The sequence below is a fragment of the Dasypus novemcinctus genome, chromosome 27, assembly GCF_030445035.2.
Source record: "Dasypus novemcinctus isolate mDasNov1 chromosome 27, mDasNov1.1.hap2, whole genome shotgun sequence".
Classification (NCBI taxonomy): Eukaryota; Metazoa; Chordata; class Mammalia; order Cingulata; family Dasypodidae; genus Dasypus; species Dasypus novemcinctus.
The window spans coordinates 8,565,886-8,636,767 of NC_080699.1; the positions used below are offsets into that span (position 1 = coordinate 8,565,886).

General features: G+C 44.9%; 3 protein-coding genes across 3 annotated transcripts; all 3 read right to left on the reverse strand.

Moving 5' to 3' along the window:
- Window positions 1-8,027: 8,027 nt before the first annotated feature.
- Window positions 8,028-21,615, reverse strand: MMP8 (matrix metallopeptidase 8). Its single transcript, XM_004481054.4, has 10 exons — window positions 21,468-21,615; window positions 19,732-19,976; window positions 18,921-19,075; window positions 18,709-18,834; window positions 16,070-16,231; window positions 13,575-13,692; window positions 12,758-12,891; window positions 10,729-10,882; window positions 9,418-9,521; window positions 8,028-8,904 (listed from the first exon to the last, which is right to left on the reverse strand). The coding sequence occupies exons 1-10, from the start codon at window positions 21,576-21,578 to the stop codon at window positions 8,801-8,803; spliced, it is 1,413 nt and encodes a 470-aa protein (XP_004481111.1). The 5' UTR covers window positions 21,579-21,615; the 3' UTR covers window positions 8,028-8,800.
- A 17,884-nt stretch (window positions 21,616-39,499) lies between these two features.
- Window positions 39,500-43,185, reverse strand: LOC139437719 (uncharacterized protein DKFZp434B061-like). The gene is made up of 3 exons (XM_071212280.1): window positions 42,830-43,185; window positions 40,247-41,568; window positions 39,500-39,681 (listed from the first exon to the last, which is right to left on the reverse strand). Exons 1-3 carry the CDS (start codon window positions 43,183-43,185, stop codon window positions 39,500-39,502), a joined length of 1,860 nt encoding a protein of 619 aa, XP_071068381.1.
- Window positions 43,186-44,391: 1,206 nt separating this feature from the next.
- On the reverse strand, window positions 44,392-51,985 carry LOC101432285 (interstitial collagenase-like). Its single transcript, XM_004481053.3, has 10 exons — window positions 51,841-51,985; window positions 51,106-51,350; window positions 50,861-51,009; window positions 50,485-50,610; window positions 49,593-49,748; window positions 49,309-49,426; window positions 46,794-46,927; window positions 45,526-45,688; window positions 44,890-44,993; window positions 44,392-44,711 (listed from the first exon to the last, which is right to left on the reverse strand). The coding sequence occupies exons 1-10, from the start codon at window positions 51,937-51,939 to the stop codon at window positions 44,611-44,613; spliced, it is 1,395 nt and encodes a 464-aa protein (XP_004481110.2). The 5' UTR covers window positions 51,940-51,985; the 3' UTR covers window positions 44,392-44,610.
- Between the last annotated feature and the right edge of the window lie 18,897 nt (window positions 51,986-70,882).

Consider the following 70,882-nt stretch of genomic DNA (forward strand, 5'->3'; position numbering starts at 1 on the left):
TAAGCACAGTCATTCTTCATTATTGAATTCAGTGTACTATGTAGTAAGCCTCCATAGTAGGTTATGGAGATTACTCTACTGGAATAGCCAATAGAGGTTATTCTCTTCACAAATACTTGGAGAGTTTATAAAATAATTTTGAATGAAACCACAGAGTATCTTGGTAGTGTGGTCTCGGGAAAAGATAATTGAATCAGGAATCAGATTACCCTAATTAATTCATCAATTGTTTATTGAGCACCCACTATTTGCCTGTCACTGTGGATGCCAGCATGATACACATTCTGAACTTGTTGGAGAATTCAGACATGTACAGGACTAATGGGAGACAAAACGGAGACAGCAATGAGTTGTAGGAAACCCTAGACCACCTGAAGCAAATGTATGTGCAGATAGATGGCCATAGAAAATGGGGATGGAGGGTGGATGGAGAAGAGGCCACCTGGGAAGATGAAGAGTGCATGGAAGGCCCATATAATGAGGGACCATGAAGGCCAAAATTAAGATCTGGGGCTTCGAGCAGAGAAGAGAGAGCACTTTTATTTATTCTTTCCTTCTTTACCTGGGTCACTTTAAGACAAAGCAGCACTATCAGAGTCATGTTCTCCCTCCCTTGTCCTCTGATTTTCTTCTACCAGTCATTGAAATTTCCTCCCCTCTCTTCTCTCAAACGTTAACTCCTCAACTCATGGACCTTTCCAAATCTTCCTTGGCTGTATCCTGAATAAAAATTCTGTTCCATAGCAGCAACAGGAATTATAAACCCTAGGTAGGTGTGTGATTCCTTTGCATTGAAAGCTCATCCTGATTATAAATACTCTTTAGCAAAAAAAGTCATCTCTTGACTTCATGTATGTATACACTTTGACAAGTAAGTAGCCCCTGGAGAGAGGGCTGGAGGGGTGTACACAGACATGAACAAGATTTACATTATAATTGTCTTGCTAATGTCTTATTTTTCTAAGCTGGATATGAGTACATGTATGGTCACTATGTTATTATTTTTATGTTTTTCTTTGCCCTAAAATATTTCAGAATACATTTTCAAGGTCACAAATAGTTATCAAAAAAAATGTCATCTAATAGTGCTATCTTGCTTGTACAGAAAAACAGCATTCCCTGGCTCCAACCATCAACTCTTCAAGTCCTGCTCCCCAGAGGTAAATTTTCCATACCTAAAAATGCCCTTTACTCTGTCTTTGACTGATAGTGTGGCTGGATATAGAATTTTAGGCTGAAATAAATTTCCCTTAGGATTTTGAAGGTATTGTTCCATTGTTCTCTAGAACCTAATGTTGCTATTAAGAAGTCTTCTATTCTGATTCTTGATGTTTTTCTTTTCTTCCAAAAAATTTTGTAAATCTTCGCTTTACCCAGGGATTCAGAAATTTCATAATAATGTCTCTTGATGTGGGTCTTTTTGCATTAAAATTGCTGGGCAGTAAGTGTTCCTTCTTTTATGGGGGCTTCAATTTTAGAAAAACTCCCTATATTATTTCTTTGATTATTTTTTCCCATTCATTTTTCTCTTTCTCTTTTAGGAATATGTATCTCTTAGTCCTCCAGGATTGAATCTCTATGTTTTTAATATATCCTTTACTATTTTCCATCAAATTTATTTTCCAGATCACTTGTTGCATTTTAAAAATTTCAGCTATCATATTTTTAATTTCTAAGAGTTCTTTTTATTTCTTTAAATATCCTTTACTTATAAATTTTTACTTTTTGCATGCTGTTGGTTTTTTATGGATGTGAAATATGTCTTCTTATGTCTCTGAGAATGTTAATGTTTGTTGCTTTTGGTATTTTCTTTTTATTCCAGGATTATCTCTATTCCTCAAAGTTTCTTTTTTTTTGGCCCCTGTTTTTCACGTTAGGAGCTTTTTCCAAATGTGTGGTGACTTTGGGCTGTCTAATCTATTTAAACATCTGGCTGGAAGCTCTGGGTGCACGGCAGGGCTTGCTAACCGGTAGGTTTGTTGCTGAGAGGTAAGTTCATTGGAGGGAGATGTGGCAGGTCCAAACATTTCACATGATGGAGTAGTTAAAATTAGATTTGGTTGAATATAGCAGAAAGAAATCCCACAAAATAACAGATATTTAATTAAAATATTTATTTTTTCTCCTTCACATAAAATAAGTACAGAATGGGCAGTCCAGGGCTTGCATGGTAACATCCTATCACCAGGGACTGAGGCAACATCTACCTTGCTATGCCATCTCAAGCTCTAGCCATTGTCATTGCATCTGCATCACAGGAAGTAGGAAAGTGAAGAAGTAAATTCCCAGTTTTTCCTAGAAGCCCCACACGACATCCTGCTTACACGATTTTTTTTTTTTTTGCTAGAACTTAAACACATGGCCACATGTAGCTGTAAGGAGACTCTGAAAATCATCTTTTAGCTGGATGCATGATACCTCAAAGTGAAATTGGGATCTCATTGTGGAGGAGGAAGGGGAGATGGATATTAGGGTAGGCAACTAACAGCCTCTGCCACAATGAGATTTCCCCAGTGTCTGTACCTGTAAACCGTTTTTTCTTGGATTGGCAAATTCCTCCAGAGGAACTCCTCTGATTTCCTATCATTTTAATCTCCCAGCAATGAAACTGTAGGAGGTGCCTCTGCAGCCTGTCATGTCCCCTTGACATACCTCTGATTTTAGCTGCAGTTCTGGGGGAAGGTTTGTATAATCTCAGACTCACCTTGCTCTGACAAAGTCCAACCTTAAGGGTCTTTGCACTTTCTGTGCAGGGCACTGAGAGGTCACAGAAGCCTGCCAGGTCAGCATTAGAGGACAACCCAAAGGTATGAGAGAGCTAAAGCCTGCAGGGACAAACCTTGACTTACAGAGGGTAGGAGCTGGCGGGCGAGTGCCTCAACCTCCTCTCCACTGTCGGGACAATCAGAAGGTGTTCAGTGGCTTCCCAGGATGTCCTGAGGGAATTGAGTCCCAGTTGCCTAGAGCAGTAACCTCGGTAACACATCCTCATATGGGCTTTTCCTCCTTCCCTGTTCACTCTGCTTGCCATTGCAGTCTTGCTTCCTGGAACTATGTCCCAAATAAAATATCTGCACCAAGGCCTTGTCTTGGGCTCTGTTTTCAAAGAAGCTCCAAACTAAGACTAAAAAGTAATCTCATTATTTTCATTCTAAACTTAAATTTTTACATTTCTTGTATTCACATAGAACTTAAGTGTACCAGGCAGAAAACACCATGTGTTATCAAGAAGAAGAAAAAAAAATTTTTACTAGGTACCCAGGCTGGGAATTGAACCACAGACCTCATAGGTGGGAAGCTGTCACTCAGCCACTGAGCCATATCATCTCCCCTGAGTTGGTTTTTTTGGTTGTTTGCTTGTTGTATGTTTTTTTGTTTTTGTTTTGAGGAGGCACTGGGGACCTCCTAAAAGCAGGCACTCAACTGCTTGAACCATATCTGCTCCCCAAGAAATTTTTTTAAAAAGGAAAAAGATGTCTTTTGAATTCCTTGAAATTGAGTTTGCTTTCTATGACTCTGTGAAATATTTTTAAAAAATATGAAATCAGTTCTTATATCGAAAATGTATACATGAGGTTTAAGAAGGAGAAGAGAAGAGAAAAGGGGCAGAATGAATATTTGAAGAAATAATGATAGAACATTTCCCAACCCTATTGAAGGACACCGATATCCATGTCCAAGAAGCACAACATACTCACATCTGAATAAATCCAAATAGGCCAACTCCAAGACACATACTAATCAGAATGTCAAATGCCAAAGACAAAGAGAGAATTCTGAGAGCAGTGAGAGAAAAGCAAGGCATCACATATAGAGGATACTCAAGATTAATTGCTGATCTCTCATCAGAAACCATGGAGGCAAGAAGACAGTGGTATAATATATTTAAGACACTGCAAGAGAAAAACTTCCAGCCAAGAATCTTATATCCAGCAAGACTGTCTTTCAAAAATGAGGGTGAGTTTAGAATATTCACAAATAAACAGAAACTGAGGGAGTTTGTAACCAAGAGACCAGCTTTGCATGAAATTCTGAAGGGTGTGCTATAGCCTGAAATGAAGACAGGAGAGAGAGACCTGGAAGAGAGCTTTGAAATGAAGATTATATCAATAAAAGTAACAAAAAGTACCAAAAAGGTGGTGAAAATAAAATATGACAGATAAAACCCAAATATTCAGGAATAAACTTAACCAATGATGTGTAAAGCACTTGTATTCAGAAAACTATAACTCGGTGTTAAAAGAAATTTTAAAAGACCTAAATAACTGGAAGAACACTCCATGCTCATGGATTGGAAGACTAAATATCATTAAGATGTCAACTCTACTCAAACTGATATACAGATTCAATATAATCCTGATAAAAATTCCACCAGTATTTTTTAAATAAATGGAAAACACAAGTATCAAATTTCTTTGGTAGGGTAAGAAGTCCTGAATAACCAGAAACATCTTAAAAAGGAAAAGTGAAGTTAGAGGACTCTCATTTCCAGACTTTAAATCATATTACCTAGCTACTTGGTAAAAACAGCATGGTACTGACATAAAGACAGACACATAGACCAATGGATCCAAATTGATGGTTCAGAAACAGACCCTCACATCTATTGCCAAGTGATTTTTGACTAGCCTGTCAAATGCACACACCTTGGGCAGAGCAGTCCATTCAACAAATGGTGCTGAGAGAACTGGATATCCATAGCCAAAAGAAGAAAAGAGGACCCCTATCTCACACCTTATACAAAAATTAACTCAAAATGGTCCAAAAACCTAAATATAAAAGCAAAAAACCATAAAGCTTCTAGAAAAAATGTAGGAAAATATCTTCAAGGTCCTGTGATATGTAGTAGATTCTTAAAGGAGATAAGAGGAGGACTGAAATGGACTACTAATGTTTAATGTATACAGAAGTTTTAATTAACTTTAAAAGTGTGGAAATGTACAGAGTTGATGGTAACACATTATAGTACATAACAGCTGGTTTACAAATAAGAATATGGCTGAAAACGGTAGTCTAGGGATGTAAATGCCAATTGACAGAAAGCTAGAGAATAATCTAGGGACTGAATAGTACAGTAAACCTAGAGATAGATGAAAATTGCAGTTGATGGTACAGATGCAAGAGTGTCCTTTGTGAGCTAGAACAGATGTATGCCACTACTACAGGGTGATGGGAATGTGGAGAAACATGGGAAAAATACAACTGGAGTGACCTATGGACTGTGGCTAACAGTAATAATGTAATATTCATGCATCTATGCCAAAGATGTATTGTATTGATAATGGGGGAATATGGAGTATGCTATGGACCTGATAATAGTCTGATGATATTATATCTTTTTTTTTTTCAAAGAGAAACTCTTTACCAATTTTTAAAAAAATTTTTTAAATTTATTTCTCTCCCCTCCCCCACCCCCACCCCGGTTGTCCATTCTCTGTGTCTATTTGCTATGTCTTCTTCGTCGGCTCCTGTTGTTGTCATCAGTACGGGAATCTGTGTTTCTTTTTGTTGCGTCATCTTGTTGTGTCAGCTCTCCGTGTGTGCCGCATCATTCTTGGGCAGGCTGCACTTTCTTTCTCACTGGGCGGCTCTCCTTACGGGGTGCACTCCTTGCACGTGGAGCTCCTCTATGCGGGGACACCCCTGCGTGGCAGGGCACTCCTTGAGCACTTCAGCACTGTGCATGGGCCAGCTGCACACGGGTCAAGGAGGCCTGGGGTTTGAACCGCGGACCTCCCATGTGGTAGGTGGACACCCTAGCCACTGGGCCAAGTCCGCCACCCTGATATTATATCTTAATCTGTAACAAATGCTCCACCACAGTGTGGTGTGTTGATAGAGGGGTGTTGAATGGGAATTCTGCACATGTGCATTATTGTTTTGAAAGTTTACAATTTCTGTCATAAAAATATATTTAAAAAAGAATAATGGGGGTGTTGAGGGATAAATACACCAAACGTAATGTTATGGTAAGATTTTGGCAATATTCTTTAATAATTTATAGCAAATGTCTCACAGCAGTGTAAGGTGTTGGTGGTGTGTTGATGTATGGGAACCCTGTAGGATGTTATGCATGTTTGCTTTGTAAGTTCACAACTTTTACAATGCACTTATTGTTTATATATGTTCATGTATAAATAATATAAAAAATAATAATAGGGTGAGTTGGGGAAAATACTTCGGTTAGTAGTAACATTTTGAGGATGCTCTTGAATCATTAGTTAAAAACATTGCACATCAATGCAAGGTATTGGCGGTAGGGTGAGGTATGAGAGTCTTGTATGATGTTATATATGTTTGTTTTGTAAGTTCACAACTATTACTATATACTTATTGTTTATGTATGTTTATGTATGAGTGATATACTTCAATTTTTTTAAAAAGTACAAAAAACGTATATATGAGGTTTGGCCAAGAATCCATCATAACTAGCTGGCACAATTGGTGGGTTTTGTGGGAAGATGAACCTTTCACTTTTGTGACTGTAAAACTGACATCACAGAAAGTCTGAGAACACGGGATAATCCAAAATTTACTCTCCTGCCAAAAAATAGCAATTCTCAGTTCTTACAGATCCCTTTTGCCCTTATTCTAGTGAAAATGTAATGAATGAATTGTTTATGCACCTGTCTCACTTTCCCTAGCAGGGCACCTGGGACATGTAAGTGGTTAATTAGTTCTTGTTGAATGAATGAGGGAAATGATGACTTTTACTAGTTTCTGTTTTCTCATTTTAAGAAGTTGAGAATAATGTGGTAACATATTCACGGGAATTTTTTGAGGATATATAAATATAAAATATTTCATAAGCTGTTAAGCAGTATCTAAAAGTTGATTATTAACAGTAAAAGAATTCTGACAGGGGACTAAATGGCTGCAAATATAACTGAAACTTGCTCTTCTTGTTTATACTTGACCTTTTTGGTAGTATTTTAAGAAATTATAAGTAGAGACTTTCCCCTTTCCGGAAGCGGAGCAGCGGTGTAGTTGGGAGGCTGCATGGAAGTGGAGCCATACCTCACGCCCGCCCCTCCGGCCAGCTGGGCCCCCCAGATGGGAGCTCCCCCAGGCCAGCCCAGCAGCTCTGCCGCCGCAGCTGCCCCTGCACCTGCACTTGGCTCAGCACCTGCTGCGCCTGGCCCCGGGTCTGCTGGCCCAGAGGGCGCCCCCTGCAGCGGGCTCTGCTCCTGGGCCTCGCGGGACCCTGCCGTCCCCGGGGGCTGCAGTGAGGGAGGAACGCTGGGCCCGGGAGGCCTGGCCTCACTTAGCAGCAGCGCTTGGCCCCTGCCACTAGGAGATGACAACGTTTCTGGCGCGTGCCCAGAACCAGGGTGGCCTTGAGCTCTGTGAGGGTTTCGACGAGGCGCCGCAGCAGGGCAGATTTGCAAATGGATTAGCCTAATCAGGAGGTTGAAAATGAAGAAATGGAAAGCCTGCTCCCAAGACCAAGCTAATTTAGTGTAAAAGTAGAATTGATAGTGAAAGTAAAAGGTGTAAAACCACTAGTTAAGCCTCTCCTCTGTCAGGAAGAGCCTCCTTGTTTCAGAACCACAACGGAAGTGGTTGTTCTTATCGTATAGAAGTCCACTGGGATGGTGTGGGCTTTGGGACTGGACGAATGTTTGTGTGGTTCCTTGAACCAAAACCAGGTGCTGTGATATTATCATCTGTGAAGGAACTAGAATAAAGTGATTTTCTTCCATAAAAAGAAAAAAAATGTATACGTAGATCACAAATAAGTCATTTCTTTTATAACCCTTTTAAAAGATAGATGAATTTTGGACCTGAATAAGATGCCAAGTTATACTAAATTATCTGTGGGATTTAAAAATTTAAACAGAGAAAGAAAACAGAGCATGCTAATGAGAATCATATTTTGTAATCCATGTATTTATCATATAATAAGTGGCATGTTATCCTAAGAACTGCAAATATGACAGTATAACGATTTCGATGCCTGGACTAGACATTATTGGTCTACATCTAAAGTTTCTAACAGAAAAGAACCATTAGCAAAATTATTCATCTACGCTCAATTTAATGAACTTTATTGTATTTGGTCTCAGCACTGTCCTATCTGTGCAGAAAACCACTGTTATCTGTACAGTGTACCCTCTTGGGAACCCCGGTAAATAAAGAAAGAACAGCAGCGCCACTTAGCCCATTTGTTCAGCCTCTGGAAGGTGAAAGCAGGGAAGAAGAGGTGAGGAAGGGGTGCCTGCTCCCTGCTGCTTCCCTATTAAGATCCCCATTCTCTCAGTAGGGGTTCAACTTTGGCATTCTGTGTTCATTCATTTTCTTAAGTGCTCAAGTAGCAACCACATTTCTTTCCAAAGTGGAAAATAACTCCGCACTTTCTGTACAGCTAATGGGTACGGTCTATGTTGCTTGTAATCCTTACTCCAAACCAAAACCCAGTGCTAAATTGTATACAGCACAGACACTTAGGACATGTCTAAAGAGACTTAGGACTATGTGAGCACTTTAGAAGTCAGATAAGCAAGAAATGAAAGAGTGAATACTGAGGTGACAAAGGGGCTGACTCTCCTTTTGTTCTATTTTGATAGATTCACTAACCTGAAATGGAATGTGTAAGAATCAACTTGGCCTCTGCAAACAGGGGACTATTTCAAACATATTTTCACTAAGGATAGGTTCAGTGAATACAGTGAAGGCAAACAACATTAATTTTAGTTGAGAAAAGTATAATCAAGGCACACAGTAGTGAACATGCAAATTGGACTTCTCTACCACTAATATTCAGAAAATGGATCCACATATATTTGATTTTGCTTAAAGTTTATCTACAGTTAAGCCACTTATTGCCTCTTCCAACCCTAATAACTCTGTGAGAATTAATATCAAATTCATAATATATTGATCCACTGAAGAAAAGGAAGGCATCTATAAAAAAAGAGAGAATTTGTTAAATTAACTTGCATAAGTAAAACCTCAGACATTTTCAATTAACCCTCCATCCCAATGTAACATTCAAGTGCAAATATATTGTTATTGTTCTTCTTACTTTTAGGAGGGACTGGGGGTTGAACATTGAACACAGGTCCTCTGCCACTGAGCTACATATGCTTCCCAATAAGAATTGTTTTTTTTTCATTTGTTTGTTTTTGTTTGTTGTTTTTAGGAGGTACCAGGACTCGAACCTAGGACCTTGTATATGGGAAGCAGGTGTTCAATTACTTGAGCTACATCTGCTCTCCAAACATTATTTTTTTAAAATAAAAATGTATTTATTTTTTATATAAAAAAAATTTTTTTTAAGGAGGTACCAGGGATTGAACCCAGGACCTTGTACATGTGAAGCATGCATTCAACCACTGAGGTATACCTGCTCCACTAAAATAAAAAAATTTAAACAAATTTAATAATAATTAATTGTTTTTAAAAATATCTACTTACAATCCTTCTGGAAAACTGCATCAATTCCACTTTCTATTCCTGGAAAGGCACTTGCTATGCTTCTGGGAAAATCTGGGTCCATGGATTTTCTTTGGTTATCATATCTGATGAGGAAAAAAATGTCTTGTTTTAAGACCAACACAATGTAAACTGTTAAGTTTCTTTACATACTTTCTGTATATAGTTTACAAAATGCCTTCCCATATATTTTAGCCCTCCCAATGTCCTATATATTGGAATTAAGAATGATAACCTAACCTACATAAGTATATATATCTATTTATTAAAAAGATGGGTATCAGTAATACAAAAACAGACTTCTGACTGCTGAAGCAGTGTTGTTTCCAAAACTAATAGCTTATGTATACTAAGGCTTTTATTTACCTGGAACATTAACAAGCCTGTGTGTGTGTGTGAGAGAGAGAGAGAAAGAGAGAGACAGACAGACAGACAGGCAGACAGGCAGACAAAGAAACAAAGAAAGACAGAGTGAGGGACAGAGATATTAAATATAAATAATAAATTTAATTTGGGCATCAAATTCTGTAAGCTATATGCGTAAGTTTGCTTGAGTGTGTCAGAATCTTAATTCTAAAGGAGACAGTCTAATGCTTTATTTACATCCCACCTTAATGCTTTTTTAAATTGAAGATTGTTCTGTTCTGTGATGTAAACTCATTAATACCACCGAACAGATATTTTAGTTTATAAAAATGAAATTTTCAAAGCCATAGCAGCACCTATCATCTTATTAAAAAGCATATATTCTTGGGAAGTGGACGTAGCTCAACTGATAGAGCATCCATCTACCATATGGAGGGTCCAGGGTTCGATCTCCAGGGCCTCCTGATATGTGTGGTGAGCTGGCCCACACGCAGTGCTGCGAGTGCCGTGCCACGCAGGGGTGCCCCCAGAATAGGGGTGCCCGGCGTCCAAGGAGTGCACCTGCGAGGAGAGCCACCTCGCATGAAAAAAAGCACAGCCTGCCCAGGAGTGGCGCCGCACACATAGAGAGCTGTGCAGCAAGATGACGCAACAAAAAGGAGACGCAGTTTCCCAGTGCTGCCAGATAATGCAAGCAGATGCAGAACACACAGTAAATGGACAGAGAGAGGAGCAGACAATAGGGGGGAAGGGGAGAGAAATAAATAAAATAAATCTTTAAAAGAAAAAAAAGAATGTATTCTGACTTAAACCTACCAAAGATTTATTTATTTTTGGATGCCCAAATTTTTAAAGATTTTTAGTGGTTTATAGTCAGGGTAAAGAAACACAGATTCAATCTCTAATTGGAAAAAAAAAACAACTTACCTCCAAAACTGGTCGTCTATGAAGAAGTATGTTTTTCCCCTGTAGAAAACAGCTGCATCAATTGCTTGCACACTGCTTGGGAAGCCGTAGTTTGATATATTCCTGGGATAGCCTTGCTGAATATCATATCCATTCAGAGCCCAGTATTGTTTGCCTGCCAATGATTCAGGCTGTATGTTAGATAATGTTCTGTTTTGACAAAATATTGTACAACACTTCTTGCATATATTCGTCATAGTAATTAAAATGGACAATTGATGTTTAAGACAAAGTGAAAAGTTAAGACTATGGGGCTAGGATATCCCTGGCAGTTCCCCAACATCTACAAAAATATTCAAACTTCTTAGCCTGTCCATTAGGGCCCACTATTGATTGTCTCATCTCATGTGATTTACATACAAAGATTCATTTCAGCCTCGGGGAGTCTTAGAGTGTTCTATCTGGGGCAGGGCTAGAGGAGCATTAAAGAAAGGTCTAGTTGGTGGTGCTGTTACATTGCTCAGAGCCTCTGGTCTACCATCGTGATGTCCGCCCTGGAGAACTACAGCGACCAAACTGTTGCTGTTATTACTTCCCACGGGAGAAGGATTGTGGGAGCATGGAAAGGTTTTGACCAGACCATTAACTTGACTTTAGATGAAACCCAAGAACGAGTGTTCAGCTCTTCACAGTGAGTAGAACAAGTGGTGCTAGGGTTATACATTGTAAGAGGTGTCAGTGTTGCAGGCATTGGAGAAATGGATGAAGAGAGAGATTCCCCTTAATTCGGGGAATATTTGAGCAGAACCTCTAAACTCTGTAGCATACTGATGAAAAACTCCACACACTGGACATAGCACATTCTTACATTGGCTTTTCCTCCTTCCCTGCTCGCTCTGCTTTTGCTACCCCAGCCATGCTTCCTAGGACCACGCCCCAGATAAAATAACTGCACCAAGGCCTTGTCTTAGGCGCTGCTTTCTTTGTTCAGAAACTAATTATTCAGAGAAGGATATGTGGAGTTTTTAGAAATGTGTAATTTTGGATTTTGACTCTGTTGATTCATTGTAATATGTAAACTAAAATATTTCTATGTTTTATTGAAAAAAAGGTGTTTTTTGCCTAAATTATAATTTAGTAGCATTGTTTTATTTTTCTTTTAAATAATGTGGAAATACAGTGGTTATTTTAGAAACTCTTAGAAGAAATCAATACTTTCCAACATTTTAATATTTATTGCAAACTACCAGAAAAGAGAAACGTGTGCTATATTAACTTAAGCATACAAATAACATCAATAGTGCATGATTTTTAAGAGTGCCCGAGGAATATAAATCTTGTCATGTGTAGTTATCTGAATCATCAGCATTTACTGTACTACATGGGTAATAGTTTGCCACTACTTTTGAAAAGTTGCCCCCTAGCATTTACAGGTGTCTGTAAAAGTGTGTTGGTTGAGAAAAGAAAATACGCTAACAAAGTGTACATGGATTGGGACAAATTGAATGTACAGGACTAAGAGGGGTAGGATTCATAAGGAGGATATTGATTGGTAAAATATTCAGATGCTCAATAAATTAGATATGAAAATAATATGAGTGTATTAAGATTGAATTTTATGGACAATATATTATCTGATAAAATGATTTCATAGTCTTAAAAGCCATTTGCTTTCAATTTTTTTAAATTGGGGGATTTCTAGAATTAAAGGAGTTTTCCATTGTTTATAAAGGTGAGTAAATAAACCTGAGTTTTATTGGGGAAGGAATAAGAATGGTCTAATATCTTCTCGTTTTGTAGATGAGAAAATGGAGGCCTGAAAAGGACGATTTGCTCACGGTCACACAGAAGTTAGTGGAGACAAGGCCCAACCCAGGTCTCCTGACAAAAGCCTGGCCTGTAAAATCCTCTCTCTTGGCCCACCTCTTCTGAACTGGTCAGGACCAGAAAGGACTTGGCCCACCTCGTCTGAACACGGTGGAACCACAAAGACGTCCTCACCTTTCCCTTCAGGCAGAACCCAAAGAAGATGAAAGCCTCAGGCAGGTACCTTTAAAGAGGAAGACGAGGTCCTGGTCAAAATCCTCATAAGCAGCCTGGATACCACTTGGCAGGGACCGCCAGAAGAGAGAAATGTAACTGAGTTCAACTGTAGGGAGCTGAGGATGCTTTCTCCAGAAGAACCTAATGGAATGCAAAGAAAGAACCACACACAGCGGTTTAAGCCATCCGCTTCTTTGAGTCTTGGTCGTAATGGCACCCCAGAAGATTGCTGGGAGGATCTAACAAGAGAATGAATACCTTGTTATGAATGTGCCAAGGTCCTAGCATGTGGCCAGCTTTTGGCCAGGGCTTATGGTGATGTCTACTTGGTGAGCACACTTTGCACTGTCCCCTCCTTACACATTGACAAATCCTATTTTGTCAGTATCTTTCATCACTGTTTTCACAAAATTCATATTGACAGTAGTCAAGAGCAAATACACAATCACAAAATAACCTCTGGAAAAGTGAAAAATCCAATCAATTAGATGATTTGCTCACAGCTAGTTAAGTAATGGTTTTCATTTGCATAACTGATTTTGGATGGAATCGAATGATATTTTGGTACAGAGTAAACCCGGCTATAGGGGTCCCGAGCAGACGCCTGAGCGCAGAGATTCAGGTGTTCATCTGAATGTCGGGGAATGTTTCAGCTTTTTTCTTTCCTGGGTATTTTAAGTTACTCAGAATACACTAGAAATTCCAATGAGAAGCATATAATCAGAATTCAAAGGAAAAGCTGAATAATCTGTGACTTAACTAGAATCTACTTTTAAGTTACGCCAGTAAGAGAAGTCAATGGAAGGAACAATTCAATCCTATACCTGTCTTTAAAGAAAAGTATTTCTCCACGGAGTGTGGTGATAGCGTCAAATGTCAATCTGGGGTGACAGGCTCTGGGCGTGGTTGGTCCAGTGGGCTGGACAGGATTGTTTGAAGGTCCTGAAAAAAACAGATTTTTTTTTTATAAGCCTAAATCCAGCATGACTGTTAGGGTACTTCAGGCTCTTCTCAAGCAGGTGACTTTATGTGAAGAGCGATTCTACAAGACTACCCCAAGGAACATTAAATTTTGGCCCTCTTAAAGACTAGAAAAAATTAAAAAAAAAAAAAAAGAGTGATGATGATCTTCATGGCCAGTTCCAAGTAAAGTTATGATGGAAAGAGATTTGAATTCTTTGCCTCCCCTTTTAAAAATGCCTAATCCTGTCCTTTTTGGCACCTTCTTCTCCTTTTCTGGTCACTCAGTGTCCAATTCCTCCTTCCCTACCAAAATCTACTTTCAGGAAAGGATCTAAATCTTTTACACCATAGTGTACATCTAAGTCAAATTTAAGCAATGTATTTTCTATAAGTATCCACATTTTAACCTGTTTTTTTATTGCAGATGAGGGGCTATGCTACTAGTTAAGAGAATTTAAGACAGAGCTGAGCAGAAGAAGGAGGTGTTTCGGGGTAGTGGATGAGAAGTTGGAGAGGAGAGGCAGCTCGAGCAGGGCTTCTCATCCTGGAAATTCTGCTGTCATGAAAACCATTCCCTGGTTGTGGTAATCTGGCCTCCTTAGTTTTGTAGTGTTGTCCTACCAGAGAGGAGAGAACACTCCCCAATTCCATCCCATCCCACCCCATCGCTTCCCATCCCTTTCCATCCCACACTGTTTTAGGGAGCACTAAATCCCTTCTCTAGTTTCTTGTTCTGCCTCCCACCACTAGCAGGCAGGGGATGAGAGAATCAATGGTCTTACCAGCTAGTTGTTCTCTGACAAGGCAAAAATTCCCTACACCGTTCCCTTAAAAGTATGTCATGCCCTTTTAAGTTTTTTGAATGGTTCCTTACAAATATTTTTATTCTGGTAACGTATGCACAACCTAAAATTTCCCATTTTATCCCCTTTCAATTCCATAGTTCATCGGTGCTGATTGCGTTCACCGTGTTATGCCACCACCACCACCACCTATAATCACGGCTTTTCCATCACCCCCAGCAGAAACTCCGTGTCAGTTAACGCATGGCTTTTTAAAAAGTGGTCCTTTTTCTCAACAATGCCCCACTTCCGTTCCCCTCCTGCCTCCACGGACAGCAGCTCTAATGTGTTCAACTTACACCTTTTCGTTAGTGTGTTTTTTGGCATGTGTGTGTGGGAAACCAGCTCACGTTAAATTGTGATATTTTAAAAGTGTACAATAGTTTTGCTCACCCTGTACCCCACATTTAGTCTCTTAAATTGACAGGAAGAAGCCAAACAATCACAGGCTCTGTGCGTTTAATAGTTTACCCCTTCGGTTCCCATTTGCAGCAGCCAACATTCCTTGAAATGCCAGACCGAGGCGGCAGTGGCCAGCAGTAAGTTTCAGGCCTCTCGGAGCCTCCACGTTTAAGACCTCTGCCCATTCCACATTGCAGTGGCACCTCTCCAGAACTGGTACCTCTCCATCCTGGGGACCTTTAAACATGCCAGTGAAAAAAAGGCTTTTTCCCCTTCAGGGGAAAGGGGAAAAATCACTCCTCAAAACCCAGCAGATCTGGCCGGGAGGGCGTCCCTCCTGTCCTGTTTCTTCAGGACTGTTTTTCACAGTGAAGCAAGAGACCTGAACCTGACCTGAGTTGCGAGAAACAAGAGTGCCAGGCCTCTAAAGGGAGCGGCCGGGAGCTGCTCCTCTCCTCCCGCCCGCTTCACGGAAGAACAAAGATAACAAATCCACAATACGGATTTTTGAAAAGGCCTTGTTCTGTCTATATGCACTTTCCCTGTGCATAGATGGATATATTGTGTAGTAGGTATCCTTTGTTTCTTTTTCACTGTGCGTGATGTTTTAAAGATCCATCTCTGTCGTTGTGACGTGAGCTTCCAAAGTGGTGCCTCTGCGGCCGCGCGATACTCTCAGGTGCGCAGTCACCACGTTACCTGCACATTCTCCTCCTGACAGGACGCCAGAAGCCCTTCAACTGCCGCAAGAGGACATCAGCCAACATCCTTGACGTGCCTTGTGCATGTCCCTTTATGAACCTACGTGGGGATTTCTTTTGACAGGTGGCTGCCAAAAGTTAGAGTCATGCCTTCTCCAACCACCACTTGGGACCATCGTGGCGCGTTTCCTCCTGACCGTTCCCCACGCTGCTGCTAGAGCTCCGGTCCACCCCCCACCTCTGGCCTCCTTGGCTAGCGCCGCCTGAGTCTGGCAGCTTCAGGTCAGATTGAGCTTGCCCAGAGGACACGATCTGAGAGAGAAGTGCAAAGGGAGAGATGCTCAGCCCCTGGGCATGGTGGCCTATTTCTCGGCCCCACCGTGTCCCGCGGTGTCCTCCAGATGACCTTACCGTAGATGGCCTGAATGCCATTGATGTCGTCTTGAGGCAGGGCGTACGTGCTGGGTTCGCTGAACGCGTAGTTGGGATACATCAAGGCACCAGGGTCGGTGGAGTGAGCGAGTCCCAAGGAATGGCCAAACTCGTGAGCAGCCACGATAAACAAGTTGTAATCTGAAAGGCAAAGGTGTCGTGAGTGGCTCCAAGAGGACGCCAGGGTGTTTGGAAATAGGTACTCAAGGAATGCAGCTTCCAAATCAAAACTGCCTGGAGAAACAGCCCTCCCCACCCATCTGTTTTTCCCATTCCCTCCAGGTCCATGAAGACATGGAGATTGGGAAGAATCAAGCTAGGGACTTGAAGGCTGGGATTTGGTGACTAAGAAAGCCGCATTAAATTTTAAAGCCAAGAAAAGCTGCATTTGTTCCAATCCCCACGTTTTACCCCTATGGACCTGAGGCTTGGGCAGCTGGCGGCGATGTGCTTGGTTGGTGGCAGAGCCATCGCAGGCCTCTAGGTAGCCTGCCTTCTCTGGGCCCTCAGCCTTGTTCAAGAGTGTTAGTGAACTGGTGGTCACGTCGGAACCACCAGGCAGGAGAGGAGCGGGGATGTCGGCTCCCTCATCACTCACCTCGCTCCTGCCCCTCGCCATCAGGAGTTAGTGCCCTTCAGGAACGGGAACTTGAACACATCCAACCGCCCACTTGCTGTGAAATGAAGCCCATGCTCCTCTCCCTGGCCTCCGCGCCCCCCACCTCCCGGCTCCAACAGACACTTGCGGGTTTGTCCTCCTTGCCTCCTGAGGTGCTTCCCTCCTCCTGTGGGTCTTCTCACACACACACTGCATTTTCCTCCGTGTCCACTTTTCCCAGGAGGGCACACAGTCGTAGAGTGCCTGCCACAGGCTAGGCAGTATCCCCGTGTAACATTACTGAAGTCTCACAGCGTTTTTGTGAAGTAGGTATCATTAGCACTATTTGTATAGCAAAGTAGCTGAGGCCTATGGATTATGAGTGTCTCGTTCTTGCTCTGGGCCCTTGTAAGTGGTAGAGCTGGGGTCCCACCCAGGTCTGATGGCAAGAGCAACACTCTTACCACAATATTCAACTTCCTGTTCATAGCTAACTTGGTCAATGTCTACCCATCCTCCAAGGCTTGCTTGACTGATCATGATGCCCTTCCGTTTATGTACTCATAGGAGCATCTTTACATGCCTGGAGTACTGGGTGAGGGGCTGTGGGGCATTTGTCACAGTTTCCTGCTCTCCAGGATCACACAGTCTAGAAGGGGAGATGCACGTGCAAATGACTTGATGCACAGACTAGTGACAGGAAGGCAATCAGAGAGAGAGGAACTAAGGCTGTGGGGATTCTGGAGGAAGGCTCATTTCCACTAAAAGACAAGACGGTAGGTGGCATCTGACCGGGCATGGAAAGACGAGAGCTTCTGAAAGGCAGGGCTTAGGGTACGGCGAAGGGCCTTTGGGTAGAGGACGCACTGAAGCCAGAAAGCACAGGGTGTGATCTGGGAACACTGAACAGTGTGAAGGGACGAGCATGGCCTGAGAAGACAAGCCAAGAAAGAAGAGGATGGAAAATCACCAGTAGCCCTCCATGCCAAGTGCTGTGTTTGGACCTTATTTGGAACAAAATATTAAAAGCTGACAGTTTTAAACAGAAGAGTAAGATGATCCAAGCTGGGCTTTCCAAAAACAAGTCTTGCCAACCATGCCCCGCCGAAAATGAGAATTGGAGGGAGAGCGTCGGTTGCGAACCTGGATCATTTGGTTCAGATAGGAGGTGATGGCCATGTGAGCTAGCCAAGAGTTGTTACCTTTGGGTGCACGAAGATGCTATACAGGACATTAGGTGGAATAGAAACTTACCGCAAAATGCTGGGAAAATGGCAGGATGAACAGGTACCACGCAAGGGTGAAAAGCACTTTTTGATTATTCTCTAAAAGGTGCTCTGTGACCCGCGCTTTGGGACATGCCGCAGGGTCTGGGTACACTTGTCCTCAGCCTCTTTTCTTCCCTTCAGGTGGCCTTGCCCTTCTTATTACAAGCCTTCTTTGCCACGAAGCAACATATTGAAAAGGAGCTCCGTGAAGATGCAACAACTGGGTGAAAGAGAAGGCGGCTGCTCTTTTCTAGGTGGTGTTTTCTAAATCATCCCACTTATTTCTGGATTTCCAAAAGTAGGGGGCCTTTTCAAGACTTCTTTAAATTTCAGAATATTAAAAGAAAGATCTTTTTTTATGGTAAACTTTTTCTGCACAGGGACAGGGAATATTTTGGGTTTTGTGGGCCATATGATCCCTTTCACAAATATTTAACTCCATCATTGCAGCACAGAAGCAGACACAGGCAAAGGACTCTGTTCCAGTCAAATTTCATTTATAAAAATAGGGGATTGGGCAGCACTTGGCCATGGTCTGTGGTTTTATAATTCCTGCCCTAGAAAATAAGGTCAATAAGAACCTTCAGAATTTTTTTGCAAGTCCATTGACTTAATATCGTGAGGCAGCAACAGTTTTAAAGGGTCAGTTTGAGTGAGTTTGGAATGTGACAATGCCTCGGATGTGGGGTTGATGCTGACCTGGGAAAGGCGAGCTCAGGCACGGCGGGAGGACAAAGCCTTGGTTCACTTACTCTCAGAGGTATTGGTCCATCTTTCTTCTTCATCAAAATGGACATCTCCTCCGAGCCCGGGGCCTGGCTGGAAAGCATGAGCTAGGAGTCCATTGGGTCCATCAAATTCAGAATTGTCACCATGTTCTAAAAGACAACAATTTGCGTCAGGCCCCTGCCTCTCCTAGGGCTAGCCATGGAGGGCAGATGTGAGTAAGACCCTCTGGAGATACCTCTTTTGAAAAAACCAATCTTGATGTCCGGCTCGCCCTCGTCCTCGGAGATGCTGGTGAATCGCAGTGGGGATACCTTGCTCCAGACTTGAAGGGCGTTCTTAAGAATCGCCTCCACCTCTGCCTCGGGCAGCTGTGGGGTGTAGCGTATAATCCTTCAAAACAAGAAGATGTGCAAGGGTTCATTACTGTGCAGAGCAGCGGTTTCTCACTACGGTGAGTGGCTCTGTTTTGGAGCGAGTTGTCTATGGGATGTACTACCCCTGGAGAGGCTGCGGGATTCCAGGTTGATTCCACACAGGTTTGTGTCTGGGATTCTACCCTTGGGAACTCAAGGATTCTGGACAAGTTACTTCCATTCTTTAAACCCCCTTCTCCTTAATCATAAAATGAGGATAATCAAATAGTGCCTGTCTCATGTTGTGTGGATCTAATACTTGTAAAGTGTTTAGTCCACTGCCCAGCAAATACTAGCATTCTAGTGAGTTTTACAATTATTATCAGTGAATATGAACAAACTTGATCTAGGCTTTTCCAGCAACGTTTAAACCATTTTTTGGATCCTAAATTGAGTGATTAGAGAGAGAGCCTCACAATGCCATGGTTCCCTTTAGATTGTTAGAGAAAAGAAGGATGGCAAAATTGGCAGGCTCTGGAGTGAAAAGAACTCATGGGATCCTTATGGTTTCATTGCCATTCACAAGTGTGTCTATTTGTCCCTGGTATGTCCCAAGTCCTAGTGTCTGGCACATCATAAGAGCTTAGTAAATACCGATTGAATGAATGAATTCTGAAGCTCAAGAAATATCACCTGTAGGTCAGGGTAGTTAGTTCCCACTTGGGGTTTCCTGGGGTTATCATAAATGCACTCATGTCAGGCACTCCACAGCGAGGCTTGGTCATCATCTCCAGAGTTTCCGCATTTGGCTTCCCTGTCTCGTTCAACCCAAAGAATCGCTGCATTTCCTTAAGTTTCTCAACAATCACACTCTCGCTTTTCTTCCTATTAGATGGATACCGGGTCTTTGGCAATTGGTAGAACTTTTCTAGATAATTCTGGACAAAGACAAATACAGAAGTGTACTTGTGAGATTACCTCCATCCCTTCCAGAGTTACTCCAGAGATCACTCCGGACACGGCCACAGGTTGGCACCAGAAGAACAACCCATCAGGAAGACAGGGCCCTCTGCTCGGTGCTCTAGTTAAAGTCACGCATAATTATCGGCGTTTCCTCACACATGGAGACCACGTAAGGTGTACAAAATGCCCTATATGTTAGGGAGCTGCGCTGCTATTTCAGAAACTAGGCTAGAGCCAGCATTTCCTGACCTCGCGTGAGGTGCCACCTGCATCATTTAGGTCACTTCTTCTCACCCTCGTGACACTATGTGGTGTGAGGTTAATATCCTCGTGAAGAAACAGAGAGAAAAGAGGGCAATCGAGCTCCCAGTCGCCCCGTGCTTCGGAAGTGGGGTTGGCCGTTTCCAAGGAGGAACTCCCCAGGTGGTTTTGGACGCCGGCCCACCGACAAGCCTTCACCCACCGGGTTACCTCGCAGGGAGGCGCCAACGCTCCCTTGGAAGGTGGGGACCAGTGCGTCACGTGACTTGTTCCTCCCACCTCGTGCAGCCTGTGACCCCCTGGCACTTTGTGACGCGGGACAGAGCACAGGCTTTGGAATCAGACCTTAGTTCTGCTGCCAATTGCCTGTGAGATGTTGGGCACGTCGGTTAACTGACTTCAGACTCAGTGTCCTCATTTCTAAAACAGAAATAAAATACCTGCCTCCCAAGGCTGTGGTCAAGATTAAATGCCGTAAGGCCTGTGAGGCACTTAGCGGGGTGCCTGACACAGAGTAAGTGCTCAGTGGACTCAAGTTATTAGCCCATTGCAAGAGATACCCCAAAAAAAGGGACATTTCCAAAAAATGTAATGTGAAGAAAAAATGGTGCGTGCAAATAAGTCACAGCATTTGCTCTTGTTTGTTAACATTTGGCCTGGCTTTCACACTGTGAAATGTGGAAAAAGGCTATTGGCTCCGATTTTACTGTGTTTTTGAGAGTTTATAAACAGCCCTGCAATCTGGTGCCTGGGAAATCTGGTTTCATTGTGGACAGATTTCTGCCTTGTTCTAATCTTCTCCCTCAGCCTCTCTTCTATCCCCAGACCACATAGGAAGCTCCAGACACGAGGGAGCTGGGCCACGGAAATCCTGGAAGGGAAAGTTTGAGGGCACCGGCGAGAAAACCATTTCGCTTTATAATTAAAGCCACCCCTTCCAAAGGGTTCCTCAGCTGGAGGCAGCTCTGCAGCCGTCCTTTCCGAGGCTCTGAAGAATCCAACTTATTTTTGGGCCTGACTTTTAAAGTGCCTCGTCCTTGCCAGCTTGGAACCCTCCAGATCACTGAAACAAGATGTTCCGCCCCAAGCAAATCACCCGATAATTCCTTTCAGGCGATCTTAACTAAAAAGCGAAAAACAACCCACGCGTTTCCCAACAGCCAGCAAGTCCAGCCACCACCCCAGGTGACTGAGGACGGAGTTACCTGAACGATTTTTGCATTTTTCTCTTCTGGGGGTTCAGAGAGTACAGGAAAGGCCTTGGAAAGCTGCAGGTGGAGCAGCAGCAGAAGCGGAAGCATCTTCAGACTCTGCATGACCCTGTTTTCAAACACAGCCTGCCCTGGCCTTCTGCTCTGCCCCCCGAGTAGGGACCCTCCCCTCACAGCACCACGCTCCCTTTGCTTCTCTCTTTTGGCCCCTTATAAAGCTGCATCTTACACAGTTGCGCATCAGGAATATGATGCAACATGGGTTCATTACACTCTGACAATTTTGCAATTTTATAATGTGATTTAGTACCCCAAAATGGGGGAAACTTTCAACAGAAAAAAGCCACACGCTTTGCCACACTTTGCTTTTAGTGTTAGTTAGATATTTACTTTGGCAAAATTGTCTGGTCAAGAAAAGGAACACGTGAGACGAGCCTAGTCCTGATGTCGTGCAGGTGCACAGCAGGTTTCTGATTGTGTTATGGGATTCTATGTAGGTTCTTGCCTGTGCTGCAGAAATGAATTTCAAGAGCATGCCGGGTGAGTTAGGCCAGTAATTTATTCAGGTAGGGAGGGAAGAGAAATGGGAGAAAATAGCAGAGCAGGGGTCCTAGGTAGAGAGAAAGGGGCTGGAAAGAGATAAAGGGGGCTGATTTACAGGCTACAATTCCCCATTATAGCTTATAAATCCCCAGGTTTTACTTGTGTGTCCACATGGCAGAGCAAAAATGGTGAGAGCAGCGCACAGAGGGCAGGACGGGTCCAGAGGCAGGACCCTTGTTCAGGCCCCGTGTGGCTTTTTGAGCTATTATTCCAGCCCTTTGCTAATGGCAGGGGAGGGTTCCAGCCGTTTGCTGTTTTGATGGATCACCCCACCCGTCGATCCCCCAGTGAGGACCCAATGATACAGTCCTTGGGGAATACCCGGGGCTTTTCCTGGCTTCCAAAAAAGTCTTTGTTCTGAATGGCAGAATCTTGGGGGTGGGGGTCTCCCAGCAGCCATCCTGGGGGTTCCTGATGTCCACGAGGACTCTCTGCCAGGTTCCAGATCCGTCTATGATGCCCTCTCTTACTAGCCGGCTTCAGCTGTGTGAGAGCTGAGGCTCTGTTACTTTATGTAGGGGAGAGTTGTTAGGTTAGAGGCTGGTGCTTTGGGGGAACCCCTGCGCCCACTCAGCCTGGCAGTACGGGGGGACTGTCACCAGGCAGGGTTTTACGGCAGGGACCACTAGAGAATGAGATTTTTGCATCAGTAGGTTTTCCATGGAAGAGACAAAGAGAAGAGTGCTGATGAGCACTTGCCGAATCTTTACCACGTCGCAGGCAGGCAAGCGTTCCTCCGCTGCTCGGTTCCTCCTCGCACGGCCCGTGGGACATAGATGCTATCATCACCTCCGTCTTACAGGTAAATCACCGTTGGAGGGGCTGGATGACTTGTCCCAGTCTCATCTTCGTTAGAGGAGCCAGGACGCAGCCCCGGGGTAGGTGACGAGTGGCCTGGTGTCTGCAGCAGGCCCTGCTTTGCTGTTGATCACTGAGCCCCCATGGCCGCTCATGGGCTGCAGCGCCTAGGACCCCTCCGCTGATGTTCACAGAGGATGAGGCAGGGAGGGGAGCAAAGCCGCCGTATTCCCAAAGGAGTGAGCTGCAGGGGCTTTCAGACAGGGCCACCATGGAGGGGTGCTGGCCTGGCCCTCGGGCACGCTCTTCCAATCATGCCCCGCTTCTTCTGATGCTACACACATGTGGCTTGTGTTTTCACACATGGCCTTTGTGTACATTCACTTACTTAGATGCATCTGTTCTCTGCACAGACAGATACTCTTTTGTATAAATGCAAGTCCACATGCACGGTCTATGTCATGATAGTGTGTAAATAAAGAGCAGCCTTGTTTGAGATGCCAGGGCAAGGGTGTCAGCACCTCCCCGAGGCCCCTTGGGAGCTGGGCTAGACCGACTTGATTAGCGCTCGCGTTTTGATGTCTGCATTCACTCAACAGACATCTCCTTCCACCTCTCATGTGCCAGGTACTGGGGTGGGTGCCAGCATATTGGAGGTAAATTATACGTGCAATTATGACATCAGGCACCAAATGTCAGGACTAGAAATCCAGAGCCAATGCCATGGGGGTCCAGCAGAAAGAGCAAAGGACAAAGTGGGCGTCCTGAGGGACGCGGGATCTGCACTGGACCTCGGAGAGGTGAAGGTGACCAAACGCGCTGTGGCAGCTTCTCCGCCGTGTTGTCCAGCTGTTGTGCCGTCGTTGTGCTCATGCTCACACCCCACGGGCGTGCGACTTAGGTGTGCTGCGGCCTCTTGCAAATGAGCTCGTTAGTGAACGTACCCTTTTGAGCTGAGCGGGGATGCTGTAACTTTTCTCCACCACGTGTTAAGTTATTTTGATGACTGACTTGTTGACAGATCTGTCCTGTTTTCTCCTGGTGACTTAGGTAAGTGATTTTGAGAAGAACCCCAAGCTTTGGTGAACCCAGTTCTCTGATGTGTGTGTAAACACCATGTTAAGAAAACAGAGTTGTTGGGTCTAGGTTTCTAAGAGCAAGTCCAGCCTTGGTGCAGTGGGAAAAGACACACTTGTCCTGGGAGCCTCCAGCTCGTGGTTTCTGGATCCTTTCTCCACATCTGACCCCCAGCCCCTCCGTGGTGTCTGTGCGTCACCCCTTTTGGATCCCGGTGTCCTCTCAGGCCCTCTCTCCTCTGAAAACCTGTGTACAAGTAAAGACCAGCTATCAGTCATTCACACCTCAGTGTGAATTTGTGGGCTACTTGCATTTTAAGTCTGTTTCTTACTAGAAAATAAAACAAATTTTAAAAAACAACAACGAAGACTTTGTTCCCTATAACATGAGTTCCACAACCAGTAACATGGTAGAAGAAATTGACTTTTCAGCAGAGACAATGTGAGGCAGTGGAGAATTCCCTGATTCCCTACTGCTACCTCCTGCAGGCACTGGTCCACTCTGACCACCTGACATCTGTCCCACTGCAAAGACAGCTATGAAAGAGGGGGAAGGCAGCATTTTATAGCTAGGTTTTGCTTTTTTTTTTTTTTTACAGTGAAGAGATAAAACTGATCGCATAGATATGCTCTATTTTCTGTTTAGTTAAATAAAAAGAGTGTGTTCCACCAGCCAGGGGCAGTGGGTAGCTGGAAAGCTGCCTGGAGGTGTTTGCATGTGGCTGAATCATGAGGGATGAGTAGGAGCCTGCCGGTGGGAACCGTGATCCAGAGGAGGGAATGGCATGTACTAACACAGGAACATACCCAGCGACACAGGCGGATCCGATGAACATGAACCAAGGCAAAAGTCACGTTTACGTTTATGTTTCTGAATTCCAGTGATTAGGATGGATATCTCCACACATTGATCAAGTCGACAGGATAGGGAAACGGACTTGGCCCAGTGGTTAGGGCGTCCGTCTACCACACGGGAGGTCCGCGGTTCAAACCCTGGCCTCCTTGACCCGTGTGGAGCTGGCCCATGCGCAGTGCTCATGCGCGCAAGGAGTGCCCTGCCACGCAGGGGTGTCCCCCGCGTAGGGGAGCCCCACGCGCAAGGAGTGCGCCCCGTAAGGAGAGCCGCCCAGCGCGAAAGAAAGTGCAGCCTGCCCGGGGGGGGGGGTGGGGGGTGGGGTGGAATTAAATAAATAAATAAATCTTTAAAAAAAAAAAGTTGACAGGATAGTTCTGGGGCCAGTTGTGACGGGGAGGGAGAGCTGGACTGGAACTAGGCTTTCTGGGTTTCACTGTGGTTCTGCCATTTCCTCCTTACGCCAATTTCCAGCAAGTCTCTAACTTCGTCTGAGGCTCAACTTCCACATCTGTGACCCCGGGGCCCTAACACCTGCCATGTGGTTACCTCAGGAATTAAATGAGACGTGTAGGAAAGGCTCTGGGTATGCCCTCAGGTGAGGCAGCCTCTTGGTGCTCTGGGTGTGATGAAGTGAGGGCCGTGACTGTTCTGTGACTGTGTTCGCAGTGTCGAGAACCCTCTTTTCCAGAAAGAGAAGCGCTTCAAAGTTAAGCCACCAAGGGATGAAGTAACTTCCACAGCCCTTCCTTTGTGCCCAGGGCCTCCTTACACAGAGTTTAAATGGTTATGTGCAAATTGCACAACCCCCGTAGCTGAAGCACCGTGCTAAGCTGGCAGCGGCCACGAGCCAGGGAGGGCAACAGGTGAGCACTGGGTCTACACCGCGTCGAGCTCTGTCTTGGATTCGGTGTCTGTTCTCTCCTTATGCTTCAGGAGGACCCTGGGGAGTGGGCGTTATCTCCCTTTTAGAGACGAGGACATTGTGATGCAGAGATTCAGTCAAACAGTACCTTTCCATTTACTCTTCCTAGTAACCCCTTTGTTCCCGAGTGAGGGCAAATTCAGAATCAGGCCATGGCTCTCAGCCGTGGCTTTACATCAGGATGTGCATTCAAAATACGGGTAGGTGGGAAGCGGGTGTGGCTCAACTGATAGAGCATCTGCCTACAATAAGGAGGTCCAGGGTTCAAACCCAGGGCCTCCTGACCCGTGTGGAGCTGGCCCATGCGCAGTGCTGCTGTGCGCAAGGAGTGCCCTGCCATGCAGGGGTGTCCCCCACATAGGGGAGCCCCACGTGCAAGGAGCGCGCCCTGCATAAAAAAAAAAGCACAACCTGCCCAGGAGTGGCGCTGCCCACACAGAGAGCTGACGCAGCAAGATGACACAACAACAACAAAAAAGCGACCTAGTTTCCCAGTGCCGCATGACAAGAATGCTGGTGGACACAGAAGAACACACAGCAAATGGATACAGAGAGCAGGCAACAGAGGGGAAAGGGGAGAGAAATAAATAAAATAAATCTTTAAAAAAAAACAACTCAGGCGAGTGGGCTCCACTCCAGCTACCAGATGAGACTCTCAGGGGTAGGCTGAGGTATGCCCGTTTTTAGAAAGCCTCCTGGTGACTCTGAGTTGAGAACCTCTGTTGTGAGAGAGGCTAGAGGATATACAACAGGAAAGCTGGCTCGTTCTCGTCAAATAACCTTGCTTTTGAATGTCCAAGGTACTGTTGGGTAGCTGAGCAACCGGGACATGTTCCTGAAAGCGTGAAGAGTGCGGTGGAGTCCTCGTTTGCTGGATCTGTGCCCTGTGAATCTGGGCAGCTCCTTTAAGGCTCTGTGTGGGTGGCCAGTGACCCTCACTCTGCTCTGATGACATGTGCCTTGAATTTTGTCTCAGTGGCCAGTGAGGGGTGACCTTTGGAGACAAGGCAAGCTGTTGCTTTGGTTCCCAAAAGCTGTTTCTGTGCACTGAAGGTACGTAAGGTTTGCAATGGTTTGCCCCGCAAAACAAGAGCCCTGGAGCCCCTAAAGTTGACGGCTCTTCCAGCCATCCCAAGGAGACAGCCTTGCCTGATTCATTCCTTCATTCCTCAGCTATTTATTGATTATCTACTACCTGATGGGTACTGCATAGATGCCAGGGACACCAAAAAGGCAAAAGCAGCTACAGTTCTTGTTCTCGAGACGAGCAGAGTTGGGAAGACACAAATAGTTAACTGAAAAATGTGAGACAAGTTCTCCAAGGAAAGGAAATGCACTCTCAGAGAGCATATAGCTAAGGCACCGATCAAGAGTAACCTCTAACTCAGAGCTGAAGCATGAGTACGGAGGAGCAGATGTGGCTCAAGAAACTGAGTGCTTGCCTCTCACTAGGGAGGTCCCAGGTTCGGTTCCTGGTGCATCCTAAAGAAGACAAACAAACAATGAGCAGATAACAAGCAGACATTGAGCAAAAAAAACACAATGAGCAGACAATGAGCAAAAACAATGAGCAGACAACAAGCAAATACAAATGATCAGGGAGCAGATGTGACTCAAGCAGTTAAGTGCCTGCCTCCCACATGGAAGGTCTTGGGTTTGGTTCCTGGTGCCTCCAAAGAAAAGAAAACGACAATGAGCCGACGAGCCAAAAAAAAATAATAAGCAGACAACAAGCGCGAACAACGAGCCAAAAAAAAAGGACATTGAGCAAACAGACGAGGGAGCCATGTGGGGAGTGGCAAAAATAAGTAGAAACCAACCAGCTAGGCGACTCAGGAGGGCCAATATGCGAAAATGCCAGGGGTCACATTTTGCATCCCTAGTCCTGGATCCTCCAAACCTCGAATTAAATGCCTCCTTTGTGACCCCAAAGGCACTTGGCTCGGGGCTGGGTGGTCTGGACTTGGCTGCTTTTGTTTGGTTTGGATGATGTCCTTCTCTTCTGCCCACAGTGAGTGGCACTGGGCTTCCAGCCTCTCCTTCCACAGGGATTTCCCCGCCTCTCCCGCCAGGGGACCCTTCTCCCACCCGTCCTCCCCTCCCCTCCTCCTGCTCAGCTCAGTTCATTGAAGGATTGGATTTTTGCATTTAAGCAAATAATTGGAAGAATAAAAAGATCTTCATGGAGAAATACACATCATTTTTCCTACATCGAAAAATAGGAAGGTATAGAAAGTTACGTGTATGTAGCGTCTGATTCCACGTATTATAACGTTTGTGTTTGCATCCAAAAAGCCAAAAGGAAGATGCACCAAGCATGGCTACCTCTGGCCAGATGTGGGAGTGGGGTTCAAGGTGACTTTCCCAGGCTCTATCAGAAATGATTGTTTATTGCTGCTTTTGTTTCTTTTCTGCAATGAGGATTATTTGTCGGGGTTGATGAAAACTCATCTCAGTAAAATTTTTCCAACATCTACAGGGTCTCTGCTAGATACTATTCTCTTTAGTCTTAATCAGTGATTTACAACTTAGGGTTTTTTGTTGCTGTTGTTTTTCTTTTTGCCAAAAACACCACAAAGAAACACATAGGCCCTTGGAGGACAGGGGCTCGTCAAGAGCAGCGCATTCCTTTTCTGATGGTTGTGTAACAAATTACCACCAACTTAAGGCCTGACGAACACAAATGTGTCACCTTACAGTTCTGTGGGTCGGAAGTCTGACGCGGGTCCTGCTTGGCTACAAAAGTCAGGAGAATTGCATCCTGCATCCATGTGGAATCTAAGCCCCCTCTTGATATAGAAGTGGAGTGGACACAACCATTCTAAGGTCCACAGGATGGAGGAATAGAGTATGGATTAGAGTGGACTTACTGATATTCTATTCATGAACTATAGTGATTAGTAATCGAAGAAAATGTGGCATTGGTGTGGAGAAAGTGGCCATGGTGGCTGCTGGGGATAGGGAGTGGGAGGAAGAGATGTGATGTGGGGGCATTTTCAGAACTTGGAGTTGTCCTGGGTGGTGCTGCAGGGACAGTTACCAGACATTGTACGTCCTCCCATGGCCCACTGGGTGGACTGTGGGAGAGTGTGGGCTATGGTGTGGACCATTGACCATGAGGTGCAGCGGTGCTCAGAGATGTATTCACCAAATGCAATGAATGTCTCATGATGATGGAGGAGATTGTTGTTATGGGGGGAGGAGTGGGGTGAGGGGGGTGGGAGGTATATGGGGATCTCATATTTTTTTAATGTAATGTTAAAAAAATAAAGACAAAAAAAAAAAAAAAAAGCCAAAGTGTCTTTTCTGAGGCTCTAGGGGGAATTTGTTTCCTTGCCTTTTCCAGCTTCTGGCGGCCAGGCCCCTTCCTCCATCTTCCTCCATCTTCCTGCATCTTCCTGCATCTTCCTGCATCTTCCTGCATCTTCCTGCATCTTCCTGCATTTTCCTCCATCTTCCTCCATCTTCCAGCATCTTCCTCCATCCTCCTCCATCTTCCTCCATTCTCCTCCATCCTCCTCCATCTTCCACCATCTTCCTCCATCTTTCTCCATCTTCCTTCTCTTCCTCCATCTTCTTCCATCTTCCTGCATCTTCCTGCATCTTCCTGCATCTTCCACATCAGCAGTCCTGCAGCACATCACGCTCTGGGACCCCAGCTGGGAAGGCGGCTGTGCTGAAAGGACCCCGGTGAGGAGATGGGGCCCACCTGGGTAAACCACTGTGCTCTCCCCATCGCAAGGTCCCTAATCTTGATTCCCTTTGCAAAATTCTTTTGCCATATAAAGTAACACACTCACAGGTTCTAGAGATTAGGGCATGCCTAGCTTTAGGGACCATTATTCTGCAGTGAGTCTCAACAGGAAGAGATGTGTGTGTGTGTGTGTGTGAAAAGAGAGAAACTGCACAGAGAAGGGCACCTCAGGGTCTCTGGGACTATACTTGGTTTGAAAAACCCTCCACGAGATTATGCTCTAGAGCCCCAAGGAGCGCCTGGACCTTCTCCAGCCTCATCTTGGTTTTTCCATACTAAGAATACACCTTTTGAGTATTTACCAAATGCCTGTCAGGTGCTGTAGAAGTAAGTGCTTTTACAGTCACTTTCATGTTTACTCTGTCTGTCTGTCTGTCTATCTATCTATCTATCTATCTATCTATCTATCTGTCTGTCTGTCTGTCTGTCTGTCTGTCTGTCTGTCTATTTTTTGAGGTACGGGGCTGGGGATTGAACCCAGGACCTCACACGTGGGAAGCCAGTGCTCAACCACTTAGCTCCACTGTCTCCCCTTAAATATTATATATTTTTGAGCATTCACAAACTGAGGATTAGAAGGGTTAAGAGAAAGTCTGAGGTCACTCAGCCAGCAGATGTGAGGTGGAGTTTGGGATCCAAATCAAATTTCCTAACTTGGACTCTAGGATTCTTTCCATTAAAGCTCAGCAAAGCCTTAAAAAGACTGGAGTTGATTTTTTTGCCTGAGAGGCTTCTTTAATTCCAATGCCACACTGAGGTCATTAGAGGGATTCTCTCACGCTACCTTCCTCCACATTCTACAAATGTGGTTTCCTAGTACATGAGGAAAGAACACGGAAGAGTGTGAACTGGCCACGGCGAGGGCGCTCCCAGGCAGCCAGTGTGTCTCCAGCATGTGGAGTAGAAGTCTGGAGACCAGGTTTTACTCAAACGTGTACAAGCCCTTCGTGTCGCTGCACCTCAATTCCACATCCTAATTGGCCACTTACTGATTGGATCCTGAACAATTCACTTAATGTCCCGAAGTGAATTTCCTTGTGTGTAAAATGGTGGTGAATGGCACCTACACCACAGGAATGTTGTAAAGACTAAATGAGGAAGCAGACTCGGCTCAACCGATAGAGCGTCTGCCTACCACATGGGAGGTCCAGGGTTCAAACCCAGGGCCTCCTGACCCGTGTGGTGAGCTGGCCCATGCACAGTGCTGATGTGCGCATGGAGCGCCGTGCCACGCAAGGGTGCCCCCGCGTAGAGGAGCCCCATGTGCAAGGAGTGTGCCCCATAAGGAGAGTAGCCTCGTGTGAAAAAAGTGCAGCCTGTCCAGGAGTGGCACCACACACACGGAGAGCTGATGCAGCAAGATGATGCAACCAAAAAAGAGACACAGATTCCCAGGCTGCTGACAAGAATACAAGCAGACACAGAAGAACACACAGCGAATGGACACAGAGAGCAGACAACTGGGGGGAGGGGGGGAGGGGAGAGAAATAAATAAAAAATAAAATCTTTTGAAAAAAAAAGACTAAATGAGGATATGCACGGACAATGTTGAGCACACATCCTAGCTATGGTGCAAAACAGCAGGTAAGAATTACAGCTCTCTTATAATTGGGCATGAAAGCACCTCACGGGAGAGACGTGGGTCCTCATGTGATTATGAATGAAAAAGCAATTAATAAATTATAGTGCTGTTCAAAGGGTTTATTTTTTATTCTTAAATAAATATTTGTTTTTATTTTTATTTCTCTCCCCTTCCTCCCCCCCCTGCTCCCACGCCACCCTGTTGTCTGCTCTCTGTGTCCATTTGCTGTGTGTTCTTCTGTGTCCACTTGCCTTCTCTGTCAGTGGCACCTGGAATCTGTGTCTCTTTTTGTTGCATCATCTTGCTGCATCACGTCTCCATGTATGCGGCGCCACTCCTGGGCAGCTCTCCTTTTGGGCACACTACTTGTTCATGGGGCTCCCTTACACGGGGGACACCCCTGCGTGGCAGGGCACTCCTTGCGCGCATCAGCACTGCTCATGGGCCTGCTCATCACATGGGTCAGGAGGCCCTGGGTTTGAACCCTGGACCTAGCATATAGTAGGCGGATGCTCTATCAGTTGAGTCAAATCTACTTCCCGAAATATCTGTTTTTAAATACTCTAGTAACACAGATATACTGCTAATTTGTAAAAACAAACAAACAAAAACCCACAAAACAATTTCAAACAACCAGAAGCACAAAAAGTAAGTGTGATATCTCCTCAATCTCTAAGGCATCTCATTACCTGCCTCCAGACGTGATAATTATTAATATTTCGATGTGTATCTGTCCAGGTATTTTTCTATGCCTTAACTTCAAAGGCTAAAGGTTATTAGTTCTAGAAGTAGTTTCCAGGACTATATGGTGGCCCCTGAATAAAACTCAACTTAGAAACTCAAAGGTTAGGCTGCCATAGGGGAGAGGCAAACAAGGAAATCTTAAGTGTTAAGCTCCTAGCCTCGCCAGTGGCTAGCCTGCCTCTACAAAACCATAGGGGGCGCCAGAGTCCACTTGGACTCCTGTCAGCTGTCTTTGAAATGGGGAAGAAAATGAGGAGGACTGGCCCAGCGTTCATCACTGGTTACTGGAGAACGGGCATTAGAAACGCAGCCAAGGCTCATTAAAATAGGTCATTTTCTGTAGGTGAGATTATAGAATGAGGAATTCTGCGGAGCGGCCTAAGAGTGAGCTTTTGTTCTCCATTAGCAGAAGAGCACCTTCTTAATGTCCTGCTGTGGGCAGCAATTTTAGATGATTTGACGGGGCCGCATCCAGTATTTTCATGCAAGTGGCCATCTCACAACTTATTTGAACCTGCTTCAGGCTTGTTCTACATCTTCTTGGGACTGGTCTTAAGGCAACAAGAGAGGGCACCAGCACATGAAACTTTCTCCATTGAGAACATCTTCTCGAATTCAGAGGATGAGAGACTGGAGTTAGAACTGATAGGGGAGAGGAGCGGGAGCTCCTCAAAGTCCATATTTAGCAACATGTCCCAATTTGCTTTGGGGCATTGTGCAGAGGGGGAAAGGAACCGTGGCAATGGTTTCTCCTTGTACCTCCTCCACTGCTCCCTGGTTGACCCGCCATCATCTCCTCCCATCCTAAGAGTGCTTCCAGTCCCTATTCTTGCTCCTCTACAATGTAAGCTCAACAAAGCACTTGTTTCTTTGCTTGAAACACCACAGGGGTTCCTGATATTTATTTTACCCAGAGGGGAAGTGGCAGCCCTTGCAGTGGCTTACAAGGACCTTTCTTATCAGGCCACCTGTCACCCTCTGGCCTCAAGTCCTACCACTCCACTTTCATTACTCCCGCAGCCACGCTGGCCCCCTTGCCTTTCTTTGCATACACCAAGCACGCTGTCTCAGGGCCTTTGCACTGGCTGTTACCTCTGTTTGAACCCTCTTCCTCTGGTATTCACGTGGCCAACTCCTTTTGCTCTGTCAAGTCTTCGCTTATGTGACAGTTTCTGAATAATCCTAACTTAACCATCCTAGTTATACGAGAACGTCAGCCTCCTCCTTGGCATGCTTCATTTCCCTTATCCTGCTACTTTTCCCCATTTTTCATAGCATTTATCATCTTCCTCTAGGTGTTATTTCTTTTTTTAAAATTATTATCATTTTTAATTTCTCTCCCCTTCCCCCCACCCACCCTGTTGTCTGTTCTCTGTGTCCATTCACTGTGTTTCTTCTGTGTCCGCTTGTATTCTTGTCAGTGGTACCAGGAATCTGTATCTCTTTTTGTTGTGTCATCTTGCTGCGTCAGCTCTCCGTGTGTGCAGCGCCACTCCTGGGCAGGCTGCTCTTTTCTTGCACTGAGTGGCTTTCCTTACAGGGCGCACTCCTTGTGCATGGGGCTCCCCTACGCAGGGGACACCCCTGTGTGGCACGGCACTCCTTGCACACAGCAGCACTGCGCATGGGCCAACTCATCACATGGGTCAGGAGTCCCTGGGTTTGAACCCTGGACCTCCCATGTGGTAGGCGGACGCTCTATCTGTTGAGCCAAATCCGCTTCCCGATGTGTTATTTCTTAATTCTATTTACTGTTTATTATCTGTCTCCTCTGAGTAGAAATGTGAGCCTCAGGAGGACAGGTCTCACTATGTTGTTTACTACCCCAAACAGGACACCCAGGTAGCAGGTGGTGAATAAGTACTTGTTCAATTAATACACATGGAGTCCGCTTGGGCGGTGAACTGTTTAGTCAGGTCAACTGTCTTCTTAGAAAGACGGCTGCACCATACGCTGTTATGTATGTACACGCACATCGGCCACAGCCTATTCGTCAATTCCCCCACAAAGCCGGCGCTGGCTGCTGCAAGTGCCCTGCTCTCCCAAGCTGTTCTCTAATGGCTATCCTCCTCCAAGTCGCCTATAAACCGTGGCCAGAGTTAATACCCAGGAGCGGGATTGCTGGGGTCTAGGGCACCAGCATTCTTACAATAGAGCTAGACTTTGCTTCGAAACAATTGCACCAATTATCACGTCCATCAGCAGTGAGCGAGTTCATTTTCTCCATGTTCTTACTAGCATTCAATAAAGCAAACCTCTTCCCTCTGTCCTTCTCATGTGTGTAAATTGGCATCTTGTTTACCTTTGTGTTTCTCTGATGACTAGTAAGATTGCATATCATTTTATCTGCTCTCGGCTACCCAGTTTTCCCCTGCCATTAGCTGCCAACTCATTTTCTTAGCCTGTGTTTCTATTGGGTTACTTAGCTTTATCAGGTTAAATTGAAGGAATTCCTGGAATGGGCCACATAGTAAACCTTCCTCAGTTTCATATGATGCATACTTCTTCTCTGTCAGTTTTTCTTTGCTTTTGTTTTTGGTATCGCTCCTTTAGTACACTTATTTAATTTTGATGTAGTTAACCTTATCTCTTATGGTTTGCTCTTGTGGAGTGTTTTTTGAGATAGGCTTCCCCACCTTAAAGTGGCAAAAATATTCTCCTGTATTTTTTTCACTTAGTTTTATGTTTCACATAGAGGTCGTTAATCATTGGGAGTTTTCATTTGTACATGGTTGCATCAAAGAGGATAGGCTAAATTCTACGGCGATGAAGAGCCCTGTGTCTTTTTTTAGCCACCCGAGAAGCCACGGGACTGGACTTCTCGCTCGTGCTACTCGTCCATCATGGCTTGGCAGAGGGCTCTGCTCGCTGCGGGCACCCAGGCTCCCAGAGCATTCGGGACCTTGAAGGCGTGGGTCGTCACGTGGACGGAGAAGAGGTCTGAGCAGTGCTGCACCCACAACTAGACGCTGCAGGCCAGAGGGGCCCCCTCCGCGCCTCCGCTCACAGCTCCCCAGCCAGAGCTGGCCTGCGGCCTGCGCCACCGCAGGGAGGCCCAGGAGGTGGACAACTGGAACAAGCGAACACTGAGGCGCTACCACCAACGCGAGGCGGAATCCTCTTTACTTTTTGCCCTATCACTGTCATATCCTGCTCACTCTTTCCCTCTGTCATGCCAAGGCTGTGTCTGGCTCATTCGCTCCATCACTTTCTCCCTCTGCTCCCACATCCGCTCTGCCCTGCTGGTTCCACGGCAGCTTGGTAAGACGGTACTGGGTGAAGCGCTCGCCTTTGCTCTTTGTCAAAATTCTTAGCACCTTGTGCACTTTTATTTCTTCATGTGACATTCAGTTAAGTGCCTCAGGAGACGGCATGCTCTTAGTCTTAATCCAGTCCTGTGGTGTGAACTCATGGTAAATAGGTACCCCCCCTTTGTTAGGTACCCCCCCTTTGTTAGGTACCCACCCCTTTTCCCCCCCACATCAATTATACAATTTCTTCCATTGCTAGAGTCACAATAGTTCTGTAGTAGAATAGCAGTAAGTCCATCTAATCCATACTCTATTCCTCCATCCTGAGGACCTGGGATGGCGATGTCCACTCCACCTCTAAATCGAGAGGGGCTTAGATTCCACATGGTTGATGGATGCAATTCTCCTGCTTGCAGCTGTAGGCACTCTTGGCTCCCTGGTGTGGGGGTTGACCATCTTCACCTCCCTGTTAGCTGACCTGGGTAAGTCCAACGAACCAGAGGATAGAAATTGCAAGTCTGCTGAGGCTCAGGGCCCACCCTGCACATGGACAGTCCAGAGCTTCAGGTCTCCTGAGTATTCACCAACCCCAGCACCATCCACAGGTTCAGTAAAAGTGACGGAAGAGGCATGTGTAGAGCGGTCACATCTGAGTCCAGCTCCATCACACTCAGGAGCACAAATTCCAAAGTAGGGTCCACTGGCAAGGCACTGAACTCCAAAGCCATTTGCCATGGCCGTAGGACCTGGCTGTCTCCGTAGCCCTCAGGAGCACCACTCCCTGGGGTTGTATCTGCTTTGGCTGACTATGAGATCCTTCTGAGATGTGTGTAAGTGCGACCCCTCTGATGACCTCCCAATAAATAGGCCCTTTTGAAGACGTTGTTTTTAGTGATGGTGTGGCCAACTGAAACAGGGTGGTTTCTTTTTGTTCAGTTTTTAGGAGGCACCAGGAACTGAACCTGGTACCTCAACTGCTTGAGCCACATCCACCCCTTGCCCCCCCCCAGAATGGTTTCTTAACCCTACTACTGGAGGTTTAATAAAGAGAAAGCCACAGGGAGGAGCTGGAAGCCTAAGTCAGTGGCACCCAGAAGAGAAAGGAGAGGGCATCACCATGTGACAGGAAAGCCAAGGAACCCAGGGACTGCTGGCCAGAGCTCTGCCAGCCCTGGTGGAAGCCAGCCTCTAGCCTCCAACACTGTAAGCCAGTGAATTCCAGTTGTTTAAACTGACACACTGTGTGGTATTTGTCATAAATTCTAGCAAACTAAGACACTTTATAAAAACTTCAAAGACTCCCAAATAATCCCATTAGGATTTAACTTACATTGCATCATAAATTAATTTGGGAAAATGGTCATCTTTATAGTATTTTCATCTCATACATGAAAATGATGTTTTGTTTCTCTTGTATGTATTTACTAGAGTTTTAAAATGTTATTTATGAAAATCTTGTGTTTCTGCTGCATTGTTGCCAAGATAGAGCATAGATTTTGTGTTGGGATTAGTATTTTCTATTTTAAACCTACTTTTTACTTGCAAGTGTGAAGGAACATAAATGATTTGATACATTGATATTGTTTTGGGGAGCATTGTTGAAATATCTCTCTTGTTCTAAGAGTTTTGATTATTTTGGGTTTTTCTATGTAAGTGATCAAATTATCTGCAAATAATGGTAAGTTGGACTCTGCCCTTCAATCTCTATGGCCATTGTTATTTTTCTTGTCTTATTTCTTGGCCAGATCTCCAGGACTGTGCTGGCCATGAAGCAATAGGATATTGCTAGAATAATCCTAGAATTAATAGAACAGTTTCTCCATATATGCTGTGGAATGACAGTGAAATGTGGCCTTCTTTTATATTCTTTGAAAGAGTTTGTGTAAAACTGCAATGATCTCTTCCTTGAAATGGATCTTTTAGCAAAACAACCCAATAGAACCACCCAGACACAGTGTTTTCTTTATGCAAAGATTTTAAAACCACTATTTTTAATTGTTTTAGTAGTTATAGAATGATTCAGCCTTCCTGTTTCTTTTAGTTTCCTTTTCTGTTTATATATTTTTAGATATTATTAACATACAGTGAATTGATAGATCTCAAGTGTGCTTCCAGTTTTGACAAATGCACATCCTATGTAATCCATACCCCATAATGAAACAGAACATTTCCATCACTCCAGAATATTCTCTGTATCCTTTCTCAGTCAATTTCAATCTGTCCTCAGAGTCAACCACTGTTCTGATTTATTTTTTCACGGATTATTTTTGCCTAACCTTGAACTTCATATAAATGGACTCATTTGCCTAGCACAGTGGTTATCAGATTAACTCAGGCTGTGTGTACAAAGGTTGGTCATTCACTTTTTTTTTTATCCCCAACCCTTGCCGCTTGCTCGCTACCTGCTCTCTGTGTCCATTCGCTGTGCATTCTTCTATGTCTGCTTGTCTCCCTTTATGCCTCATCTTGCTGTGCCAGCTCTCCACAGGCATGGGCATCAGCTCTCTGTGGGCGCGGGCCAGCTTACCCTCACAAGGAGGCCCTGGGAAGTGAACCCAGGGCCTCACATATGGTAGGCAGGAGCCCAGTTGGTTGAGCCACATCCGCTTCCTGGTCATTCACTTGTATATTTATGTAGTATTCCATATGGTCATTGAGTACTGTTTCATGTCCTTATTGGTCATTTTTTAAATCTTTCTTTGTGAAGAGTCTGATCAAGACCTCTGCACACTTCATAATCTGAACATTCTCCTAATTATTGATCTGGAGGCGCTCTTGCTGTATTAGGGCTACAGGTCTTCTGTCAGATACATGTATTGTAAATCATATTTTCCCTGTGAGCTCACGTCCCTGTGAGACTGCCCATGTCTCTGGCTATGGGAGGCGTGATGGCCTGCGTGCTGGTCTGGGCCCTGCTTGATGAGTTCATGCACGGGGTGGAATCGAGGCACCTCAGAGAAGGCTCTTGCTGATGACCCTGGGCTCGGCCAGCTCACTCCTTAGCCCCATTGGGGGACCCTGCCCTCAGGGATCCCTCAGGAGTTTTGTCTCTGTCCCTGAACAGGTCTGGGGTCTGCTGCTGGAGCTGCGATTTTCTAGCCTCCGAGCTGGGGAGGGGGGGTCCTTCCGAAGCGCGCCAGGCTGTTCTGTCTTCTCTGGACTCCATCATTCATTCTGCATTACTTATTAAAAAGTACTTATTGAGTACTTAGCTGGCCCTGAATTCAGTTGGTAAGCAGAACAAAGCCCCTGCCTCCTCAGAGCTCCCACTCTAGCAGGGAAGACAAACAATTAGCAGAAAACTTAAAACGTGATTAACCTACTATTATGTTGGTGGGTGATGAGGACTATGGAAAACAATTGAGAGCAGGGTAAAGACAGCTGGGCGTGGATGTGTGTGGAGGTGTGAGTGTAAGGAGAGAAAGCTCGAGAAGCATCACTGAGAAGGTGATACCCAGCAGAGGCCGCAAGGAAGCGAGGGAGTCAGACACACGAACATGAAGGAAGAGAATTCCAGGGAAGAGGCGCGAGGTGTGGGCGTGCCTGGCATTGTAAAAATTAGCAACGAGGTCAATGGACTACGCGAGGGGAGAAAAGCTGGGACTCAGGGGGGCTCGTGGGTGGGGTCCGGTGCCCCACGCAGGAGGCCGTTTTCCCTCCACACTGAAGGGCGGCCACCTGCCCCCCAACGTCTCTGGCTCTGGGAACGATCAACCTCCCTCTCCCTTCTGGGGCACCCCTGGGGTGGGTTGCAGGAGCCCGCGGCTGGACTGGCATCTTGCCCAAATTGCTGGGCCTGCATTTGCTAATTTGGTAAACAGAAAAAAAAAAAAAAAGTAAAAATAGTATTTAATAATAAATATGACCAAAGTCATTCGCTGTGAAATCAAGGCATCAAGGCACTGTTGGTTACAGAGCCCCATAAAAAACAACAGAAAAAACAGAACTGGAGGAGTAAAAAGGACCATCTGCGTCCATCTGCGTCGTCTTGATCTTGAGCCGAAGGGCCAGCCTCGGCGTTTGTTTGCACCCTGCAGCCCGCGGCCCACCCGGAGAGCGCTGTAAGGGAGGCTCCCGGGGGGACGACACCCACGCCCCTGACGTCCCGGGAGGGGACAGTGAAGAGGAAGGCCGAGACGCCCGCTGCGGCCGCCAGCCGCGCGGCCAGCGCCTTGTCGCATCCCCTCACGCAGCAGCCTGGAGCGCAGGGGCCCGTGCGCGCTGGTGGCCGGGTGCCCCGCGGCGCCCTCCCGCAGCCTCCTCTTGCGTCCGCGTGTCCTCTTGAGCGGCCTCGACCTCTCAGCTGCGTCCCTCCGTGGGGTCAGCCCGCCGGACCCTGCTGCTGGGGGAGCTGCTTCCCACGGGGAATCCCAGGAAGAGGCTCCCAGCGCGCTGTGCTGGGACCTCGGGACCCCTGCCCGGCACCCCTCCCGTCTGCGGTCACAGCCGCACAGCAGGGTGGCTGTCTCCCTTGAGCCTCTGAGAGGTCAACCGACTTTCCAAAGGCGCACGGGACAGAAGCCGCACGTGAACGGTGCCCCCTGGGAGGCCACAGGGACCCTCTTTCCCGGTCACGGCCCGGCCCCCAAAGCCGTGCTGTCCGTGCACCTGCCGGTGGCCTGCTGAAGGGGTCCGGGTCGCGCTCGCGGTCTCCGCTGGAGCCCTGGAGACGGCTCTCACTCTACTGAAAGCGGGGCGGCCGCAGAGCCCGAGCTGCCCGCCAGCGCTGGTGGCCCCCAGTGAAGCTCGCCCCCAGGGAGCTGTGGGAAGCGGGCAGGGGGGCTTCCAAGGGAACGGGAGGCGGGTGAGAAGACCCTTCTTGCTCTAGGTGTGTGACACAGGAAGTCGCTCTGCCCGGCACATCTGATGAGCTTGCTGTTGTAAGAGGGTACCACCGCGCCTCGGGCTCTGCTCCAGGCCAGGGGGCAGCACCCCGCCCCCTCAGCCTGGCCCCGGCTTCCTGTCCGGTGTGGCTGCTTGGGGGCATCAGCAGGAGGGAAGTTGGCAGAGAGAGAGCTGGGGGTTTATGTCTCTTTCTCTGCCCACAAACGGAGGATTGGCAATCCCTGCGCTGCTCTGCCAAAGGCCACTTCCTTCTGGGCAGCCCTGGGCCACAGCGCCAGCTGTGCCCACTGCTGCAGCTCCCCCTACAGCCCCTGTGGCAGCACGAGGCGGAACTGGTGGTACCTGGTGAGGGGGTAGCTGGTAGCCTAGTCCACAGCACGAGGCGGTAACTGGTGGTAACTGAGGGGGTAGCTGGTAGCCTAGTCCACAGCACGAGGTGGTAACTGGTGGTAACTGAGGGGGTAGCTGGTAGCCTAGTCCACAGCACGAGGCGGTAACTGGTGGTAACTGAGGGGGTAGCTGGTAGCCTAGTCCACAGCACAAGGCGGTAACTGGTGGTAACTGAGGGGGTAGCTGGTAGCCTAGTCCACAGCACGAGGCGGTAACTGGTGGTAACTGAGGGGGTAGCTGGTAGCCTAGTCCACAGCACGAGGCGGTAACTGGTGGTAACTGAGGGGGTAGCTGGTAGCCTAGTCCACAGCACGAGGCGGTAACTGGTGGTAACTGAGGGGGTAGCTGGTAGCCTAGTCCACAGCACGAGGCGGTAACTGGTGGTAACTGAGGGGGTAGCTGGTAGCCTAGTCCACAGCACGAGGCGGTAACTGGTGGTAACTGAGGGGGTAGCTGGTAGCCTAGTCCACAGCACGAGGCGGTAACTGGTGGTAACTGAGGGGGTAGCTGGTAGCCTAGTCCACAGCACGAGGCGGTAACTGGTGGTAACTGAGGGGGTAGCTGGTAGCCTAGTCCACAGCACGAGGCGGTAACTGGTGGTAACTGAGGGGGTAGCTGGTAGCCTAGTCCACAGCACGAGGCGGTAACTGGTGGTAACTGAGGGGGTAGCTGGTAGCCTAGTCCACAGCACGAGGCGGTAACTGGTGGTACCTGGTGAGGGGGTAGCTGGTAACCTAGTCCACAGCACGAGGTGGTAACTGGTGGTAACTGAGGGGGTAGCTGGTAGCCTAGTCCACAGCACGAGGCGGTAACTGGTGGTAACTGAGGGGGTAGCTGGTAGCCTAGTCCACAGCACGAGGCGGTAACTGGTGGTAACTGAGGGGGTAGCTGGTAGCCTAGTCCACAGCACGAGGCGGTAACTGGTGGTAACTGAGGGGGTAGCTGGTTGCCTAGTCCACAGCATGAGGCGGTAACTGGTGGTAACTGAGGGGGTAGCTGGTTGCCTAGTCCACAGCACGAGGCGGTAACTGGTGGTAACTGAGGGGGTAGCTGGTAGCCTAGTCCACAGCACGAGGTGGTAACTGGTGGTAACTGAGGGGGTAGCTGGTTGCCTAGTCCACAGCATGAGGCGGTAACTGGTGGTAACTGAGGGGGTAGCTGGTTGCCTAGTCCACAGCACGAGGCGGTAACTGGTGGTAACTGAGGGGGTAGCTGGTAGCCTAGTCCACAGCACGAGGTGGTAACTGGTGGTAACTGAGAGGGTAGCTGGTAACCTAGTCCACAGCACGAGGTGGTAACTGGTGGTAACTGAGGGGGTAGCTGGTTGCCTAGTCCACAGCACGAGGTGGTAATTGGTGGTAACTGAGGGGGTAGCTGGTAGCCTAGTCCACACTTAGAGAAAGGATCGCTCACTCTCCCTTTTGGTTTCCTCAACCTCGTGGCAGATCTGTAAATGTTTCTTCATCCACCTCTCCTCATTTATCCCTGTGTGAGTGTCACCTGGTTCCCGCCAGGACCTCCACTGATAACAGGTGCTTTGTACCTTTGCACCTTTTCTTTAGGGGGCCTTTCATTTCTACCACAAAATCTGCGTCATCACAGTGTGTTACTGTTTTACTCCTCATTTATGCAAAAACCTGATTGAGCGAGTCAGAAACTGCTCGTGGGATAGCAAAGACATTTTTTACCCCGCATGCCTGGACACCCCGGTCCTCGCCTAGTGGCCTGGTTTAGTATTCCAAGTTGGAAGCATTTCCCCAGACCTTGATAATCCCATTGAACAACTGACTTGCTCTTTTAGGTAAAGCTGAAGGTTGTAACGATGTAGAAAGAAAGGCGAGGTTGTATTAGACTCTCTTATAGCCAAGCCTTTCACAGAGTGAAAGACAAATATACATTTGCATAATACTTGGTATACCAGAATGGGAAAACCTAGTGAGATCACAGGACAATCACACTCACAGTCACATCTCGAATCTACTTTAGAAACGGAAAGAGCCGCTGTGCAAGCCTGCCGTGGCGGCCTGGAGAAAGAGGAGGTGCTGCCGGAGGGCAGGGAACCCCCGCGCCCTTCCTTTCGGAGCCCTTGTTCCTCTCCGCTCCTGTTAGTCTGAAAAATCACAGGGAAGGACTCTTCGGCCTGTCTCGGTCATGTGACCCCCCCAAATCAGCACTGGCCGGTGGATCCCGTCACGAGCAGTCCCCGCCAGCAGGATGTGGCAGCTGTAGGGGAGGAGCTGTTCCCTGCATGGGGAAGGGAAGCTGCGGTTCCAGGAAGAAGGGAGACTGGCCAAGGCGAGGAGCCCACTGCGCATTCCCTTAGAGCCCGCGTGTGCCTCGTGGAAGCCTGTGTGCACACTTTAGGAAGGCTTTCAGGACTCCCCATCCCACAGCCTTGAAGGACACCCCACTTCATTGTCCTCTTCGCTGATACTTGGGTCTCTACCCTTCCAATAGTTGTGTTGTCAGCAGGAATTGTAAAACAGAAAGACTTATTGGTCATTTATTTACACCTGATTGCAAGTTCAAACTCACTGATGCAACTCGTGGAGCTCCTGAACCCTGTGGTAAGGGAGGGGCTTGGTGGGGGTAAGGGCTCCCCCACGTTCGCTGCTCAGGGTGTGTGGTTTGAGCCCCCGGTGGGCCTGCCGTGTCCACCTCTGTCTGTTGCTGCAGGAGGACTGGCCAAGGGGGCTTGGGGACAGGCAGCGCTGCTCAGCAAGCTCTGTGGCTGAGCCCTGATCCTCGCCACTCCCTGTGCTCCCCAAAGGAGACCGGCTGGGCGCGGCGGGGAGGAGCCCTCGGAGCAGCCCGTGCGTCTGCACATCGGGATGTGTCTGAGACACCCGGGGGAAACCTTGAGAGATGCTCACAAAGCTGCCAGAGCGCATGGCTGCCTGCACAAGGTAAGGCATAGTGTAAAGTGTGAGTAAGCGGCCGGGGGTCAGTAACCCTTGTGGCCCGCGTTCCACAGGAAGAGCGCCCTGGAACTCCCTGGAGGACGCCCTGTCCTCCCACATGACTGCCTGGTGACTTTGCCTGACTCCCATCTTAACCTAGAGTGAATTTTGAACATGTGGCTATTATAACAAAGAGTTACTTAAAATAGTGTGGAAAATTGGCTCTACCTATTTGGACAATGGTCTGGTAGAATCTGCTAAAGCTGAACATCTGCAGTCTTCTTCCAAAGACACGCTTAGATGTATTCACCAAAAAACACGCATTAGGATTTCATCAAATCCACTTTACATAATGGGCTCCAATTGGAAACGACCTAAATGTCCTTCAAAAGTAGGTTGAATAAATACATTTTTATGTATTTACCAAGGGGAAACTAGAAAAAATGAAAATAAAAATCGCAAAAATATAGATATAACTCAAACCATATTGTTGAGCAAAAAATGGACAAAAAAGTGCATTTTTAAATATAATAATAGTCTGTATTAAGTGTAAAGCAGGCTATACTAGTCCTCTAATCCATGCTGTTAAAAGTCAGGGTCCTGATTATCCTTAGGTGCTCAGGGCCTAGAGGAGGCACACTGATGCCTCAGGAAGCTGGCAAAGTTCTTTTTCTCGATGTGATCACTGGCTCCCTCATCGTTTTACTTTGTGAAAATTAATTGGGCTTTCTATGGATGATGTGTGCTTTTTTCTGTACGTGTATTACGGTTGTGGATTAAGTTGTGTCATCCAAAAGATATGTTGAAGTTTCTAAGCTTCAGTACCTCAAAATGTGACCTTATTTGGAAATAGGTTTGAAACAGATGGAATTCAGCAAGTTCACATGAGGCCATGGAGGAGAAAGGGGGACCCCTAATCCAAAGTCACTGGGGTCACTGTAAGAAGAGAGGTGGACACAGACTGCTACAGAGAGAGTGGATGGCCTTGTGAGGACAGAGGCAAATATATCTGCAAGCCAAGGAGTCCTCGGGTCCACTAGAAGCCAGGAGAGAGTCATGGAAACTTCTGGAGGACATGGCCTGCCAACACATTGATACCAGACTTCAGACCCCACACCGTAAGGCAAGACAGTTCTGTTGTTTAAAACCATCTAGTTTGGGGCCCCGTGTTCCTGCAGATCTAGGAAACCAAGATAATTACCTTTTATTAAGTACTTTATTTTCTTTAGCAAATTGAATTAATACTTTATGTTCTGTTACATGCACCAGTGCTAATCCTCTGTGTAACAGGGAGAGGTCATCATCAAGAATCCCTATTTTCTTTCTCTTTTTCTTTTGTTCTCCTGTCCTTTTCTGGATAATTGAAATATGCATGCAGGTGACAGCTGCCCATCAGAGAGAGGACCATCTGTTATTTCAGCATAAGAACCAGCTGTTAGCGTTCAGAAGCGACAAAACTCTCTCTGTTTTCGGGTCAAATTCGTACTGAATTTTTCCATGAAAGAAATAGAAAAATCCTAGAAATGAATGAGAATTATCACATTAGACAAATAGATGATAGTTTTCTAAGGGGACTCTGAAAAAAACCTCAGCAATTTCCGCATACAAATTATGTTTTTTTACATTTTGTTGTCAAATAACAAAACCTATGTTACTTTTTAGGATAACAAAATGGAGAAACTGGATGGTCTTTACCTTCATTTTTGAAAACAGCATCCACCTTTTCACCAATTCCGGGGAAGCTGTCAACTATTTTTTTGGGATAATCTGCATCCATGGCCTGCCTATTTTCATCATACCTAGCAAAGAAAGAAGTTGATGTGTCAGAGAATGATATTAATACAATGATAACATTGATCATTCACCTAGCACTTCCCCTGTGCCAGTCACTTGTGGGTACTAATTCAATGAACCCAAGATGTTGAGGCTACCTTTATCCCCATTTTGCAGAAAACCCCATGGCTTACGAAAACATGAAGTGCATCACCGGCACAAAAATAACAGCTTTCACTGGAAGGGATCTTTGTTCAGTAGGAGTATGGGAGAGTGGGACAGACCACTAGACCATCCCTAAGGAAGCTTCAATGCTTAAAAAGCACCTTCAGGTGTGCCCTTAGACTCCACAGTCTGTCCCATCAAGGAGAAATGCTGTGGGAAAGAAGGCTCCTTTTGGATGTCTCTCCTTTTTGTCTCCCCTTCAACCAATCCTCCAAGTCCCTTTCTTTGCAAGAACAGGGGTCCTATGATGGTTACGGGGGAGGACATTCAGTGGCTCTGGCCCTGCTGCATCGTTCACAGTGGGGCAAGAGTCCCAAGGGTCCCCCTCTTTACCTCCAATACTTGTCGCCAACAAAGAAGTATGTCTTTCCCGTTTCCTCCTCGTGAACGGCAGCATCGATTTTCTTCACCGTGTCAGGGAAGCCAAAGGAGCTGTAAATGTCTCTGGGATATTCGTACAGCATGTCATTGCCCCTAGCGGCCCAGTACTTACTGCCTGTCAACCAAAAGTGGCTGTGAAAAGATTTGCCTGGGTCTCGGGCAAGCGTTGGGCAGGATTTTCCCTGCTGTTTGCCAATGAATGGAGTGTTTTATTCCCAAGTGAGCTTCACCCAGTCAGCCATTTCTCTTTACGGGGCCACCTCTCACCAGTCCAGTTTCCAGGGAGGACACGTGTGTTGGGATTTCATCTGACTGAGGACACCTCTAAGCTCCACCAGGCTTGGTCAAGTGGAAGGATTCTGTATTTGTTCATTTAGTTACTCTGGACTATCAATTCATCTTACAGCGTGAGACCAGAGTGTCACTGCACAAATATACGCTACTACCTTACACCCAGGCAATTTGAAATGTCATATATACACAAAATCTCTTTTTGTCATGACATGTACATTAGGCAAGTCTGTTTCAAGATCCTTTGCTTATTAAACCTGTTTTCAACGATTCACCTTAAAGCTATCAGGGTTTATTGTCTTAATATTTTGTGCATACAAAGCCAAACACCTGAAAATGTGTGAACAGTCAGATGTTTGGCAAAATGCACACAAAGCCAGAGCTGAATATTGGAAATGGATTGGAGCTAGAGGAATCAAACAGTTGCCCCACGGGATGCAAGGGGCCCATTTACAAAACTATATTTGGGGGAGGTGTGGGTGACCCATCTCACTCAGAAAGGTAGAGCATATTAAGGGGATCTCTAAAAAAACCACAGAATAAGTTTTTTTTTTTTTTTCACCTTCAGTGCCAAATAGCTTCCCTGGGTCTCTATGTTTATCTAAGCACCTTGAGAAATCCGGGGCATGTTTAAAATATACAAGTACTAAACACTTTGTCTCAAATGGAGAGTTTTCCCATTCTAGTTTCATAATCAGAAAGACAGGAAAAATCAAATCACCAGCTATTTGATTTTTATTTGAAATGACTTGCAAATGCACCCTGTGATTTTTAATCACAAAGATGAATCCCCATTGATTTGGTAGTGGAGACCTATAGATTTTGAGGAAAAAAATTCAGGGATTGAAATTACCTAGTACCTCAGATTTCTCAGCCCAAATTGGTGACTAAATTATTTCATGAAAATCGGGAAAAATCAGGAACATTACCTTTGAAAAAAAGGATTTCATCTCTTTCAGGAACTTCATAAGCTGCCTCAAGTCCACTTGGCAGATGTGGCCAGAAATCAGAGATGAAAATGAGGTCATTTTGTGGATTGTAGGGGTGAGTGCGGATGGAGAATCTGATTTTTGAGAGAAAGCAATCAATTTTAAACTTGCCAGCCATCTCCTGTTATCCTATCATCTGCTCCTGACATCCAGCCCCTCCTATTGCTGGAAGAAGACTCTCATCCAAATTGACAAGCAATTCCAAAATGCCAGGTTCTTTATTACACCATGCCTTGTCTCACAGGGACTCTACATGGAAGTTCCATTATTCCTATCTTACCAATGAAAAAGGAAGGCCACCCAGCTGAAAAGAAGCAAAGGCTAATTTTAAACTCAGATCTCTCTGTCTGCAAAGACCAAGCTCTTTGCCTCTATTATCCTTCCTTTGGGAGTTTCACCATGTTCATTTCAGAGTTGATGGGGGCTGGGGTCATAGCACAAGACAAACTTCCATGTGGGTCAGCCAAAGAATTCCCAAGACTGCCAGAGCTAAACAGAAGGGCCACAGCAAGCCAGTGTTGGGAAAGACAAAGGGTCATATGAGGAGTGAGGCGTGGGTAAGAGCTGATGATATCCCAATGGCTCCACCTCCCAGTGGTCACTGGCCGCTTTGGCAGGTAGTCCCTAGAAATGCTGCCTGCAGCCCCTGGACTTCCCCTCACCCTGGAGCAGAGTGGGTGTGATGGTCCTGATGGCTCAGTGGCCAACACCTGCAGGGGCAGCCCTCCAACAATAAGGGAAAGGAGTGGCAGAAAACACCCCAGGTTCCTTGCCCCTTTGTGGGACATTCTGAAATATGTTCTTCATGGCCTTCAGAGGGTCTGAGGTTGGGGCCTGACCCCAGGAACCCCCAGCGGCAGTTCCCTAATCGACACAGCCCTGTTAGCCCCAACACCTTCTCTTTCTCCTTCACTCCTTGACTGTGCCTTGTGTGAACACCTCCCAAACAAACAAATCCTTGCCTTAGCATCTGCTCAGTTTCCCTCCTAACTGACTAAGCGCTGTACAAATCAGCGAACATTCTCAGGCTTCAGTTTCCTCAAGAGTTAAGACCACATAGCACACGCTCAGTGGTCCCTTTCAGTTCCAAATTCCGATTCTACAGGAGCACTTCCTGCCAAATGGAACATTTCACTCACAGTTGTTTTCGAGAGGGGTTTGCTGGCACATGATGCGTCCATTAAAACTGAAGATGAAAGAAGGAGAAGGAGGAGAAGGAGGAAGACAAGGAGGAAGAAAAGGAAGAAGATAAGGAGTTGGAGGATGAGGAGAAAGAAAAGAAGGAATTTCATGTTTCCCTTAAAGCCTCACATGTCCATATAGACATCTAAAATATAATTACTATGGACCTCACATGTCCATATAGACATCTAAAATATAATTACTATGGTTTTAAAACTCATTTCCTTGATTCCCTGAATGTACTATCATGTAGATAATCATACAAAATAGTACAAAGCATCAAATGTTCTACAGGATTAGGGAGATTTGCTGACTTCCTCTAATTACCCAGCAATTTTCATCTTTTGGAGGCCCACAAGTATGAGGAAACTAGTATTTGCTGTCCTTATTCTTAAAGGAATCGGTTTGATGGGAAGAAGGCAGTTCCTTGCCTGTGAGAGAGATCCCGGGTTGTTGAGTCCACACCTTACACAGGGTTCTGGGGTCCTTTTCTGAGGGGGAAGCATCACATTGTGGCTGCCCATATCTGCTAAAGTTGGGGTGGGGTGGGGGTGGGGTCCTAATAAGTGCTTGTGGATTCTTCCAGCAATGTCTCCTCACATTCTCTCAGCCTCCAGGAGGACAACAGAGACCAGTCAGGATCACAGGCTTTGGGGGGCTCTTCTTCTCCAGATGGAAGGGGAGACACATAAAGGTGGCCCTCCTTTCCAGGCTCTGTTACCTCAGAGTGTACAGATCTGATCTAAACAGGGTAGCCAGAAGGAATATTTTTTCTAATAAAGCACTAACATATTGGCCATCATAGAGAATGGAACAGTAAAAGGAGCTGTAGAGCAGAGTTAGTGCTCAATTCTTATTCCATTCCTAGGAAGTCTGGGACCTCAGCAAGTCTCATTTCTTTCCTCTACCTAACTCTACACATCCAGGGTGTCATGGGGGGCAGTGGGAGTGGAACTTGGAGTATCTTCCCTTTCATGAGTTTTTCCTGATATGGATGAATACATTTTTTTTTTCCTTTAAGAAATAAAGTTTATTGACTTGCATCTGCTCTAGCTCACAGAAGGACACTCTTGCATTGGTACTATCAACCGCAATTCTCATCTGCCTCTGGGGGTATGTGAATACAGTTTTGAAGAATAAATTGTTTCATGTCAGTGCACAAACATTATGATTATGAACAAAAGGTATGCTATTTTAGTAACATATCAACCATCCAGTGAATTTTCCAGAACAACTCAAAAACAAATAAGACATTATTAATTCTGATTGGTACCTGTCTTTCACGAAGTACAGTTCTCCACGGTATTTCATGACAGTATCAAATGTTAGCTTACTGTCACAGGCTCGTGGGGTTTGGGGCCCTGTGGGCTGGACAGGATTTTCAGAAGGTCCTTACACAATAAACAAATATCCTGGAGTTAGTGAAGCTTATTGTAGTGTTGACACAAGAAAAAAAATGGATGAGGGATCTCTCAATGTCTAAGGGCATTGCTAGTCTATTGGAAGCACATGGATGACCCGAGAGCCACTGGTCTGTTTTGCTCTACTTTTGCTCACCGTAGATGTCCTGAATGGCATCGATGTCGACCTGAAATAGCAGAGGGTCATCACTGTAGCTGTAGGAAGGGAACATCAATGCCCCTAGGTCAGAAGAATGTGAGAGTCCCAGGGAATGGCCCACTTCATGAGCAGCAACACGATAAAGGTTGTAATCTACAAAAGTCAACCAAATTCATTAGAAATTATTGGATGTATGTAGAATTTTCAGGTACTCAATGAGCTAATGTATTTCTAAACCACACAAAAATTCCACTGTGATTTCTTTGATGACTTGAGTGAGTTTTGTATGAATGTGTGAGTTTGAATAAAGGAGGAGAAAATCTCTTCGTTAATACTAGAGAGGCTTCTTTTTCTAGAATCTGACTACTACATTTTAATTTTTAAAAAATCAGCTGATCTGCAAAAGCTCAGGATGATTAGTAAGTATAACATTAAATAAGTTGGAAAATCATTTATTCTAGAGAAACAATAACATTCTATTACCATTTATTGCTTTTTCTTCATTGAAAAACTAATATATGTTTCAAAACAAAAATTTGCATTACATGGTAAACTTCCAGAAAATACATCCCCAAAGCCACTTCACCAAGGTTACCATTTTTCAGTTTGGGCATATAGTTATCCATATATAAAATTATTTTAATATTATATTAGCAAAAGCTTTCATTGACATATTTTGGTCAATAAGATGCTGCAACAAGTAGAATTAATATTCTCATACCTTTTGCTAAATATAAGAATAGTGTTGTGATTATCCTTCTAAGCACTCTTATTAAAATGGATATCTTTAAAAAGCATATAAGAACCAATAATATTCACTCATTATTTTAGATAAACCAAGAAATACTGCATTTTTAAATAGAGAAAGAGAAAGAGTTAGTTGACTCACTTCTGTAATCTTTGGTCCACCTTTCTTTTTCATCAAAATGAACATCTCCTCCAAGTCCTTGTCCCGGTGAGAATGCGTGAGCGAGTATAAGGCTAGATTCATAAAAGGGAGAATTGTCACCATGATCTGTAAGGAACAGAATTCAGCCAAGGTAAATTGTGGTTTTTATTTAGGCTAAACAACCTAGAAGATACAAGAGGGCAATGGTTAGGAGCGAAAAGTCATCAACTGATTGTCTGTGATAGGCTCTTCCATCAGCCCTTTAAACCAATACTCTCCTATGCTAGGAGGAACTCTGATTGCACAGGTATGGGAGCCGGTATGGGGGCAGTAGAAGGTGAGGTTCAGAAGGGTTTTGGAGACAGGAAGAGCTCACCTCCCCAGACAAAGGATATCATGATGTCCGCTTCACCCTCAAAGACCTTGGTGAAGGTCAGGGGTGTGACGTTACTCCAGAGTTGAAAGGCTTTCTCAATGGCCTGGTCCACATCTGCTCGCGGCAAATCTGGTGTGTAGGTTTTGATCCTTAGAGGGAAACAGAAAGAACAGAAACACACTAGACCTTCTTTCCTTCTCTCCCGAGGGGAACAGCCTTCTCCCTCTGGTGTTCAGTCTGCTTACCTGTAGGTCAGGTTTGTGTGGTCCCACCAAGGAGTCCCCTGAGTGCGACCAAATGCAGCCACATCGGGCACCCCACATCGGGGCTGCTTCATCGCCTTCTGGGTGGCAGCATCTGGCCACCCAGTCACTTTCAGCCCAAAGAATTGCTGCATTTGCTTCAGCTTGTCAACCATCTGGTTTCTGTGTTTCTGGCTTCTGGAACTGGTCCCATCATTCTTCAGGTTGTAGAAGTTTTCTAGGTATTTCTGATGAAGGATAAAATTATTGAAACACAGGTTGTGAAATCTTTCCCTATTTTCTGAAAATCACAGCATTTTATGGTGGTGACTGAACAGCCCTTCTGCCTTAAAGATTAAACTCAGAGAGAAAAACACTGTCTCTGTAATGATCTCACAGCCTTTAGCATGTGTCTCGTTGGTGCAGGAATATCGTGACAGTTGTAGAAATCAAGCTATGGCTAAGTCCTTTAACTTCAAAGTAAGAATTACCATGAGCACAGGCAGCCCTGCATATTGTCCCTTTGGCTCCCTCTAGCTTTATCATCATCAGGAGAGTCTCTGAATAGGTAGATAGATTTTATTTTTGCTTTTCTTATGAGGCCCTGTTTCTTGCCAAGGAGTTAATTGTTCTAGTAAAGGACCCCAAGCTTGCTTCAGAACTCTTCCTCCCACACCTTGGAAAATAGAGGCGACTGAAATGCTCTCCCAGGTCGGGCAGGTGTGATTTGGTCATTACCTGGACCAGCTCCAGATCCTGCCCTTGGGTCTCGGGCGGGGCTGGGAAGCCGTGAGCGCCGGTGCCCAGCAGCAGCAGCAGCAGCAGAAGGCCGGGCATGCTGACCTCTGTCTTCTTTCTCACTAAGGGCGACCGACGGCTTCCTAAGTGCCCGCCGTGCCAGGGCCTCAGGCTCACGCTTTATGTAGAGCCCTGGCACTCCCAGACCACCAAGGTCATCTGATTGACCTTTGATAACATCTTATTCCCTTGAAACACTGCAGTCTCAACCTTCAGCAGAAATTGTGACATAAGGCAGATTAATCTTTTGTTTTTTTGGCTTCGAAATCTCATCAAGCAGGACATAAACAGACACACCCCATCCTACAAGGTTGTATTCTCTTAAAACATCTACACTATCTTAAGAAAGTTCCTCATTATTATGTAACCCATAATATATAACTGAGCACTCCATGGACTTTTCAAACAACATTAATTCTGTGTGCACACTCTGCCAGAGCAGAGGCGGGATTGGCTGGCTGGGTGTGGGCTACTCTTACTCTTTACTCCACCAACACAGAGAACTGACTCTGCATGTAGCTGGCTTTACAGGTGCCCCAGGATTTCCTCCTGGTCCTTAGGCCAGGACTTCTATTTCCTCCTGGAAGTGTGAGAGCTACCGTGACCTCTCTCAGTCACAGATCACCCTGGGTTAGAGAACACTGGGTCTGAAGCCACCTTGGTCCACAGAGCAAGTGCGAAGTAATTGAGCACTAGTTTTGTTCCTGGCCCATCAGGCTCCTCTGAGAGCTATGGGTCCAGGCTTGGGCACAGCAGTGTCTACAAGCTGCAGTCTGACCACTGTTTGTTTGTTTCAGTTCCATTTCTATATGGAGAATAAGCACAGAAATGAAAATCACCCAATGACTTTAGCTTTGTGAACACCTTGTTTAGATACACTAGACAAGGATGACAAATATATTAATGTTGTGAAGTAGCAGTGGATTGTTGTGTCTAAATTATGTTCATGATTTTGGTATTCTAACGCCTACCTTGTTTGCCTTATATCCAGGTCTTCTTTTGTCCAGGTCATGAGAATAATTTGAGTTTACTGATCACATTTATATTATTCATCACCAAAAGCTTATCTTGGAGCTGGTTGAGAAAATTTATTTAGTGGATTTGTTTTTTCTTCAGGGTAGGGAAGAAAGAACTCCGCACAAAAAGAATTCAATTGAACTCCCTTTCCCAAGTCTTTTGGAAGCCTGAATTTTATTCCACAGGATATTTACAACCTTCTTAATATGAGCTTCTTGGAAATCAAAATAGTTGTGAATATGTGATGAATTTGTTTGAATTCTAGTAAAGGACTTTTTTTTAATCAAGGAAATCTTGGCTTTTGCAACGTGGGTCACAAAGCTAGGTAAAAGGAAGCAAACTCATTAGCCGAATCACTTTTTCATATCTGATAGGTAATAACTGTGAGAATGGATCTGAGAAGAGTATTTTCAGAGGCCGTTGACAACAGTCATTTGTTCTGCTGTGAAGCTAAGTCTTTGCTATCCAACATGGTGGCTACCAACCTCTAACTGCAGGTGGCCATGGAGCACTTGAAAGTATCTAATCCGTGCCAAGATGTGCCACAAGTGTAAAATATACACCAAATTTTGAAGACTGTCTGAAAAAAGGGATAAAAATATCTCATTAATGACTTTTATGTTGATTACATGTCAAGATCATACTATTTGGGATAAATTGGGTTAAATAAAACGTGTTATTAAAATTGCTTTCTCCTGTTTCTTTTACTTATTAAAATGTGGCTACAGGAACATTGAAAATGACACATGAGGCTTGTATTCTATTTCTCTTGGAAAGCACTACTTTCCTGATCCATACGATTAAAAGATAATCAGTTGTCCATGATGCTCCACAAACATCTATGGCCGTGAGCCTGCTACATGCAGCACACTGTCCAGGGCATAGTGTCTGAGACAAAGGCTTCCACCCAACATGACCAGAGCCACTATCATCATCCTACCCGAGTCTGCATGGGAAGATGGGCCATATACCTCTAGGAATTTTGTAGCAGGTATATCAAAGCAGAAGTTGGGAATAGAGGTCTAACTTTGTTCTAGGCCCCATGAAATGCTTTCTTTTTATGTGGCTCTTTCAGTCTCTGAATTATTTCTGTTTCATTGATTAGCTTCAAAGGCTTGTCAAGAGCAAATTTGTGTGAAAATGACCCTTTGCTGCCTTGAAAACCCACCTGGGTTTTTGCTTCATGTAGTTGGTGAGCGGATGATGCTCTCTGCAGTACCTTCTCTTAGTGTGGGCTTCGTTCCCAGAGGGGGATGGGATAAAGATCTACAAAGATTCAAGGAATGGTAAAGGTTTTGCTTAGCACTCCACGCATTGGGGTATTTTTTGGCTGTTTGTTTACTGGACTGTCTCCCTCCATGTAGATTTAGCCTCAAGGGCAACGGTTTCATTTACCTAAATTGCTGCACAACAAACCACTGCAGATCTTAGTTTCTCAAAACAATTACGATTTATTATCTGTCACAATTCCATGTGGCAGCTGGATGGTTCTTCTGTGGGTCTTGTCTGGAGTTTCTCCTGGGGCTTCAGTCTGATGACTGCTGAGGCTTGGACATCCAAGGTGGCTTCCTCACATGGTGGGAAAAGTTGTGGAGAAGACTGGCGAGCTGGCTCAGCAGGGACATCCATGGCCTCTCACTCTATCTCCACCAAGTCTCAGAGCTTCCTCCTTTCTTATGGCGTCTCCAGCAGTGCAGGTAGATTTTTTTCCTGGGTTATTACTTTTAACAATACTGTTTTTTATCGATGCTTAAACACATTTGGTCCATGAGGCTATATTGCATTCATTTATTCATTCATAAGTTATTCCTCCTTTCAACAAATGTTTCTTTATTATCGCCAGTGTTCCAGTTATTTAAGGTAGGGAGAGGAGAAATGGGTCAGGAAATTATTCATGGTACCTTCAGTTTGTGTTATAAGAGGTTTGTACAAAGTGATACAATTACACAGAAGAAAGACAATAATTTCCCAGAAGATCCTGGGCAAGGGGAGATAGTAGAGTTAGTCTGGTTCTTTGTTTCTTCATTAACTCTCATTCTTTTTTGTGGGTGTTTGTCAGATCCACATATCCCCTTTATTCTTCTTTGCATCTTTTTTTTTTTTGTATTCTGCATCTTTTATTTATTTTTTAAATGTTTTATTTTTTATTGTATTTTTTTAAAGATAGATAGATCACAAAAAATGTTTCGTTAAAAAATATAAGAGGTTCCCACATACCCCACTCCTCACTCTCCCCCACTCCTCCCACATCAACAACCTCTTTCATCATCATGGCACATTCATTGCGTTTGGTGAATACATTTGGAGCACTGTTGCATGGCATGGATTATAGTTTACATTATAGTTTATACTCTCCCTCAGTACATTCAGTGGGCTATGGCAGGATATATAATGTTCAGCATTTGTCCTTGCAATAGCATTTAGGACAACTCCAAGTCCCGAAAACGCCTCCACATCACATCTCTTCTTCCTTCTCCCTGCCCTCAGCAACTGCATGTTTTTCTTTAAGTGCAGTGCCTTGAAAATCATAACTTCATTCTACATAATAATATCCCTGGAAACATGATTAGTATATTAGTATATTTCACATTAGTTGTTTATCCTTGTACTACATGCAATCATCTTCTGTGCCCCCAAAAGTTTGTTTTCCACTCCTTGAGGAAAACTGCTCTAGCCCGATGGCTTCTTTTTCCTTCTCTCAAACCAGCCTCCCTCCCTGAGAACGTGACCTTGACAGGCAAAGCAGAGGGGTCATTTGTGATGAATTCTTCCATTCCTTCCTCTTTGGTGAGTGCTTTCCCCCTTTTCCATGAGAACGTTTCATTTTGTGGAGTTCCTCAGGTCTTCTATATCTCTCTTCTCCATCTGAACCCGACCTCACTTGGTAAATAATGTGAAGCTCATCAGGATTTCCAACACGGGACAGATAAGAAGGCTGTTTCTCTTGTCAATTTAAGGTTTAACCACAATTTCCCCATCTAAATGAAGTAATACATGAGTGCAAGCAGAAAAGGGGAAGTGAATGAATATCTCAGGATAAACAAATTCTCTTTCACACAAGTCTCAAGGTCATTAGTTGATGCCTGCAGAAGCAAAAGAAAGCAGGAAAGGAGGTCTTTCTAGGATAGCCCTAACACAGGCATGCTTTTCCAGTCGAGCAAGTGGGACGTCCCTCACCTCCAGGGAAGATGCTTTCTGGGTGCAGAGGAGCCATCACCTCAGGTCTCCTGGTGCTTCCAGCCAGGGGTCTCCAGGTTCACCTAGCAGCCACAGGAACATGAAAGCAGATTCCTTGAGGACTCAGGAAACCATTTTGTGACCATTGGGTTTGAGCAAGAAATCACATGATTTTCCCTTAAAAAAGACTTACCAAATAAACCAAATAGGAGTTACCCAGTGTAGTGCTTGGCCACGATTTTTTATACTGCTGAATGCTTTGCCCATACAGCACTCTTTGTGGATGTCCAGTGAATGAAATGAAAGCAGGATGGCTCTGCTTGTAGTCACAGCACTGAGCTTTAGAACTCCACTTCTCTCTATGTCCCCCCTCTAACACAGCCCTCACACGCAGGGGCAATGTGAGGGTCAGTGAAGTACAGTGCAAAAATCACTGACCTAGTACAAATCCTCACTTTCTATTGAGAAAATGGAAAGACATGGAGTTCTGGTCACTTGCACAGGGTCACACACCTAGTAGTAAAGAGAGCTGGAACTAGAACTGTTGTTTCCTAGTCTCAATTTAAGACTTTTGCACTAAGAATCTCTTTGAATTTCAATATGGATTAGATTCTGTTGTTCATCATCATATTGTTTTACTTCCTCCTTTAAATGCCAGTGCATTTTATTTATTTATATTTTTTATTAATTAATTAATTTATTTCTCTCCCCTTCCCCCCCCCACCCCGGTTGTCTGTTCTCTGTGTCTACTTGCTGCATCTTCTTTGTCCGCTTCTGTTGCTGTCAGCGGCACGGGGAATCTGTGTTTCTTTTTGTTGCGTCATCTTGTTGCATCAGCTCTCCGTGTGTGTGCGGCGCCATTCCTGGGCAGGTTGCACTTTCTTTCGCACTGGGCAGCTCTCCTTATGGGGCGCACTCCTTGCGCGTGGGGCTCCCCTAGGCGAGGACACCCCTGCATGGCACGGTACTCCTTGCACGCATCAGCACTGCACATGGGCCAGCTGCACACAGGTCAAGGAGGCCTGGGGTTTGAACCGCGGACCTCCCATGTGGTAGGCGGATGCCCTAACCACTGGGCCAAGTCTGCTTCCTGCCAGTGCATTTTAAATTACATTTTGATTCATTGGCAAGCCTTAAAATTTACTCAGTTGTAAGCTTAGAAATTTACTGTGATGTGTCTGTGGCAGAACATCAAACGTGATGCATGCATGATCCTGAGTAGTTAAAACATTTGATTTCTCCGAGTTGGTAAAATGGGAAAGCTCTTAAAATTCCGGAAGTGAAACCTTGAGATGAATTCCTACCCAAAGCCAAGAGATGCCTGGAATTAGCAGAGAGCTCTAGAAACCAAAACATCCAGAAGCATCGGTGCCCCTTGTCACCATGTCCTTTTCAGGCCATGGTTGCTGCTTGTGTCCATCTACCATCGAAAGCAGCCAAGATGTTTTAGACTTTTGTTGCCCTAAATTCCATTTTATTGGGAACCCATTTTCCCCCTGGTCTTTCCTGACAGGGTTTTTTTTTTTAAAGATCTATTTTTTTATTTATTTCTCCCACCCCACACCCCCAGTTGTCTGCCCTCTGTGTCCATTTGCTGTGTGTTCTTCTGTGTCCACTTCTATCCTTATCAACAGCACCGGGGATCTGTGTTTCTTTTTGTTGCGTCATCTTGCTGTGTCAGCTCTCCGTGTGTGAGGCGCCATTCCTGGGCAGGCTGTGCTTTCATTCACACTGGGCGGCTCTCCCTAAGGGGTGCACTCCTTGTACATGGGGCTCCCCTATGCGGGGGATACCTCTGTGTGGCAGGGCACTCCTTGCGTGCATCAGCACTGCATATGGGCCAGCTCCACATGGGTCAAGGAGGCCCGGTGTTTGATCTGCAGACCTTGCATGGGGTAGGCAGACACCCTACCCATTGGGCCAAGTCCACTTCCCATCCTGACAGGTTTTTTCCTTACTTTAAACAATTTCTAAATAAAATTCTGTATTTCAAGAGTGAAAAATAAAAAAGTAGCCAAGAAATTATGGAGAGGCACTCGAGGGACACATCCAGGTGCCACACATTCCTCTCTGTCCCTACTGCACAATAGCAGCCCTATTTCTCCTGAGCATCAGAGTCCACTACTGTTGCCGAGATGGTGACTCCCCACTCATCTGCTGAACCTGGATACAAGGAGCTGAAAGTGCCCAGCTGGCAACCATAGTTTGTAGTTCCACTAGATACTTTTTTTGGCCCATGGCAAACTGTGCCCTCATTTGGGGTGAGGACCTCTATCACTGTGGAGCTCACAGGTGCAGTAATGGGGAGCCTCCAAACCAAGTGGTACATGAGGACAGTGAGGCCATTCCTGCTGCCATCACTTGTTACCTGGACTTGGGAATTTCCTGAGTGTTTTCTCTCCTACGTTGGCACCACTTCCTTCTGCTTCCTGCTGGGTCAAGGTATTTGTTAATATTTCCCCCTGAATCCTCATTCTGTCTCTCTGGCCACCCTCTTCCAAGAAAGTCTAACCTACAACTACTACTTCACTATCTAGAGATGGCTCTAATCCATGGCTCTAATCCCAGTCCTTCTCTAGAATTCCTTCAGCCAGTTGGATATTCCCACTTGTATTTAAAATCTAGCATATCCCAAATTGAACTCTTCATCTTCCTTTAAAGTCAAAACTGTTGCAAAACTGTTGAAACCCTTACTTTCCTGACATTTTGGTTTTTTGTTTCGTTTTGTATAGCAAAGTGTTTGTAAAACATTAGGTCCTGCCTAAATTTAAATGCCATATTTGCCTATTTCAAGAAGGATGATCTTTGGCAAGCTCTTTATGCTTCTAATACCTCAATTTCCCCATATGCAAAATGAGAATTATACTAGTCCCTCACTTCAAAGGCATTTGTGAGACTAAAATGGGTTGAGGCAGTAAAACAGCACAATGACCACCACTCAACTAGGAAGAACAAACCAAATGTTAGCAATTATGTTTTTAAAGGAAACTTTATTTCAACTTCAAAGTAATGAAATAACAGACAAAAGGCAGCTTAACAAATTATGGAAGCATTACTTTAAAAATTTTTGTCCAGGCACATTTATCTTATTTACTCCTAAGAACAAACTCAAATGTATCAGAAAGATACATAGATGAGCACAGATTGGTTAAATGGCATGACCAAAGTCTCCTTGTTAATGAGGGGAATGAAAAAAAAAATGCTTAAACATCTTCATAACTCAAAAACTAAGCTCCATATTCTTTTTTTACCTTTAGCATTGATGTAGTACCTTCTTTCCCTTTGCTGCAAAAATATTACAATATTACTGTTAACTATAGTCTGTAAGTTACATTAGTTGTATTTTCCCATGTATCGCCATATTCTTAACAGTTTTTAATAATTCTTAGAAATTGTTAATATGAATAAAATATTCTGTGATTCCTCAATGTCTACCAAGGCAGTTCTCAACTCATCTTGGCAGCCAATGTCTTACATGCTCAGCTCTGGAACTATCTCGTTAGCCTGACCTCTCCTTTTTCCTACCCTATCTACCAACAAATTGCTGGAAATTATTTATTCAATTGAATAAAAATTCAAGAACTATTTATCCTTTTTTTTTTTTAAGATTTATTTATTTATTTATTTATTTTTCTCCCCTTCCCCCCCAACCCCGGTTGTCTGTTCTCCGTGTCTATTTGCTTCGTCTCCTTTGCCCGCTTCTGTTGTCAGCGGTATGGGAATCTGTGTTTCTTTTTGTTGCGTCATCTTGCTGTGTCAGCTCTCCGTGTGTGTGGTGCCATTCCTGGGCAGGCTGCGCTTTCTTTCGCGCTGGGCGGCTCTCCTTACGGGGCGCACTCCTTGCGTGTGTGGGGCTCCCCTACGCAGGGGACGCCCCTGCATGGCACGGTACTCCTTGTGCACATCAACACTGCACGTGGGCCAGCTCCACATGGGTCAAGGAGGCCCGGGGATTGAACCGCGGACCTCCCATGTGGTAGATGGACGCCCTAACCACTGGGCCAAGTCTGCCGCCTAAGAACTATTTATTCTTGAACTTTAATTCTCAGACCTTTATTTACACCTTGATTTCCCTTGTAACCATGATAAATGAATTTGTATTTATTCTTCAAGGTACAATTCATATGTAACTTCACTCAAGAAATATGCTTTGATAACTCCTAGAAAGCTAGTTTTCCTCCTCTGGATTTTATGGTGATTTGTAGCTTTCTTAAAGGATGTTTTATATTCTGCCTTATGTTTGAATGTTTACTTACTCTTCTGCATGAAAATTCTTTTTACAGGGTAAAGACTATGCTAATCACAATGCTCTGCTAAAGTCAATGTATAATATGGGAAATTTAATAGAAATGAACAAATGTAACTTAGATAGTTTTATGCACAAGTGTCACAAGTTGTTGCTGCAGTTAGAGTTGTTTGAAATGATTGGGGGAAATTAAAGTCAATATAAGAGAAGAAATGTTTAAACTCCCAAAATCATGATTTTTAAAAATATTCTTCAACCTATTTTTTTATCTTTATTTTTAAAAAAGATATTTAGATTACATAAATGTTATATAAAAATATAGGGGATTCTCATAAGCCCTGCTCCTCACACAGCCCACATTTACAACATCTTTCATTAGTGTGGTACATTCACTGCAATTGAGGAACACATTCTGGAACATTGCCACTAAGCAGGGATTATAGTTTACACTGTAGCTTACACTCTCTTCCACACAATTCTGTAGGTTATGGCAAGATATATAATGGTCTGTATCTGTCATTGAATTGTCATTCAGGACAACTCCCAAGTCCTGAAAATGCCCCTATATTACACCTGTTTTCCCTCTCCCTGACGTCAGAACCTCCAGGGGCCACTGCCTCCACATCAATGATCTAAGTTCTTCCATTGCTAGAATCACAATAAGTCTACCAGTAAGTCTGCTCTAGTCCAAATTTCTAGTCTTTCCCCAATCCTGAGGATTCTGGGATGGGGATGCCCACTCCACCTTGAATTGAGAGGGGGCTTTAGTCCCATTCAGCTGATGGATGGGACTCTCTTGCTGGAAGTTGTAGACTCTCTCAGTTCCTTGGTATGGTGGTCATCCATCATTACCTCCTTGCTACTTGTCCTGGGTGAGTCCAGTGAACTGGAGGGTAGGTGTTGCAACTCCTATGAAGCTCAGGGCCCAACTGGCACATGGACAGCCCAAAGATTCAAGTCTCTTGGATGTACACTTACCAACTCCAGCACCAACTATAGGTTCAAATAGAAGGGACAGAAGAGCCATGTGGGAAATACAACTGAGTCCAATTCTGTCACCCAAAGTAGGGCCGACTGGCAAGGCTCCAAACTCCTGCGCTATCTGCCTTAACTATAGTGCCTGGGTGTCTCCAGAGCCCTCAGGAGCCTCACTATCTGCAGTAATGTCTAATTTGGCAGTCAATGAGATCCTGCTGAGATGTGCATGAATATAACCTCTGGAATGAACACCCAACAGCTTTGAAATTTCTTAGCTATATAAACTCCTTTATCTTTACCTTTTGCCCCTTTGGTCAAGGTCTTTTTCCAGCTGCATTGCTAGTTGGTGCTTGGTAGTAATCCCATGGTGTCAGGGAGGCTCATCCCTGGAAGTCATACCCCATGCTGGGGAGAAGTTATTGCATTTATATGCTGAGTTTGGCTTAAAGAGATGCCACATTTGAGCAACAAGGAGGCTCTTAGGAGATAATGCTTAGGCACCATGTAATACTAGGCTAACTTTCCATTTCAAGAGTAAAGGTCATAAGCACAGTCATCAATATCAAAGACCTATCAATGGACCATCCTTCTTCACTAACCATTGCTTCTTTACTTGGGGGATTCTTACTGTTCCATTAGAGAATGTGGCAGAGCTCCCCAGGATGGGAATTCAAAATTATATCAGTTATTGTGTGAATCTCCACCCTCCTTGACAATGCCCCATAAACATTTTTTCTTTTATTTCCTTCCCTTCCCCCTCCCCTTTCCCCATCCTGCTGTTTTAGTTGTCTGTGTCCATTCTTGTGTGATCTTCTTTATCTATTTCTCTTTTTTTTTGTTTTTGTCTTCTCTTCTCATATTTCTCCTCTAGGGTTCACTGAGAGTCAATCCTGGGACCTCTGATATGGAGAGCAGTTCCCTGTCAATTGTACCCCCTCAGTTCCTGGTCTCTGCTGTGCTTCACCTCGACTCTCCCCTTCGTCTTTCTTTCACTGTGTCATCATCTTGCTGCATGACTCACTTGTATGGGTTCTGACTCACTGTATGGGCACTTGGCTTGCTGTGTGGGCACTGGCTCACCATGTGGGCACTGGCTTATCATGCGGGCACTTGGCTAACCATGCAGGCACTTGGCTCACTGCACAGGCACTCACATGGGCCTTCAGTTCACCACATGGGCACTCGGCTCATTGTGCAGGCACTTGGCTTACCACGTGGGCACTCACATGGGCACTTGGCTCATCACATGGGCACTTGGCTTGCTACACAGGTATCCACATGGGCACTTGGTTCTCTGTACGGGCACTTGGCTCACCACATGGGCACTGGCTCACTGTGCAGACAAGCTTCTTTTCTTCTTTTTCACCAGGAGGCCCTAGGGATCAAACCTGGGTCATCTCATATGGCAGGCGGAGGCCTTATCACTTGAGCTACATTCACTTCCCCCTATGAACATTTGAATACATTTATATGCCTTATATGTATGTCCAGGTGAACCTCATCCCATATATCCCCCATCACTGACACCCCACACAAATGGTCCTCCCTGCCACCATTGTAAGCCTTCTGTGGTCCAAAACATCTTCAAAGATGAAGCAATAAAATAGTCAAATACAATTAATAAGAAAATGAAATAATGATAGTTTTAAAAACAAGAAATAAAATACAAAAAATTAAAAAAATTTTTGGGATAATAAAAAATAATGAAAAAATATTAAAAATTTTTTGGACATTTTGCTTTCATCACTGTAAGATCTGTTTGCTGTATGTAGAGTGACATTTTCTTCCATATCTTCCTCCAATGTCTTACTTTTTTCATGTTGTCTTCAGAGAAGTTTTAGTTCACAGCAAAGTCATGCACAGAATATGGGGGACTCCCACTTATCCAACATCCTTCCCCTTTATCCTATTCCCCTATTAATAACATTTTATATGTGGATGGTACATTTGTTACAACTGATGTACAAATATTGAAACCATGGTCAGTAGCTTACATTATGGTTTGCTTTTTGGATCATACACTTTTATAAATTTTGATGAAACTTAATATGGCCTATAGCCATCATTGTAAGATCATGTATAACACTTCCATCACCCTCAAAATGCCTCCTGTTCTATCTATTCTATTCATCCCTCTCCCTCCCCTTGAGACCCACAGCAACCATCAGGTTTCACTCTTTGCAGGACTAGATTCATAGTTACTTGCAACAACACTGAGGGCTTGACACACTGTTCTGTCCTCCCCTGGTGGGCACCGCCCATGCTCTTAAGAGACTCTTGCACCTCTACTTGAGAACATGGTGGGCTTTCCCAGGATTGGAGTCCAACATATTCCTGCTCATTATGTGGTTCTCCACCCATTGATACAACACACTGTGTCAAGCTGAACATTCACACACTCCCTAGAAGCCTGCCCCAGATGCGCCCTCTCCTGAATCCCCTCCCATCCAATGCCCTAAACCAGTAACCCTGCCTTGCCCTACTGACAAAAGAGCTTTCTCAACATTATCGTTCCAATCATGTACCCACCAATCCCCAGTGTTCACCTGCTCCTTCCCCCAACCCTCCCCCCAGTTCCATGGACAGTCTAATCCCACTCCACACCTGACCCCCCTGACATACATGTACCACCTAACCCAAGAGTATCACTGTACCACTGTCATGCCCCTCCACTGCACAACTGCACACTTCCATCTTATCCTAGATTTTGCCCATATGGACTTTGGCTCACAGCCTTCTTCTCCTTTTCTATTTCCTGTAAACTTATCTTCCAGACTCTAGCACTGTGACTCTGCTCAATTTGCTTAATTCATATCAATGAGGTCATGTAATATTTGTCCTTCAGCGTCTGGCTTCCTTCACTCAACACAAGGTCCTCAAGATTCATCCATGTTATCCCAAGTGTTAATACTGTATTCCTTCTTACAGATTAGTAATATTTCATTGTATGTACCTACCACAATTTGTTTATCCATTCATCTGTTGAAAGGCATTTGCAGTGATTCCAACTTTTGGCAATAAGGAATAATGCTGCTATGAACATTGGTGTGCTTGTATTTGTTCATGTCCCTGCTTTCAGTTCTTTTGAGTATATGCCCAGGAGTAGAATTGCTGAATCCTGTGGCAGTTCTATAGTTAGTTTCTAAGGAACCACCATACTGTCCTTCACAATGGTTGTACCATGAAGAATCATGATTTTGCAATATAATGATAGTTACCTAGGTGCTTGTACTGGATTGAATAATGTTCTCCCAAAATCCATGAGTACTGAGAACCTGTGAATGTGACATCGTTTGGATATTGAGTCTTTGTGGATGCCATCCAGTCAAGATGAGGTCATATGGGTTTAGAGTAGATCCTAATCCAATGACATCCTTATAAGAAATGGGAAATTTGGACACAAAGAGGGAGAATGCCATGTGACAACAGAGGCAGAGATTGGAGTGATACAGCTACAAGCCAAGGAACATCAAGGATTGTTGGCAATCACCAAAAATTAGAAGCTCAAAGAACAGATTCTTCCCTAGTGCATTTGGAGGGAGTGTGGCCCTACTGAAACCTTGATATTGGACTTCTGGCTTTCAGGACCACTGTTTGAAGGCATCCAGTTTGTGGTAAGTTGCTTTGTCAATCTGAGGAAACTAATACAATGCTGTAAAATATATGGACAAGATCATATTGGTTAACAGTGCTTCTGAATTTTTATTTCTATAAATAAAATAAATGTACATAGACTTCTCTCATTGACTTGTTAAAAAAATATTTGTTAAGAATCTATGAAATGGGAGGTATCATGCTATGTGCGAGGTATTCCAAAAACTGGTCATGAGAAATTTAGTATTTTACAAAATTGATGCAGTCAAGGGTGTGTTACTAAGATCCTCAAATCAACTTAGAAAGTCTGAGTGTGCATTTTATTTTATTTTATTTTTTAGGTCTTCTTTGATTTCCTTTATTTATTTATTTATTTTTCTTTTTTCTTTATTTTTTAATGTTACATTAAAAAAATATGAGGTCCCCAAATATCCCCCCACCCCCTCACCCCACTCCTCCCATAACAGTCTCCTCTTACATCATGGAACACTCACTGTACTCAGTGAACACATCTCTGAGCACTGCTCCACCACATGGTGAATGGTCCGCATTTAAGATTACACTCTCCCCCAGTCTACCCAGTGGGCCATGGGAGGACACACAATGTCCACTAACTGTCCCTGCAGTACCACCCAGGACAACTCCAAGTTCTGAAAATGCCCCCACATCACATCTCTTCTTCCCACCCCCCACCCCCAGAACCATCATGGCCACTTTCTCCACCTCAATGCCACATTTACTTCCATCACTAATCACGACAATTCCAGAATAGAACATCAGCAAGTCTGCTCCAATCCATACTCTACTCCTCCATTCTATGGACCCTAGGATGGCTATGTCCACTCCACCTCTGAATCAAGAGGGTGCTTAGCTTCCACTTGGATGATGGATGCAGTTCTTCTGTTTGCAGTTGTAGGAACTCTTGGTTCCCCGGTGTGGTCATTGACCTTCAACTCCCTGTTAGCTGGCTGAGGTAAGTCCAATAAACCAGAGGATAGGAGTTGCAAGTCTGTTGAGGTTCAGGGCCTGGCTATCACATGGACAGTCCAGAGATTCAGGTCCCCTGAGTATACACTAAACCCCAGCGCCAACCACAGGTCTGGTAAAAGTGACAGGAGAGGCTTGTGACTAAGTTCACATCTGAGTCTAACTCCATCACACTCAGGAACACAAACTCCAAAGTAGGGCCAACTGACATGGCTCTGAAGTCCATCTGCCATGACCATATAACCTGTGGGTCTCTGTAGCCCTCAGAAGTACCAATACCTGGGGATGTATCTACTTTAGCTGTTTCTGGGACTCTGTTGAGAAGGGCGACCCCTCTGATGACCTCCTGGCTCTTTTTTGGAGACTCATAGCCATATAAACTCATTTGTCCTTTCCATTTACCCCTTTTATTCAAGGTCAAAAAGCATTTTTAACTCCTGATATTACATGTAGGCTGAGATATTCTATATCATGTAAACCCAAGTGTAACCTTATCCAAAAGCAATTGTCTCAATATCTGTACATCAGTTGCAGTAAATATAGTATGAACATGTAAAAGGATTATTGCTGGGGAAGGAACAAAGTGTCTGATGTTGAATATGTGGTAGCACCGTATATTGTATATATGAATTACTGTGGTCTAAAACCTTTGTGAAGACAAGCTTAATAATTAGGAAAAAAAAAAAGGACATAGACACTGAGGAAGAGATGGAAGAAGTTGCCTTGCCAATGTGCATACAGGGCAAGTGATGGAAGGCAAAACATCAAAAACAAAACTTTTTCATTTTTAAATTTTGATACCCCAATTTATTTTTACTTAAAATTTTTCTAAATTAGTATGTATTCTATATCTAACCTTTAAACCCATCACTATATTCCATTTTACTATTAGTGGAACCTGGCAATATATTGGGCTTCATTTTCAGAGAGGTTTTGGGCCACAGAAGGGTTTGATGGTGGTGGGGGAGGAATACTGGTGTGGGAGGTTACTGGTGGGGGGGCACATAGTTGGAAGGGAGTTCTCCTGGGCATATGTGCGGGGTGCATAAAATTGTTTGGATATTTTCATAGTGGTTACAGTTGGGAACAACGGCTGGGGGAGTGCTGAGCTCATGGCCAGGGGAACTCTATCGCATTTCCTAATGGAACAGCAACAATCCCTCGAGTGCAATGGCTAAGACCAATAAGGAAGGATAGTCCAACAATGAGCCCTTGATGCTAATGACTATGCTTGTGAGCCTGTGTACCTGAAATAAGAACTAGGCCTAGAGCTACAGGGTGCCTAAGAGCTACCTCTTGGGAGCCTCCATGTTGCTCAAATGTGGCCAGTCTCAAAGCCAAACTCAGCATGTAAATGCATTGCCTTCCCCCCAGCATGGGACATGACTCCTGGGGATGAGCTTCCCTGGCACCAAGGGATTACTACCAAGTACCAGCTGATGATGTGGCTGGAGAATGACCTTGAATAAAAGGGTCAACTCAGACCAGCAGAATATCTCAGCCTACATGAGTGTGCATTTAATATGCTATAGGGCAAATAGTTTTTAAGAGGCTGCACATCACCCCAATTTTCTATAGGGCAAATGATTTTTAGGTGGGCTTGCATCACCAAATTTTTCATAAAACAGAACAGAAAAAGTAATATTCAACATACAAGTCTGTGCTTTGGGACACGTTTGCAGGTATATTATTTGACTATTGTCACATGAACAAATTGCCACAAACTTAGTGGCTTAAAACAATACCCAAGAGGGCAAGAAGGCAGCAGAGTAAGGAACTCCAAGAGTTAGCTTGTCCTACAGGGCCATTAGTGATCATCCAGAACAATCTAAAGCACCTGTTTGGAGGCCCAGGACACCAGAAGAACATTCTGCAACATCTCTGAAAAGAATGGAAATCTTCTCTGCAGAGAAGATTCATAAGTAGAGTCCTCCATGCCACAGAGGCTGGTGCCATCCTCCACTGGCAGCACAAGCTGTATGGGAGCTATTCCATGGCTGGAGTTAGAAGCTCCATTCCTCAAAAACAAGGGAGGAAAAGACAGTTGGCCACTGACTTCAGCTACTGATTAGTAAATTCAGCTGACTAAAGTGTAACCCTAAAAACAGCTAAAGTCTGAACCTATACAAGTCAGAAAGAGGCCAGTAGCTGCCATTTTAATTCCACCCCTAGCATGAGGGGAAGTGAGACTGATTGGAAACCACAGTGATGGTAGGGACTGGCTTCTTTCCACCCAGATCGAATTGCAGCTCTAGGATAAGCTCCAACCCCATCTCCAGCAAGGAAGAAACTGGGGGAACCTGAACCAGCCTCCCCAGATAACTGCAGGGGTTATCCACTGGCACAGACTGAATAGTTGGATACCTGAGGCTCCATCCCTACACCCCAGTAGGGGAGGAGAGGAGAGGAGCTGTGTTTCCTCAGTCTCTCTGGGCAACTGCAGGTGCTTTCAGCACACACAAACTGGTTTGTTGAGCATCTTCTATTCCATCTCCACCCCTGCACCCCCATAGGATAGGAAGAGGCTGGAGTTTCTTCAACCTTTCTGGGAAACTGCAAGTGCTTTTGGCTTGCATAGACTGGATACTTGGGCACCTATAGCTCCATCCCTGACCCTAAGTAGGATAGGAAGGAAACTTGGTTTCCTCAGCCTTTCCAGGCAATGGCTGGCACTTTCAGCCTGCACAGACTGACTGTTGGTCCTGTGGCTCCATCCCCAACCCCTAATAGGATAGAAGGGGCTGATGTTTCTTCAGTCTCTCTAGGCATCAGCAGGTACTCTTGGCCCACAGCAACTGAACTTTTGGGTGCCTATGGATCCACCCCCACCACCCAATAGGATAAGAGGGAGCTGGTGTTTCCTCAACATGTCTGGGCAATGACAGGCACTCAGCCTACCTTTCAGTTCAGTTACAGAATGAACTGTTGGGTGTCGGTGGTTCCATTCTCACCCCCTAAAGAGCAGAAGGGACAGTACTCCCTCAGGCTCTCAGGGCAGTTGCAGGCGTATTTGGCCTACACAGATTAGATTGTTGGGCCATTCAGAAGGTCCATTCCAACCCCTGGTGGCGGGGAGAGTGCTACGTCAAAGAAGAAAGTTGGGAGAAGCTTCATTGGCCCCTGCAATGAGGGCAGCTTGAGCCTCCACAGCTTACAGTGCCAATTACATCCTTGGTTCCTTCTACACAAACAGCAAGGGAGAAAGGGCAAGAAAGCCTTAAACTAAAGAGAGAATCTGCACCCAGAATACGTAGTCTAGTAAGCCAGATGCCAAGACACCAACAAAAATTACAACCCACACCAAGAAACAGAAAGATATGGCCCAGTTAAAGGAACAAGATAAACCTGCAGATGACTTAAAGGAGTTAAGACAACTAATCATAGATATTCAAACAAATCTCCTTAATAAATTCAGTGAGATGGCTAAAGAGACTAAGGATATTAAGAAGTCACTAGGTGAACACAAAGAAGAATTTGAAAGCCTACATAGAAAAGTAGCAAATCTTATGGGAATGAAAGCCACAATAAATAAAATAAAAAATACACTGGAGGCATATAATAGCAGATTTGAGGAGGCAGATGGAACAACTGGTGAGCTTGAAGACATGGTCTCCAAAAGTGAACAAAAACAACAACAAAAAAAAAAGATGAAGAAAAGAATGGAAAAAATTGAACAGGGTGTCAGGGAACTAAATCACAGCAAGCAATGTGCAAACATACATGTCATGGGAGTCCCAGAAGGAGAAGAGAAGGGTAAAGGGCAGAAGGAATATTTGAAGAAATAATGGTTGAAAATTTCCCAAACTTATTGAAGGACATATATGTTCATGTCCAAAAAGCACAACATATTCCCATCTAAATAAATCTGAATAGACCAACACCAAGACAAATAATAATCACAATGTCAAATGCCAGAGAGAAAGAGAGAATTCTGAGAGCAGCAAGAGAAAAGCAGTGCATAACATATAAGGGATACCCAATAAGATTAAATGTCAATTCCTGATCAGAAACCATGGAGGCAAGAAAGCAGTGGTATGATATATTTAAGATTCTGCAAGAGAAACACTAGCCTGCCAAGAATCTTATATCTGCCAAGATTGACTTTCAAAAATTAGGGCGAGTTTAGAATGTTCAAAGATAAACAGAAACAGAGAGAGTTTGTAACCAAGAGACCGGCTTTGCAGGAAATACTAAAGGTAGTTTTACAGTCTGAAAAGAAAAGACAGGTAAGAGAGGCTTGGAAGAGAGTCTAAAAATGAAGGTTATATCAGTAAAAGTAACTAAAAGTGTCAAAAGAGTGGAAAAAATAAAATATGACAGATAAAACCCCAATGTCAAAATGAGTGAAATAAGAACTGCTTTTACAGTAATAGCATTGAATACTAATGGATTAAACTCCCCAATCAAAAGCACAAACTGGCAGAATGGATAAGAAATTATGAGCCATCTATATGTTGTCTACAAGAGACTCACATTAAACCCAAGGATACCAAAAGTGAAAAGTTGGAAAAAGATATTCCATGCATACAGTACCAAACACACACACACCAAACAAACAAGAACAACAAAAAGCAACCAGAGTAGCTATACTTAAATTGGATGAAATAGACTTTAAAAGCAAAACTGTTATTAGAGGCAAGGAAGGACATTATATTTTAATAAAAGGAGCAATTCACCAGGAAGAAATAACAATCATAAATGTACATGCACCTAGCCAGGATGCCCCAAGATAAATGAGGCAAACACTGGAAAAGCTGAAGGGAGAAATATATGTCTCTGCAGTAATAGTTGGAGACTTCAATACACCATTCTCAGCATTGGATAGAACATCTGGGCAGAGAATTCATAAAGAAACAGAGGACTTGAATAATATGGTAACTGGATTAAATCTAATAGACACACACAGAACATTGCACTTCAAAACAACAGGACATACACTCTTTTCAAGTGCTCATGGATCTTTCTCCAGAATAAACTATATGG

Coding starts and splice junctions, on each gene's coding strand:
- LOC139437719 (XM_071212280.1), bottom strand. CDS start 43,185: ATGCGCTCTGGCAGCTTTGTGAGCATCTCTCAAGGTTTCCCCCGGGTG. Junction 41,569..42,829: donor GAGCTCCACGAGTTGCATCA/GTGAGTTTGAAC, acceptor GCTGTGGACTAG/GTTACCAGCTACCCTCTCAG. Junction 39,682..40,246: donor ACCAGCTACCCCCTCACCAG/GTACCACCAGTT, acceptor GGACCCCTTCAG/CAGGCCACCGGCAGGTGCAC.
- MMP8 (XM_004481054.4), bottom strand. CDS start 21,578: ATGCAGAGTCTGAAGATGCTTCCGCTTCTGCTGCTGCTCCACCTGCAG. Junction 19,977..21,467: donor AAAATGCAAAAATCGTTCAG/GTAACTCCGTCC, acceptor GTCTTTGTCCAG/AATTATCTAGAAAAGTTCTA. Junction 10,883..12,757: donor CCTCGTCTTCCTCTTTAAAG/GTACCTGCCTGA, acceptor AATCATTGGCAG/GCAAACAATACTGGGCTCTG.
- LOC101432285 (XM_004481053.3), bottom strand. CDS start 51,939: ATGCCCGGCCTTCTGCTGCTGCTGCTGCTGCTGGGCACCGGCGCTCAC. Junction 51,010..51,105: donor CACACAAACCTGACCTACAG/GTAAGCAGACTG, acceptor TTTCCCTCTAAG/GATCAAAACCTACACACCAG. Junction 49,749..50,484: donor GTGGACCAAAGATTACAGAA/GTGAGTCAACTA, acceptor TGACTTTTGTAG/ATTACAACCTTTATCGTGTT.